This window comes from Polyodon spathula, chromosome 7 (assembly GCF_017654505.1).
Source record: "Polyodon spathula isolate WHYD16114869_AA chromosome 7, ASM1765450v1, whole genome shotgun sequence".
Taxonomy (NCBI): domain Eukaryota; kingdom Metazoa; phylum Chordata; class Actinopteri; order Acipenseriformes; family Polyodontidae; genus Polyodon; species Polyodon spathula.
The window spans coordinates 55,091,161-55,160,502 of record NC_054540.1 but is presented as its reverse complement, the minus strand read 5'-3'; the positions used below and the strand labels follow the sequence as shown (position 1 = coordinate 55,160,502).

The 69,342-nt window shown below is 43.8% G+C and overlaps 6 protein-coding genes across 13 annotated transcripts; 3 read left to right on the top strand and 3 right to left on the bottom strand.

Moving 5' to 3' along the window:
- Positions 1-4,423: 4,423 nt before the first annotated feature.
- Positions 4,424-8,380, bottom strand: LOC121318854 (P2Y purinoceptor 4-like). Its single transcript, XM_041255977.1, has 2 exons — positions 8,200-8,380; positions 4,424-7,037 (listed from the first exon to the last, which is right to left on the bottom strand). The coding sequence occupies exon 2, from the start codon at positions 6,981-6,983 to the stop codon at positions 5,937-5,939; it is 1,047 nt and encodes a 348-aa protein (XP_041111911.1). The 5' UTR covers positions 6,984-7,037; positions 8,200-8,380; the 3' UTR covers positions 4,424-5,936.
- A 6,061-nt stretch (positions 8,381-14,441) lies between these two features.
- On the bottom strand, positions 14,442-32,857 carry LOC121317878 (phosphatidylinositol 3,4,5-trisphosphate 5-phosphatase 2B-like). Its single transcript, XM_041253974.1, is given in 26 exon segments — positions 14,442-16,610; positions 16,994-17,075; positions 17,509-17,664; positions 17,957-18,044; positions 18,131-18,136; positions 18,139-18,218; positions 18,654-18,767; positions 19,444-19,525; positions 20,227-20,315; positions 20,717-20,816; positions 20,896-21,037; positions 21,368-21,461; positions 21,797-21,914; positions 22,142-22,338; positions 22,649-22,751; positions 23,015-23,115; positions 23,306-23,420; positions 23,504-23,626; positions 23,734-23,841; positions 24,112-24,148; positions 25,567-25,695; positions 26,154-26,310; positions 26,701-26,754; positions 26,757-26,838; positions 29,145-29,208; positions 31,471-32,857. Coding segments are annotated over 26 exon segments (2,877 nt in total). The 5' UTR covers positions 31,608-32,857; the 3' UTR covers positions 14,442-16,291.
- Positions 25,809-49,118, top strand: LOC121318849 (beta-arrestin-1-like). Of its 4 annotated transcripts, none has more exons than XM_041255968.1 (17): positions 25,809-25,916; positions 41,693-41,736; positions 42,664-42,694; positions 42,960-43,020; positions 43,279-43,323; positions 43,660-43,856; positions 44,148-44,207; positions 44,316-44,383; positions 44,558-44,693; positions 45,581-45,665; positions 46,035-46,107; positions 46,306-46,443; positions 46,726-46,809; positions 46,966-46,989; positions 47,134-47,183; positions 47,569-47,578; positions 48,317-49,118. In XM_041255968.1, the coding sequence occupies exons 2-17, from the start codon at positions 41,726-41,728 to the stop codon at positions 48,408-48,410; spliced, it is 1,167 nt and encodes a 388-aa protein (XP_041111902.1). In that variant the 5' UTR covers positions 25,809-25,916; positions 41,693-41,725; the 3' UTR covers positions 48,411-49,118. The 4 variants fall into 4 exon arrangements, with proteins under 4 accessions (XP_041111902.1, XP_041111901.1, XP_041111903.1 ...); XM_041255967.1 differs by lacking the exon at positions 25,809-25,916 and adding an exon at positions 36,654-36,744; XM_041255966.1 differs by lacking the exon at positions 25,809-25,916 and adding an exon at positions 39,342-39,505.
- A 93-nt stretch (positions 49,119-49,211) lies between these two features.
- Positions 49,212-58,795, top strand: LOC121318851 (ras-related protein Rab-6A-like). 4 transcript variants are annotated; one of them, XR_005950634.1, is made up of 8 exons: positions 49,212-49,495; positions 51,001-51,059; positions 51,665-51,718; positions 52,160-52,265; positions 53,765-53,876; positions 54,443-54,536; positions 55,252-55,345; positions 55,865-55,931. XR_005950634.1 is itself a non-coding variant. In XM_041255973.1 (8 exons), exons 1-8 carry the CDS (start codon positions 49,420-49,422, stop codon positions 56,447-56,449), a joined length of 633 nt encoding a protein of 210 aa, XP_041111907.1. In that variant the 5' UTR covers positions 49,218-49,419; the 3' UTR covers positions 56,450-58,795. The 4 variants fall into 4 exon arrangements, 3 of the variants coding, with proteins under 3 accessions (XP_041111907.1, XP_041111904.1, XP_041111905.1); XM_041255973.1 differs by lacking the exons at positions 52,160-52,265; positions 54,443-54,536 and adding exons at positions 53,032-53,137; positions 56,385-58,795 and having other exon boundaries at positions 49,218-49,495; XM_041255970.1 differs by lacking the exon at positions 55,252-55,345 and adding an exon at positions 56,385-58,795 and having other exon boundaries at positions 49,220-49,495.
- A 770-nt stretch (positions 58,796-59,565) lies between these two features.
- LOC121318852 (START domain-containing protein 10-like) lies at positions 59,566-63,046 on the top strand. Its single transcript, XM_041255974.1, has 6 exons — positions 59,566-60,143; positions 60,816-60,963; positions 61,268-61,371; positions 61,493-61,610; positions 61,810-61,862; positions 62,216-63,046. Exons 1-6 carry the CDS (start codon positions 59,955-59,957, stop codon positions 62,441-62,443), a joined length of 840 nt encoding a protein of 279 aa, XP_041111908.1. The 5' UTR covers positions 59,566-59,954; the 3' UTR covers positions 62,444-63,046.
- On the bottom strand, positions 63,033-68,213 carry LOC121318853 (PDZ domain-containing protein 11-like). 2 transcript variants are annotated; one of them, XM_041255975.1, is made up of 6 exons: positions 68,097-68,213; positions 66,925-67,046; positions 66,295-66,435; positions 66,062-66,160; positions 65,635-65,695; positions 63,033-65,338 (listed from the first exon to the last, which is right to left on the bottom strand). In XM_041255975.1, the coding sequence occupies exons 2-6, from the start codon at positions 67,012-67,014 to the stop codon at positions 65,304-65,306; spliced, it is 426 nt and encodes a 141-aa protein (XP_041111909.1). In that variant the 5' UTR covers positions 67,015-67,046; positions 68,097-68,213; the 3' UTR covers positions 63,033-65,303. The 2 variants fall into 2 exon arrangements, with proteins under 2 accessions (XP_041111909.1, XP_041111910.1); XM_041255976.1 differs by lacking the exon at positions 68,097-68,213 and adding an exon at positions 67,956-68,076.
- Between the last annotated feature and the right edge of the window lie 1,129 nt (positions 68,214-69,342).

The window sequence follows — 69,342 nt, the reverse complement described above, 5'->3', positions numbered from 1 at the left end:
CTTTCATCTCCTCCTCTTTCCTTCTCTTGTTTCTCTTTTGCCTGTGAACAGTTCAAGGCAGTGGCTCACTCACACTTTGTTTAATCTGGGTCCTACTCTAGACTGCTTGAGATTCACCTTCTTTGTACCGTTTCAGATTTCAGAAATGTCAATCAAAGTCACCCTTTCCCACCTCTTCCTTGTGCAATGAGCTTCAATGCTGTTTAAAAACACTTACACACATTTGTACCACAACGCCAGTCCCAGTATCAAGGCTAGACCGACAGCTGTACAGCTGACAACTCCCCATTTAGCAAGAATTGGACTGCCAGGAAACACTGCAGGAAAGGAGAACACACTCATCAGCTTTCTAAACTGTTTAGAACCTTAACATAATTGGAACATTAATGTTATAGGGCCCTGTACACAAAGCTTCCTAGAAACATTTTGAAACTTCACTGTTGACTGAATGGATGACGTTTGTTAAAGACACCAACCGCTTTGTGGATATCCAGCTTTATTTGATCAAAATGTATGGGAACAGGCAGTGATGTGGGATACGCTGCTGTTAGGAGTCCTGTCCCCTGTCAATAAGATGAGGTTAAAAGCTCCAACTTAGAAAGCCCAGGGTCATAACACAAAACATGATGTCAAATAAAAATGAAACAGCAGTGGAAATAAAGTCAATTGTAGTTGATCAGTCTTGTGAGGCAGAGAGACGGCCCTTTAAAGTAAAAGTGTGTGTTGCATATGGCAGGTGGCCCTAATTTGCTGTCTAATCCCTATCCGTCGTTTTGATAAAGCAGGGCCTGTCAATGGGAATGCGTGGGCACTACATGGTCCCTGAGTGGAGTCACCCACCTCTGTTCCAGTCGATAGTGATCAGTCCAATTGTCGTCTTGCTCGGGTCAGAGCTGCCCTTAGCAATGGTGTCTCGATTGTGCCGCACTGCAACGGGCACAAGAAACAAGTGGTGAACTTGCTGATGCAGAGCCATCTGTTATTTCAAGTACAGAATCACTGCCGAGGTCTCAGCTGTTCCTTTATCAAAGACACACATGTTAAGGTTGAACGCAAATAAAATGTGAGTGTCAGTATACAGTATATCAGGAGAGATTTAATGTATTAGAGTACTGCTGTATTACTGCAGTATTAGAGAAAACATGTGGTTCTGTGATGCTTGCTCTTGTGGTTTGTGACGTCATACACCCCTCGATGGAATGATCTCTCTTTCTCTCTGTATAATTCCTGTAACTCAGTTCCAGTAGGAGTGTCTCTGATCCTTTATTCAGGTCTGCAGTGATCAGTCCAGATGTGGAGGCTGGGGCTGCATGTCCTAATCTCTCAGCAACGGACTGCTGGCTCTCTACATCTGAGCATGCAAGCCAAGAAAGGACTTAAATCTGAACTGATTCAACCCACAGCTTCTTTAAAAGGACCTGTCACTCACCAGCACTCGTCCGGGTGCGTTGCATGGGGGGGTGCCCTGTCGTTCTCAAGAGCCCTGCTGGCAGGAGGTTCGACTTGGGTAACGGGGCTGGGGTTCAGAAAGAATTCCAGCTTTACTTTTTTTGCACAATACAAAACATGAAATATACCTATATAGGTATTTGTATACTATGAATAGCTATGACAAATAATTACGTCATTATATAAATTGTTAATGCCTGCAGATGTATGAAAGCATAACTGAAACAATGAAAACCAGGCTATAGTTTTCTTTATAACTAATAGGATAAAGCACAGTATTACTATAGTAAAAGTCCTTCACTTTATATCTTAAATAACACTTTTGACTGTAAATCTACAAACTGAACTGTTATTTCCTATTAAACACATGGATTATTATTATTATTATTATTATTATTATTATTATTATTATTATTATTATTAATAATAATAATAATTAATTAATTAATTAATTAATTAACAATATTGATATCTGTATGTATAAATAACAATGTATCTGAATACGCCACCAGAGAGCGCTGTGGATAAACAAATACTAGAACAGCCTTCCTGCTCCAAGCCTGGCTGTTTGCGACTTACAGTGCTGGATGCAATTCACCCCTGTTAAATTGCTAAGACCCTTCAAGGACCTGTTTATGGGGTAATTTTCTTCCAAAGCCAGCATAGAATATATAAAGTTCTTTACAAAAAAAGACAAAAAAACATCTATGACGCTTACCAGCACAAGCCTGCTGAACCATGACAACAAACAGCCAGGCAACACATAGCAACCTCCACGCGCTGCTCATGTTATTCCAAAACACATCTCGACCAGCCGCGAATGCGACTGGTTAACCCGGACCAATCCGTTTCCATCTAGCCCGTGATATCGAGGGGGCCGGTGCTGCTTCAAGTACAGAAAACAATGCAGTGGACAACAAAACGTGCGGGATGTGTACAATGACGTTACACCGTTGTGTGATGACGTCGGCAACACTAAATGTGACGACAGCAGAACTTGCAATCGTGTTTCCTTTCAGTTTAATATTCCTGTAATTTAAACGTGTATGTTTAAATATAATCTAATAATATAGCCTATATTAAAACGAAACGAAAATGCGAAAATAAATAAACATTTCAAACGCCACTCGAATCTGTTTGCTAGTAGTGGTTTTCTAGGATAGGATTAAGTTTTTACTCCAGTTAATTATTATTATTATTATTATTATTATTATTATATTATTATTATTATTATTATTATTATTATTATTATTATGTAAAAATTTGTCAACACGTTACAAACACTTATAAAATATATATATATCTATATATATTATATATCTATATATATATATATATATATATATATATATAATATATAAAATTATATCGTGTGTGAATGGTTAGCGACCGAAGAGACTTGATAGTGAACTATGCAGGTGAAACAGTCAGTTTTGCAACGTGTCACCTGAAAGACGGAAAGAAAAGACGAGGGGTTAAGTGACTTGCTGAGGGTCACACAATGAGTCAGTATTTGAACCGGGGACCTGCTGATTAAAAACTATTTTCTTTAACGAGCCGGTGCAATGCGAGGGTGGTGGGATGTCAGGCAAGGCAAAGGGAGGGACTCAGCTGAAGCAATCCTGGAAGACTGACTCACTTAACACACACATATACTGCATCGCTGTCCTGCTTGAGTCAGTTCCTGTCTCCTGTTCATTTTCCTCTTTACACTTCCTGCAGAGCTTCAACAGAGGCTCTGCTTTCCTCACGCTGCAGTGCAGACCCTTCAGGGCTGTTATTTTCTTTAGCAACATCGCATCATTTTCTTAAGGGCACTCCCAGAATCAAGTTATTTTAATCCTGCTGAGATTTTCCAGTGGCTAGATAATTAAACAAAGCCCTTGTTATCCTGCTAGAAACAAATGTGTGGGGTCAAGGAGAGTTCATTCTGGTTCGGATTGGGGGTTTTGCTGTAATTAATTAATCAATTAATTTATTACTGATTACTGCTCTTGTAAATTCCAAGGGGCAGTGTTTGCACTGCACAGTTACAATTTTATTAGCTAAACGACTGGTAGAATGGGACCAAAGGTGGAATGTTGTCAAGACTGCTCTGATCACCTTCTGGTGCCTCCTCAAGACACACCTCTTCAGACAACACCTATAAAACTTAACTCTTTCCTTCTGGACAATACAGCACTCTGCCTTTAATGCACTTTAACTTGTACTTATCTGCCCCCTATTTTATAGTACTTAATCATGCACTTAACCCAACCTGTAGTATTTTGTATTTCACCTGCACTCATATCTAACCCTGATGTAACTATCAACACTGTTATCTGCTCTTGAACTGCCGATATCAAATCGTACTGTGTTTTGTATTTGCTCTTATTAGGACTGAAGTCATTGTATTTTGTATCTTGCTCTTAATTGTACTGTAATTCTTGATATTGATTTTTTGTATACATTTGTAAGTCGTCCTGAGTAAGAGTGTCTGCTAAGAAATAAATAATAACAATAATAATAACAATAATAATAACAATGTAGCAACATACCAGGGCCACCCTGCAGTCTATTGTACTGTACTCCAAATGCACTGTGCTGCCTTGTCTAGTAATTCTGTGATCTGTTTCTGGTGGAGAATGAACTGTGGTCATCTGCATTTGTACAGGATTAAAGAAAACTATAGCTGATAGATAGATAGATAGATAGATAGATAGATAGATAGATAGATAGATAGATAGATAGATAGATAGACAGGATAGAAAAACAAAGTTTCTTCAATAACTTTTTTGTTGCGGTTTATTAGTAATATTATTTAATTTACAGGCAAATACATTAGATATTATATATATATATATATATATATATATATATATATATATATATATATATATATATATATATATATAATATATATAATATATTACATACACAACTTTTTTAAAAATACAGTTATCTAGTAACATATATCAATCAGGATATAAAACCTTTTTTAATATGCATACACATGTAAACATATTTACACATCAAGAACACAGGCTGTCTTTTGAGTCCATTTCTCAGACCTTATTATTCCAGTTCCAATCAGAGCTTAAAAAGCAAATGCATCAACTGGGGGTGGGGCTTTACTCTGACAGGGATTCTCATTGACGAATAGAGCTGTCAGTCGCTTAAGTGGATGTGGTGCCCTTCCATGGTATTGAGCTGTTTGAAGAAGTCTGAGCTCTGCAGACAACATCACATGCAGAATGTGATTGTGATGCAGACTTGATTAGGAGCAACAGGTTCTTTTAGGTTTTAATGAGGAATTTCAGTCACTGAAAATGAATCACATAAGCCTTGCAATGGAGCAGACAATCAGGCAATTCAATATTGCAATGGCATAGCTTACCGGAACCCCTTTTATTCTTGTGCCATTCCAAATAGCACAATGGTAATTTACATGCTTGCTAATTGTGCAATGTTCTGTGTGCTGTGCATTGTGCATTCTGATGTACTGTATGTTACACAATACAACAGTTCTTTTGTTCTTCTTTGCTAAAACATATGGTGTTATTTTTTTAAACAAATTGGGAGGCTGCCCAGGGTCCCTCAGGCTCTCATGGGAGGGTTTTTGGAATGGCAGCCCCTAGGCGGGATATGTTTTTCCACTTGAGTTACACAGACAGCCGGGAAGCGTATCAGGACTGAGCTGCCTCTGAGTTGAGGCACAGAGGACGACACTGCACATACTTGTTTTGATGTTTGTTTTGTTTTGTTTATTGTTTCCCTCTCTTACATGGCAATAGATGTAACCCTTTGATCTAGTCTACAAATTCAAAAAACAATGCTGTAAATACGATTTGAATCAGTTGACCCCATCAGCCGTCTTTCTCCAGTATTGAAATGCATTATTTTTAATTGGAACTGCTTTATGAGAACGTTAACAAATATTTTTTCGGTGTTTTTAATAACATAGTTATAAACGACTAAAACAAAATACAGTTGTCTTTAGAAAATGCCTCTAAACAAAGTAAAACCTGATTCACTGGTATGATCAACTTGAGTGTGTGAATAAGACTGTTTTGTTTCCAGTTAACAATATGCAATCAAACTGCCCTTGCTAGCTTAGCTTACAAGAAAGTTACGTAATGCACTTTGTCTGCCGCTCAGTAGCTCTGTGAGCATATTAACAGCAAGACTTGTATTCAGATTCTGCAGGTGAGTGTAAGGGCAGGCTTGGTTAGAGCGGAGAGCAGCACAGGAAGCGTTTGTTACCCCTGTCTGAAATCCCATGCTTTTTCTGTGCAGTGAATCAAGTAGACCACTACCTCCCACTACTCAGTTCTCCTCTCTTACCTACGGTTCCTCTAGCCGCCAGGCTGCATCATTGTCCTTTAAAAAGGGCTGAGGACTGGGACACACTAAGTTACAGTGCCTGCCTCCAACCGTGGGTGCCCCTGCTGAATAGGACGACTGGTGACAGTGTCAAAGTGGAAACCCCAGCGTCCCTCCGCTCCAGTTCAGGTTGCTGTGCAGGCAGAGTCCTGGTTGTTGCAGACCACGGCCAGGCTGCTGTTGAGCCGTTTGCGCGGCACCAGTGAGATTGTGGAGAAGCGAGGTTTCTTGGTGCAGGCGCTCACCAGCTTGGCACGGTACTGATCCCCTGCCAGGAAGTACAGGATGGGGTCTATGCAGCTGTTGACGCTGGCTAGGGGCCGGGTGATTTTGTAGGCGAAGTTGACGTAGTTGAGAGTCACACAGTCGGCGTCCAGCACGCGGAAGGTGTAGTAGAGGGTGCGCGTGATGTGGAAGGGGACGAAGGAGAGGGCAAAGACCACAAGGACCACGATGATCAGCTTGATAGACTTCCTCCGGGAATTGGGCGCGCCCTGCTGGCGGGACTGTAGCCCCGTCCTGGGCTGGCACAGCTTCCGGGCCATCTGGCAATAGCAGACCACAATCACAAGGAACGGGAGGCCGAATAGCAGGGTCATAACGGCTGAGCTGTAGCTGACGTACTGATCAAAATCCTCCGGCCGCGTGGTGTCGTGACACAGCGTGTCATTGTCCCTGGTGCTGATAGTCACAAAGATCAGATTGGGGATAAGGCACACCGCCACGGCACCCCACACTAGGAAACACACCACGTGGGCATGGCGCGCTTTAACCAGCTTGAGGAAGAAGATGGGGTGGCAGATGCCCAGGTAGCGGTGGACGCTGATGCAGGTGAGAAACAGGATGCTGCAGTACAGGTTGGTGTAAAAGAGGAAGCGCACAAGCTTGCACATCCACTCCCCGAAGGGCCAGTGGCTCCGGTTGCCGTAGTAATACACCAGCGTGGGCAGCGAGAGCACGTACAGCGTGTCCGAGACCGCCAGGTGGAACATGTACACGGTGCTGGGCTTCCACGGGCGCATCTTACACAAGAACATCCACAGAGCCACGGAGTTCAGCACCAGCCCCACCACGCACACTATCCCGTAGGAAAGCGGCAGCAGGATGTATTTAAACTCCTCGTCGAAGCGGCAGCTGTCGTTGGCGGTGTAGAGTGGCTTGTTCCCGGCCATCTTGTGTTGGTTGTAGCTTTTTATATCCTTCCTGTTCTTTTAAAGAACGAACACCTGTAATAAACGAAAATGTAATAAAAGTAAAATAAATAAATAAATAAATAGTGTTTTTTACAGTACACGGGAACAATGCCTCGATTATTTAACGGTTCTGGCGAAGGCAAAGCAAGTACAATCAGCAAGCTGAAACATTATTTGTTTTGACTTCTTGAGCCCCACGATTGGGCGTCAGCAAAATCCCTGTCCCAACCGTGAGCGACGCCGGCTCAGCCTTGAACAAGCAAAAGGCGCTCGCCAAGAATGCGAGTCCAAAGACCATGACACGAAATATAAAATAGCCAGGCACAGTCCCGCTAAAGAACAAGACATCTTTAAAAGAAAAACTATAATAAATGTTCTTATAGTAGAAAGCGTACTATTCCTGGAAAAAAAAAATGTAGCGAGTCTTTGTCAATACACTAACCTACCTTTCTTTCTTTCTTTTTTTGTGCCTCTTTGGTTCATTAAGAAGATTAAAATAATAAGTGTTTATATATGATAAGTAACCATAACAGTTAATTTAAATTAACTAAGTATGGAAATACAGTACAAACAGGTTATACAAAAAACTCGATCATCATTAATGAAAGCAGTGCATATAAATGATGTGTATTTGTATTTAAAAAGAAGCCACAATACGCATCCCATACAACTCGTGCTGATTCTTCGCTTTCCTTGCTAGCAAACAAGAATAGAAGATTAATCTACCAAAACAATTGATCACAGTATGTTGTTTTCTTTTAAAATCTGTATTATCCTATACAAACACAATAAAAAAAATCTCTTTATTTCACTGTACAATCCTAACACAGTCAATTAACTGTTGTCTACAAATACAAAGGCTGCTACCAGTGTACTATGAGTCTGCTTGCTGTGTTTTTAAACCAGCTTAATAACAGCATACAGTATACAGTCACTAACTGACTGAGCAAGCTGCAAAACTCATTCACAGTGCACTAAAATACTCCCCCACACATGTGATAGTGTAAACCACAAGCCAGTACACAAGCCAGTAGGGTAGAGAATTCCGTAATGAAGATGTTAAGTTAACTAGGCTCCTCACCACAATCATGCCTCTTAATAAATCACTGAGAATATCTATCGATTGAGAGAGAGAGAGAGAGAGAGAGAGAGAGAGAGAGAGAGAGAGAGAGAGAGAGAAGCTGTAGGAACTCACACTCGCTTTCCTGTGCTGTGTGCGGGTCCCCTGGCCCATGCTCTGTGCAGCGTGGAGTCAGTGTGTGGCAGTGATAAGCAGTTATTACTCACACTGGCTGTAGGCTGGGATGTGGGCAGGAGCAGGAAAAGGGGCTTGTAAAACATGATTGCATTGTGAAAAAAGGAATCCTGCCCCTCCAGCCCCACTCTCTGCACTAAGTTCTGGTTTCGGTCTCTAACTCTCTCTCTCACTCTCACTTTTGTCTCCAGAAAACAAAACCTGAGAAACCTTGTTACAGTGGGAGGACTCAGTCATATGATCCATAGCTGTTATTGGCAGAGCTATAATTTGATGTTCATGAAACCATCTGGACAGTAGCTGAGAGCTTTATTTGATCCGATTTAAAACAAACACTATTTTAATAATTTATGTTTTGTTAAGGCTTTGTGCGCATAACTTTGTGTTGCATTGTTTTAACAAAAATCATACGAATATGAATGATTATCTAGATTATAGATAAAACCAAATTGAAAACTCCTATACACCACACCTCTGGAAAATGAGATTGAATGTTGGCATAGAACAGGAACAGACACAGGCGGTGTATTTTTTCTGAATGAATCTGGAGTAAACTGTCTCTAATTTGTACAAATACATCTGTGCACTTTCACACCTGTCTGCAGTGACTCTAGTGTAATCGAGCCTAGTAGAATGACTGGGATGCAGAAATCCTAAAAATTACTGGCAACCGCCCCCCCCCCCCCCCCCCCCCCCCTTGTTTAAATGCACAGGAATGTGATTGTATGACTGAGCTGAGCAGTACATCTTTATGCATGCCTCTAGAGATAAGGTCCTGCTTGGATGAACTTTTCTATGCAGGTTTTATAGTTAATATTTAGTCAAAGAAGGTAAACACGTCTTCAACTGCCCGGCTGTGGCACTCAAATACATTTTTTTCTTGATTGTTTTAGAAATGATTATGTGTTGTCATGGATGAGCTGGACAGATAGTTGTCAGATGTGTAAAGAAGGAATGCATGCTCCCTTTCAGCTTCTGTCCTGTCTAGGACTGACCATACCTACTGACAAGTTGGATGATAAAGGAGCCTGGAGAGTATCTCTTATCACCTGTACCGGTTATCAGATTAAAACAGGGAAACTGGCTAGTGTTCCATCTTTGTATGTAAACCTTGAGGATACGTGCCTGACCTAAACTCACAGGCTGCAGAAAAAATAATGCAATACTGCATGCTATAAACAGACTGATTGGTGTATGGACCAGCCGATAAACTGTGCAGACTGTTGAGAAGGACAGGGAGGGACCTTACTTCAATGCAGGGTGAAGCCCAGGTGAACCAAACACACCTATGATGCCAGGAATTGGACCTGCTGATCCTGCTGATCCATCCATTGGGAATAAAGAAAGAATCCTACTTGATTCAGAAGTCGATGAGCATCCTGCGTAATGCAGAAGAAATCTTGTTTTGCTGTGTCTGCAGCAGTAAGGCAGGATGCCGCCTGCATGCTTCGGTAACTGAATGCTGTGTGTGAAGAGGCTAAAACGAGATGCAGTCAATGCTGAGCTTGACCAGTAACAGCATTATAAAATACAAATTTCCTTTTTTAAAACCACTTTTGCTAATACAATTTAAAACACAAAGTGTCATCTTACTGCTGCGATTCCCTTACCGATCAGGAGGACAGGAGATCAACGGGTGACCTTCGACCCCATTTTCACCTACTGAACCTAAATAATGTTGCCAAGCTACTGAACTCTGGAGGCAAGAACCAGTCTGGACACAAGAGGCACTGGGAGCCTCAGGAGAGTGCAGCTCCAGATCCGTTAAGAAGCATAAAACATTCATTCAGTCCTTGCAGAGCAGCTCATATGAATGCAAAGCAAGATCAAACTCCAGTTTGGTCATTACTGTTTAAGGGCTGGATGAAATATGGATGTGTTACAACCACTGTGATCATCATACTGCTAATAATAAGCACTACAGCTTGTCAGGGATATTTTAGTGGCTGGTTAGCTTTCCCAAATACAGCTGTTTAAATATGAGCCAGGGTCTGAAATATTTTTACAGGTAGAAATACCCAGTTAAATGTTTGATTTTCATAACCCTGTTAGTAGCCAGTTAGTTCAGGATTCTACATGTATTTTTTAAATGTAGTATTCTCAGTGTAACTTTGTCGGCTTCTAAAAATTTCATTTTGTAATTACGCTTGTAAATGGATTATAATGACTGCAATTAAATGGCCACTGTGCAGTTCAAGACTGAAACAAGCCTAAATAGTTATCAAACACCTGCAGAATAAAACCCTGTTAATGCTGCAATGAAGAATACTGAAGTGTTGCTTCATGCCAGCATCAGTTAGCTCTGGATAAGACTGCAGTTACCATTAGTAGCACTTCCTCTCCCCCAGGGATAAGCTTGATGTTCTTCTCCCGCGATGTTCCAGTCTCCGCTTAGCACGGCGTGAGTTTTGCTGCGTCGCTGGGCAGGAATGTGTGTGGGATTAGCTGTAACAGTGCCTCACTGTGCAGGGTGAGTAATCCCTCTGGAGAATACACATTGCTAAACCCCTGGACAACAAACTCTCTTCCTGCTGTCCACTTTCCCTCTCTCTCCTCTATTCCCCTCTCACCACCTTTTCACTCTCATCCCTAAAACTTACTTCTGACCTCCCTCTCACTCCGCTAACTGCATACTGTAGCACTGTCAATAGGATGCAGATTGATGGTTATCAATTTCAACCTTCAGTAGAGTAAAAAAACAAATCCACAAGATCTGAGTGACTAAAAGGAGCCCTAATCTCAAACCCCTGACAGGAACAAGGAACCTGTTTAAGAGAAGGACTCCACATTAACAGAAGACTACCCAGAGTGAAACAGTAAACAGGGGTGTTTACAAACACAAACACAGACAAGGAGCTCCACGTTTCACTTTTTTTTTCAGTCTTTTTCAGGGGCTCTTACAGTAGAGCTGCTCTTCAGTAGCTGCCTTCCATGCTGTAGATACTTGTAATATTGGCTGCATCAGTGTTGTCATAGCAGCAAGAGCCAGCGCCATATTGTGAGCTGCCACTTTCTTCCGTCTTCCTGGCAATACACTGCATAGGGCAGCTAGATTCAAAGAGCAGCGGCTGACTTATCAGCACACATAGTTTTGCAAGGAATGTTTCAATCATTCACCTATGAGAAAGTCAATGACCCCTGGAAGATAGCAGCTGGAATTCGCCTCCTGAGGGCTCAGGCATTCGCTTGTAATCAATAACTGCTGCTGACCTAAAACATTCGCTCACACTTCCCAGGTTCGTTCTGCTCCAGAACTGAAGATAGATTGTGTGTTTAAGTCATTTATTTGTCTAATTTTGGTAACCAGAAAAAAAAAATCACCCAGGACACTGAGTCACTCATATAACTACCAGTACCGTCCAAGATTAATTCAACAAGAGAATCTTAAGCCTCTTCCATTAAGATTCCAATCAGTTCCTTAGAGCTACATTTCTATCTTCTAAAGTCACCTTCCCAGTCTCTGTTTCCTCAGTCAATGTACCTGGATTTTCTAGGTGGCTGGTACTCTGTGTGTATTTGAAAATCGCCCCTTTTCTATTTTGAAATGGTCACAGCATATAAGCATAATTTAACACTTTCTCCAGTGTTTACAATGGTGGGAGCCTTTGTCAATCCCCATTGCAAGTTCAGATAACTGCAGTCTCAAAGTGGAACTGAATTTGAGAAGTGTCAGGCTTGCCGATTAGGGGCAGTTGATGATGAGAGCATTTGAATGTGCTGAGGATTGCTTCCTCAACCGGATCCTATGTTTCATAGCCTGCCTGCCTGCCTGCATGCATGCCTGCTTGTCTGCTTGCCTGCCTGTCCGTCTGTCTGCCTGCCAGCCTGCCCATCTGTGCCTGTCTGCCTGCCTGCCTGTCTGCCTGCCTGCCTGTCTGTCTGCCTGCCAAACAATATCATTGGAGATCTCTTAAGTACTTAGGAGTTGTTTGTTTCTCCCTTTGCAACAATAATGTGGAATTTTTCCTTGGTGAAAAGATAGGCTTTAATTCAGTAACCATTTGAATTTCCTTTTAAAAGAATAGTTTTGTGCCAGAGCAGAAGCTCAGTAAAACAAAACATGATTGTTTATTCAGGGCTGTGCTGCTTCTTCGGTTTTATTAATACACACTGAAACTGTTTAGCTTGCAAAAGCAAATCAGTTTCCTCTTTTATCAAGGCTACAGTTCAACTCAAAAGCTAAGACTTGTTAACCTCCCTTGTAAAACTTTCTTAGTGTAAGACAGTATAGCAGGGCAGCTTGAGGTGACACTGGGGAGCCCACATGGGCACTGATCCTACTGTATCCCTGCTATAGGGCAAGCAGCTGAGCACCAATCACGCGCTCCAGCAGTCCAACACAGGACAGCTAAAGAGGCAAAGATTTCCATTTGTGACAGCGCTTGGCGAGAAATGGCATGATTGGTAAAATGTCTTTTACTGCCTGCATCTGACATAGTCCCATAAAGATAAAGACTGAACTCAAACAGGTGACTCTCCCCATCACCCTCTTATCTCCTCCTGAACTGTCAAAAGATAATGGAAACAAACAAAAAAAAAGCTAATGCCTGTTTTTTGGGATGAACACAGAAGCCACGAACACACAAACACAATAGCAGCTTGACATTTATCTAAAGTACGAACTTCGTCTATCACTGGGAATGTTATATTATACAAAAGAAAGTTGCCTACTGCAAGAGTTAAACTATTAATAACCCCACACTGGCCTGACTCTGAACTGGAGTTTGTAGAAGCAGCTCAGTTGTATGTATTACCACGTTAATCCAAAGTGGCACGCTAATCCAAATGTTTAAAACAAAACCCTGTTCTACAAATCAAAGGAGTGTGCCTGTTTTCCGAATGTTAACCAGGCACATAGAAACATGCCATGCTGCCCTGCCTCAGTGCGGGTGGATAGGACCCTGCCTGCATGGGCGAGATGGCAGGGGCTGGGTCTTGCTTCAAATGATCAAGATCTGAACTTCAATCAGCGGGACTTGAATCCTAAATGACACTGGCATGAAATCAGGACTTACTCGGACCGTCGGTTTCCTTGGGAAAGCAATTACCCAGTTATTATTCCACGTACCTGAAGCAGTAAGATTTGAAACTTATTCATATCTGTGTCCAGACCCATATGCCCATATCACAGTCTAACCACCCCCTGGTTTCTTTTGTTACATGGGAGCCACCCTAACAACTGGCACAGTGTCCCTTCCCCACCCCTCCTAGAACGATCTTCCCCCGGATCCAAGTGAACAAAGGGCCCTGGCTTGGTTCTCTTTGATTGTATCAAAGGTCTTTGATTGGCCCTGAATTATTACCATCTTTATTGCTCCCAACAGCTTGCTGCTGCGCTGTCATCGTGGCTGCACGGTTCCTGTCTGTTTAGCACCAGCTTCCAGTCAATAAACTCAGAGTGACATCCCCATAGAGAGCAGCCAAACACCGTTTCCTTGACAACTCCAGCTGGGAGGGGTTGTTCACAGGTTTGCGTTTCTTTGGGGTTTCATTACCTGGCGTACCGTCTGCCTTACTAGAAAGGTTTTCTCATTATTCTAGACAGATTATCAATTTGAACTTGAAACTGACAAAACAACTCGCTGAGTCATCTTCTTACGCCAGCTGTGAGAAATGAGGAGCTATTTTTTATTTTGATTCGCCTAACGCATTGTTTGTGTTAATTGAACTGGGTCCTATTTTACACAATTAGACAGAGTTACTTGGGCTCTTAAAGAAAACACACTATGGCATTTTATATAATTAGAACACCAAACAGTCTGGAGACTTTATAGAAAATAATAAATAGTGAACTAGGCTCCTGAGTGGCACATCCAGGAAAGGCACTGGACACGTCACCGGTTTGAGTCCAGGCTATTCCATTGCCGACTGTGGACGGGAGTTCCCAGGGGGCAGTGCACAATTGGCCGAGCGCCGCCCGGGGTGTCCCTGGCTCACCGCGCACCAGTGACCCCTGTAGTCTGGCCGGGCGCCTGTGGACTTGCCTGTGAGCTGCCCAGTTACGTTGTCCTGTGACGCTGTAGCTCTGAGGTGGCTGCATGATGAGTCTGCAGAGTGACAAGAAGCGGACGGCAGACGGCACAAGCATCGGAGGATGGCGTGTGTTCATCTTTGCCGCTCCCCAGTCAGCGCGGGGGTGGGAGCGGAGAGCTGAGCCTAAATAACAGTTGGAAATTCTGAATTGGGAGGGAAAAAAAAACAATTGGCGACAACTACATTTAAAAAAAAAAAAAAAAAAAAGACAAATAAATCTGTCATCCAGCATGTCAAATTATTATGGTAACTTTTATTGAGGATCCAAGTTACCACCAAGCTCTATTGTGCTAGCTGAGCCCCACCATGCCAGCTCCTCTTTTCAGAGGGTGCCCATGGCATGTGAAAGCAGCAGACAGAGGACCCAGGCACCAGTGTGGGTGGCTAGCTTATAAAACAGAACTGAAATGAATTGGGTCTTAGAAGTAATTACAAGAGTGGCTGTGAAATAGGTTTAGCTCTAATCCCTGATAAAGAAATGCACATCCTTGTGCTGGAAATGAATATAAGGTAAATGCGATATTTAATTTCAAAACAGTAGGAGATATCAGAAACAGATGATGCATGACACAGAAGGACCAGGGGACGAATTGGGATAAGCCTGGCTGTCTGCATGATGAACCTTATAATTCAATAAGGAGGATTGCAGCAACTGGATGTCTATTTTCAAGTGAACAGATAACAGGCCACCGGGAGGCGATATCTCTCAAACACAGGGAAGAATAAAAACTTGCAGAGCTCCAATGATAGTCTCTTCGGCTCATTCAAGCACAGACACACGAGCCACGATGAGAAAGAGGTCAATCTTAGTGCAGTTGTTATTTCCACAACTCCAATCGAGAATCCCAGATTTCACGAAGGTTTTCCAGGATCACCCTCCTATGGGCAGGGATCCTCACTCCAGCTTCCAGCAAGTCCTCTTCAGTGATGTCACTTTTCAGCAGAAGTTCTGGTTTCCATTGAAACCCGTCCCCCTGCTGGGCTGGAGCTGGCCCCAGAGGAGCCAACCCCTCACCTGAAGTATTCCAGCTCATTCCAGCCCTTCAGGCTGAGTCCCGCCTCGTAGCGCTGCAGCCCCAGCACCCTGAGCCACTCCCCCACTGTCCCTGGCACATCGCGCACTGCCAGCGCTTGCACACAGGGGGCGACAGACAGCATCACAACAGCGCCAACATCAGCAATAACAACAATAGCAAGAAGAAGAAGAAGAAGAAGAAGAAGAAGAAGAAGAAGAAGAATAGTTAAGGGATTTAATCGATTATGAATGTTGCGTTATCAGCTTTATTTGTTAAAAAAACTAATTGTGAACCTATTAATCGAATTAGTTAGTATTAAAAAGGTAACAAAAAAAGTATTTTAGAGCTTCATGTTAATGGTAAACTGTTTGACTGTTTTGCTGTCGGCTATCAGTACAATCTAATGAAATCGATTCATTGATCATTTTCACGCTCTGATGAACCACCTAAAATGAAACGTAAAGATGAAAGCCCCTACAATAACAGTGAGAATGTTTCTCTCAATACCTCTCCCTGTCCTGGGTGGGGTTCCCAGCAGGCTCCTTGACTCCACACAGCAGAGGAGGCAGGGACCTCAAACACTGCAACCCGCCCCCGCCCCCTGGGGACTGAATACTCGCTTCTGATTGGCTGGAAGTCCACTTCGCTGAGTGATTTGGCAATCTGGAGCGCGGTGAGGGACTGGTCTCCCGCGTTGCTTCCAAACTGAGGATCCACGATCCAGGGAGCAGCAGTCTCGGCTCGGGAGCGTCTCAGAGACAGATCCTTGACTTGTGCCTTGTAGAAAAGGAGCAGGTCCTTATTCAGTTTGTGCAGGTCCTTATAGAATGAAGACTGCTCTTCATACACACCAGCATGTTTCATATAGTAGTTCTGCTGGTCCCTATTCAGAGAGGGCAGATCCTTATACAAAGAGGCATTGTACTGTAAGGACTGGTCGCTATACAGGCTGGTCTCTGGTGTTGCTCTGGGCTGGGTTGTGCTCACTGGGCTTGGTCCTTGGCAGGGAAGAGCTGGTAGGAGGAGCCGGGCTCCGATGTGTATTCTCGGGAGCTCTGGTAGTGTGGGGTGTACCCCGGGATTTCAATTTCAGCAAAGTTGGCTCTGTGAGGGTATTTGCTGTCCTGCGTCAGCAGTTTGGGGTGCAGGGTGGGGTCTTTGGGCCCCACTGGCTGGGATTCACTGGCTGGTGGAGTTCGCTCACCCTCTGGGGGCCCTTTCTGTGGCGGGACGACCGCTTCGAATATGAAGTAGGCAGGGTTGGTGTAGCTGCTGGGGGTTTCAGAGGAGACAGGAGCGTTGCTGAAACAAGAAACAAGCAAAGAGTTACTGCTCTGATAACGCAGAGCACTGGGGCTGGAGGTGTGAGTACTAAGCATTTAAAAACTACATTGGTCTGCCATCACAATTCTACCTTCAAATATTATTTATAAAGCTATCCGCAGCGATCCCTGTACTGCACAATCGGAAAGCAATATGCCTGATGAACCTTGTGAAAGTTAATTTTTAGTAGATTTACCCAAGCTTTACCACCCCCTTGTGGTCACAAGGAAGTACTGAAGCAAAACTGTTTCTGGACTGCTCTCAAACCAGGGGTGTTTGATTCTAACAGAACATCACATGCATGGAAAACATGTGTTAAAATGTACTCCTGTCAGCGTGTAGGGCAATACCACGCACCTCACCTTGCACCATGGCTGAGGGGTGTCCGGGGAGACAACCCACCTCTCACCTCCCTGTTCTCATCCTTCTCAAAGCAGAAGCACTCTGCAGGAGATGAGCATTCAGAGAAGCGAAAAATAGAGCACATGCAGACATTAACAATAATTACATAGACAGCTGTTGCAATCAGACTGATATCAGTGAAACTGAAAGAAAGCAGACCACACTGCCTCCCAGTCACTCCTCTCTAATCTCCATAGCCACACTGCCTCATCCCTCAACTCTTATCAATTTCAAATGCATGTTCATTTAGGGTCTTGACGTGACTCATCCAAGGCAAGGAGGTCTTAACCACAGCTGTTAACCACAGCCGTTAAGACCCCTCTGGTCTGCTCGGCATGTCATTGACTGAGGATGCATCTGCTTTAATATGGGAGTTTGAAAACAGCAACCTCAAAAAGAGGAACCTTCTCAAAGGATCTGCATTCTGCAAACAGCACAGCCTCAATTAGGTGTGCCTCTGAGTGACTGGGATTACCGTAGATCCTCTCTCTTGTTCCGCGCCTGTCCTTTGGCACGTAAACACGAACACACCCGCGAATGGAGCCCATCTCCTCTGCCCGGTGAGTCAGGAACATCTCGAACTGCTGGGCAGTGCTGCCGATGAGGGAACGCAGCGCAATACAGCACTCACCTGCAGGTGGAGGCAGAGCCAAGGCGTACAGCATTGACACACAGCTCTATAATGGCTTGCAAATGTACACATGGAATATCATAGGACTGGCATCTGAATAGCTGATAGATTCTAGACCAGAGATTTATAATCAGCAGGAATTCATCAAACAGGTGTGCCATTGACCGGCGCTGTAGTTGGGAGTTAAGCTGTAAATAAGTTTGTCATGTAGCATTAAATTGAATAGGAAGCCCAGGATTCGTTTTCTACTACCATTGTATGGAATGACAATACTGATAATGATTGCACTCACCGTATGACTCGTATCCATCACAGGACTTGACAGAGAGAAGCAAGTGCTGATCCCGGAGGTACTCCATGTCAGGCAGGATCGGGGTGAGCTGAAGAGAGGGGGTGTAATATAGTCAGGGTATTGCACTGCCAGAGTCACACTGGCGCAGTGCTGCAAGCATGGATCTCTGCTCACCTTGGCAGCTGTTTGGCTGACCAGCCCAGCTTCAGGAATCCAGTCACCTCACAGCTCTGAGCATCATTCTCACTCGACCTCCTGAACTCTGTACAGGGCACAGGACAGCAGCAATATTACATCAGATCCAGGGGGTGTAAAAGATGGTCGCAGCAGAAACATGCTGCGTGATGCCCTGAGCTGGATTCTCAGAGATATTTACACCAAATCATCAGCAGCACAAGTAATAAAGTTACTAATCCGGTAATAAACTACTCACACATTGAATTGAGGGCTCTTGTAAGTAGTTCTTGTTTGTTTTAGAATTAAAATTGGTATTTTTCTAATACAACATGGATTGAAGTGTTAAACATAGTGTTACATGTGGGATTTCCAATTAATATTAATATTAATATAAACACTCCTAAATATAAATTCTGCTAAGTGATCAATAATCAAGATACGATTTTAGAAATGCATCCTTTAAACCCACACAAACAGTATCTCATTGTTGTTGTAATAGCAGCCAAACAGCGCCCCCTACCTTCCAGGCAGCAGGAGTGGAACTCAGTAAAGAACTTGGATTTGCTGGCGGTCTTCACAATGGCTTCAGTCCCCTTCAGCTCAATGCAGGCTCGCTCCACACTCAAACCCAGGTCTGCACAGGAAGAGAGGACAAATGGGACCCCTGACTAAGACTTTAAAGGACAGCCTCACCTGCAGGGGGCAGATGATATCTCTAGGGTTTCTTTCCAGTACAATGAAGAATGCAATTGCAAAAATGTTTGTCTGCTTGACTTAAAGGCTGTCTCCCTAAGAGTTGAAATTGTATGCTGCCAAATAGGGCAGTGTCTAAACAGCTCTACAGACTGGGGAGCTGGGGGCGTGGCCTCACCTGTCTTCGAGATGAACTGTGATGTCACTCCGACTTGGAATGAGGCAAAGAACAGGAGAGGAGTTCCACAGGGTATGAAATGGAACCCATTGGGAGATGTTGATTTGATATTGTATTGATATTCCATCATAGGAATTAAACAGTAAGTTAGCATTAGGATTTCTTTTAAGGGCATTTTCAATGTATTAGCTGTGCCTTTTTCAACTATTGTTCATGAAGGGAGCATCTTATATTAATGAGAAACTCTTCAAAACGTGACTGATCTGATGAACTGTACAGCTGGTCTGGAGCTGTCCTAGTTTGCTGAAATCATGTAAATGTGTCATTTCCAATCACTGTGTCTGCTTCTGGGAATACCCGAGCAAGCGTGATTCTCTATATTTTCTCTATGATTTCTCTTTCTCCTGGCTCTTGCGTTAGCAGCTCGGCACAGACTCACCATAGGAGGTGCAGACGAGGTGTGTCTCTGGGTAGGACTTCCAGAGCACACGGTCACACCACGAGGGGACGTTGATCCGCACCTTCAGACAGAGACAACGGAAAGAGACGCGCATTACTGTCCAGCTGCTGTCCATGTGCAAATGAGGTCCTGAAAGCAATTCTAACACAAGTTTTATAAATCTTGGATTAGACTACAGGGTGCGCACATATTTCAAATGCTTAATCATTCGCTTCCTATTCTGTAGGTCAGCTAGCTCTCTAATGGTCTGGCTTCAATCAGTCCATGGGACCTACAGCCTACAAAGAGATTGGGTACCAGAAAGCAGACATGTGTTTTTATTATGAGCATTGTATTATGACAGTTAAAAAAAGCAAAGCAAAGAAAGAAAAGATTTTTGTCACAATGAAAGGGGAACCAGCGACTACACTTCTCAGTCTTGCAGTAGTAAGACATATGGAAGTGGATTTTTTCTTTCGTTTCCACTTCTTTGAACTGTAGTAGTAATACTTTCTCAAAGTATATCAAAGCACTCTGAGGAGTGTTGGGAAATATAACAGTACCCACAATATATCATGATACCAAAAGGCTACAACACCATTGACTGAGCCACAATACTACAGTGGAGAGGGTACTAGCACGAACTGACAGAAGTATCATGTGGGGTAGTTTCTGAGCAAAAGCACCCTGATCTTTGTGCCGAAGCAATGCGCCTCAAGGTTTTGTAATACAGAATGAAACGTGTTTGTCTTGTAATTTGTGATCACTGTGTAGGAGCCTCACCCCAGTGGTCTTGTATTTCTGCCACAGGTAACAGTCCCTGGACCCCCTCTCGTAACAGTAGGTGGGCGGGAATGCGATCTCCTCTTCATCTGCAGAAAGAGAAAGCTGAATTAACCAAGGGCAGTCTCAAGGGCAGTCTCCCATTCAACGGTATTGAACGGGATTTACTGGCTGGTCAGAGCAGATGATGGCAGTAAATCCACTTTGTCTGGTATTATTTGAAATGCACTAGAATTAAGATTGTCTTTAAGCCTCACAAAGATACAAAGGAACACATGGCATCATCACTTCTAACTAATTTGGTTGGATTTCTTCATGTAGACATGTAATACTTTACCCTGCTTAACACTGTGCTGTTTATCAAGCTTTTATCCACTGAACAAAGACTGCCACGGTTTACCAGGGTTTTTACGAAGCTCTCACTAAGCCTTACTGAACTGTACTACAGAGAGAGGGTCACAGTGCGAGAGGAAGAGGGCGCTCCGCTCACTGAAGTGCAGGAAGGCTTTCCTCTTGTCGCACTCACGGGTCAGCTGGTCAGCACACATCAGCTCTTCGAACTCTCGCTTGGTGACGTGTCTCAGGATCTCCTGCAGGGGGCGACACAGAGTCCCAGAGTTAGAGAAGAGGAGTGTGGGGCTGCGCCGAGACAGGCAGACAGGGGTGTACCTCCACGTCCAGGTCCAGCCGGTAGTTGAAGTCTCCGCACCAGAAGAGGTGAGTGAAGCGCAGGCTGATGTCGAAGGCACTCAGCTGCTTGTCCCCCAGAGACAGCAGGCGCAAGATGTCCTGGTAGTTCTGGTTCCTCCTGCAGGTTTGGAAAACCACAGAACTATTCATCAAACAAACAGACAGAAACCTTGTGAAGGGCTGCCGCTACCTGAAACAGGCAGGTGGGGCCAGAGCCTCTAACAAAATAACATTCATTGGAACATATATTCCACATATATTCCACATATGTTACACTACTAATATATGCAGTTCATCCATGACTATAAAAGCAGACATGCCAGTTTATGTAGTAATACTAAAGGAATATTATAATGTCTTCATCAATGTCTCAACAGCCTAGGAAGCTAGGGGCTTCTCATCAAGCCTGTGTTGTTATCCAGTTCGAGGTCAGTTTTGTCGTTTTTATCTGATTGTCTTGTCACTGCCGGAGGTGAGGTGGCCGTTGACGAAGCCAAAGGAGGTCCCGTTGAAGAGGAAGGAGACCCCGACTGCTCCTTTATTCCCTGAAACACACGCGGCAGCAGCTTGCTGAGAACCATTATCCTGGGATGATGAGTCTATAGCAATGTCAAAAGTATCTGACACACAAACTATATCAACAGACCCAGGGCCAGCAACAGAAAGCACAGTGTCCTTAACCCAGAAGGATGTCCACAACAAAAAAACTCAGTTCCACTTTGTAACAAATATGATACCCTTTTTAAAGTTACTCCGTGTGCTCAAGAATAAGCACTCACTCTCACACACACACACACACACACACACACACACACACACACACACACACACACACACACACACACACACACACACGCACTCTCTCTCATCTCTCTCATACCCAACGTGTTGCCCAGGCCAGTCTTCACACTCGAAGTGCCCACATGGCTGATGCGGTGCTCATGTTCCGGCTTCACCAGCACCGCCAGTTTGATATTCCAAAGAGACTGCAGGGCCACCTGCAGGAAGGACACGGACATGCAGGCTGTCACAGCAGGGACTTGCACTCTGCAAGAAAGACCCTTTCCAGTACCAGACGGCAGTGTTCTCTTAACCATCTATCAAGGTGTGAAACATGCCCAGTAGGCTGTTTTCATACTGAAAGTGCTCTGGTGAACTATAACAGGTCAGATTGACAGCGCTGCTTTACACACTGTATAACCCCCCTGTGTCGAATGCTGCTGGCCACTTTGAAGTCGATGTCTGTGATGCTCCGCAGCGCCCCCCTCAGGTGCTCGGCCCACTCCCGCTCACCCAGCGTGTTCTCCTGCGTCCTGACGGCATATAGGTCGTGGGGCAGCGCTGCTGTGGTCTCGTCCTGCACCCGCCCCAGACCAGTCGAGGTGAGCCAGGAGGTCAGGCCGCAGGGAGGAGGGGTATTGCCTGAGGCGGAGGAGAGAGACAAGAGAAGAGGATTTTTTAACTACAAAGGGGCATGGATCACCACATTAATGAAAATTGGGGATAAATACTACATACTGCTGCACTGAAACATTAGGGTTTTTTTTTTTTTTTTTTTTTTTTTTTTTAAAAGCATTTTAAGACTGGTCACATGAGGGACACAAAAACACATACAATAAGACTTTATGTAAGGGGGCTATTCTGAATGAATTTAGGTAGCACAGATTTGGCCTGTAATTGATTTTGACCGAGACCCCTCTTCCTGGAAGCAGAGCCCCATCCCCACGGTTACCCATGTTCCAGGTGCCCACGAAGACGGAGATGACATCGGGCTCATCCTGCTTGGAGTGCCTCGTCTTCATGAGCTGGAGCAGCTGGCAGAACGCCTCCCTCTTCTACAGAGAGACCGAGAGCACAGCCATTGGAATCATCACTTACTAAACAAGAGCCGTGGTAAGCAGGGATCAGGGGTTGTCTTGCAATTGCGCTCTGTCCACCAGAAGAAAGATACGGGTTCAAGGATTTCTTGGTTCTAAAAACCAAGCCCACCATGTGTTTTAGAAATATTTTGAGATGTAGGGCAGTGAGATGAAAAGAATATGTGGAAAAGGAAAAGGATCTAGCTGTCAGTGTTGTTGTTGTGTAGTCCCGTACTCACCCGGGCGTTTTGAAACATGACCTCTCTCTGCTGGTTCTTCTGGGAGTCCAGGACCATCCGAAGCCGGTTCTGAGCACTCCGGTACTTCACCAGCTGCAGGACTGAGCAGTGAGAGAGAGAGAGAGAGAGAGAGAGAGAGAGAGAGAGAGAGAGAGAGAGAAAGGTTACAGATAACAAGAAAACATTTTTAATAATAATTCCCTTGCCATGTTCTATTTCGTTGGCTATTATTGTCACTCCCCTGTTATGTCAATGAACGCAACGATGGTGTCAGAGAAAGCGCGCGCTCACTCCTGTCGTGCGAGATGCATTCCTTGTGTGAGACCCCGGGTCTCTTATCGAAGATCAGCCGCCCTCTGTCCACATCAATATGCAGAGCCAGCCTGCCAGCACGACCCACCTTCACCTAGACAGACAGACAGACAGAGTGACACACCTTCACCAGACAGACTGATCTGATCAATGCATTCAAACAGGTAGAAAGATCACCTGGAAGGTGTGAACAGGCATGGCTCTGGTGTTTGTGCGAGCGATGGGGACGGTCCCAGTGGGCGGGGCAGGCGGCACTGTCAGGCTGTGATTGGACATTGCCTCTTGTAGGGCCTTCAGCACCTGACCAAGAAAAGGAACAAGTGAGAGAATGCCATCACCCACAATTAGGAACCCTCTCTTCAAACTGGTTTGTTGAGTTTCGTTTTTTCCATTTTTTATCCCAGTACCTTTCTCTCCAGTGAGGACAGCAGGCTGTTCAGGGAGGAGATCTTAATGATGAGTCTCTCCAGATCAGAGGCTCCCCCTCCTGGCACACCCTGTGAGGGGAGGGGAGTGGAGAGAGGTTAGAGAAAGGTCATGACAGGGTCACATGGTAAATCGTTTCTAACACAAGCTATATTCCACTAGAGGGCTGGCATTTTGCCAGAGGGGCTTTTTTCCCGCGTAGATACAGATACACATTGCCAAGTTTATTTTATGAAGAGCAAATTAAATAGAGGCTATTACTACTACTACTACTTCGAAGGTTGGTGTAAATTAATAAAGCGCGTCCTACCTGTGTCTTAGCCGAGGTCAGGGACGGGCTTGGGTCATCAAACACTTACCAGGGTCTCCAGACTGGACAGGCTTAGATCAATCTCACTGAGGGCAGGGAGCAGGAACCAAGAGAAACAACAGTGTGTTTGGTACAAGAGTACCATTTTCTTACCTTATATGAGTTTCCCAATCATGCTCTGTGGTGCTCTGACCTGAGTTCTGGAGCTGCTCTTGAGTTGCTAGACTTGTACTTGTGTAACACAGACGACACCTGCAAAGTGTCTGCTCAGCTCTTAACACCAGCTCCATCAAATGGCACGTGTTTCCTTTGGTGTTGCTGTCAATACGCAGTGGCAGGACACAACGCTTGTGAGGTTCTGTCCCTCATTACCTATTTTCAGATACATTACCTGTTCATAAATATATCCAAGAATGATAATGAGGCATCTAATGCAGCAAAAACCCTTTTGGCATCACCGTGTCTCCCAAACTCTAGATTTTTTAAAGATGACCACATTAGTTGGTCAAGAGCACGCCTTGTATTTGTATTTCTCCATCAGATGCCCTAAATGTGTTTATAGCCTCATATAACACACATACTGCCCTCTGTCACTCTATGTATAGAGATGCACTGTGGTCTGTGATCCAGCAATGTGCTGGTATAGATGCACTGTGCCTCTATCTCTCTGTGGTCTGTGATCCTGCAGTGTGCTGATATAGATGCACTGTGCCTCTATCTCTCTGTGGTCTGTGATCCTGCAGTGTGCTGGTATAGATGCACTGTGCCTCTATCTCTCTGTGGTCTGTGATCCTGCAATGTGCTGGTATAGATGCACTGTGCCTCTATCTCTCTGTGGTCTGTGATCCTGCAATATGCTGGTATAGATGCACTGTGCCTCTATCTCTCTGTGGTCTGTGATGCTGCAGTGTGCTGGTAAAGATGCACTGTGCCTCTATCTCTCTTTGGTCTGTGATCCTGCAATGTGCTGGTATAGATGCACTGTGCCTCTATCTCTCTGTGGTCTGTGATCCTGCAATGTGCTGGTATAGATGCACTGTGCCTCTATCTCTCTGTGGTCTGTGATCCTGCAGTGTGCTGGTAAAGATGCACTGTGCCTCTATCTCTCTGTGGTCTGTGATCCTGCAGTGTGCTGGTATAGATGCACTGTGCCTCTATCTCTCTGTGGTCTGTGATCCTGCAATGTGCTGGTATAGATGCACTGTGCCTCTATCTCTCTGTGGTCTGTGATGCTGCAGTGTGCTGGTAAAGATGCACTGTGCCTCTATCTCTCTTTGGTCTGTGATCCTGCAATGTGCTGGTATAGATGCACTGTGCCTCTATCTCTCTGTGGTCTGTGATCCTGCAATGTGCTGGTATAGATGCACTGTGCCTCTATCTCTCTGTGGTCTGTGATCCTGCAGTGTGCTGGTATAGATGCACTGTGCCTCTATCTCTCTGTGGTCTGTGATCCTGCAGTGTGTTGGTATAGATGCACTGTGCCTCTAGCTCTCTGTGTTGTTACCTGTGCAGCCCTCTGCAGGCAGCCCCCAGAGCCTGCAGGTTCGAGTTCCCGTTCCTCACTCCCTCCAGGTCCAGGTGTAGCTGGGTGCGCAGGTACTCACTTGCCAAGCCAATCAGATCGCTTGCCCTGCTGTAATTACAGGTGCACACAGCCAATCAGAACCATTGCAGCTCTGGATCTCCCAGCAGCCTCTGTAAGGTTTTAATTATCTGGTCATTGGAAGGGTAACTGCAATCCCATGAGAAGTTGGACAGTATTCAGGTTTATAATGGAGATGCAGCTATTCCCTGTGATTGGGATATCTGGAGAAATAACAGTTCAACCATTTAAAAAAACATTTCAGAAATAAGGTCAGTATCATTTGATATATTGTTACGAGTGGTGTTAGTGATCAGGTTCGTCAAAGTTTGTGTTTTCTTTTCAAAACTCTGAACACACCAGTATTATTTTCTTTAAAATGCTTAACTATAAACAGAAGAATTGGGTCATGTGGAAGCAGAGCTCTTCTCCTGGCACACCGGGTGGCATAGCATTCTAGTAACTGGGGAATCAAAGCAGTCGGGGGTCCGTCTCAAAGCAGCATGTACCTGGGGGGCCCCAGCTCCTGCAGCCGCTGTTGGAGGAGGAGGGGGATGGAGGTCTGCGTAGGGAGCGGGGGACGAGAGTCCCCTGTACCAGCACTGCTGGGACTGGCCTGCACTGCACTCTGGAACCAGGCTGGACCGGGTCTCTCATCCTCGCCATCTGGGGAAATACAACGATCTCTCTAACGCAAATCCGCAGTCTTGTTTCATTTGAATGTTTTTTAAACATTATTATGCTACAATTTTTCAAAGTACCTTTCAGATGGATGTTATTAGCAAAGAGGTGAGCAAGACAACAGGAAGTGCAGTAGAAAGAATCACTTGCACAGCTAAAGTCAGGGTCTTGTATTCATCTTGCAAGCATCACTGCTCAATAAAATCTCCATTGCAATTGCTATATCACTCCCAACTGCAAAAAGAGTGGGCTGTTTCAAGCGAATTCATTTACAAATTAACTGAAATTCGGTATTAGTGAAACAGTTGAGAGAAACATACATTCCAAACTGCATTTAATTCTTCAAAGAGCTCTCAGCCTGCGCCCCTACCTTACCTGAGCCGTCGTCACCCGCCTCGCTCTCGTTCCCCACGGGGTACAGCAGGGGGTCACCAGGCCCTTGTGAGGCTGCTGGTAACCCGAGACCAGGTCCGCCAGCGTCCGGAAACAGTTCACCTGCACCCCCTGCGTCGTCTGCAGAGACCAAGACAGAGTTCAGCTGGCAGGCTGGCTTTTGATTGCATCGCGAGGGTGCATTTTGTGAACAAGACTAAAGTAAAAGCAATGCCCACTGTGTCTATAATTCAGTTCACTAGACTAATACACTCAATGGGCCAGAGTCTCAAAGTCATTTACTCCAAATCGTCATTAGGGAAGGGGGAAAAAACACAATTTAAAATTCTTAAACAAACAAGAAACAGCTTCAGGCTACTCACATGCGCCTTAATTAAATGCTGGTAAAGATGGTACATTTTTTTGAGGGCGTTTTCACTATTGTTTTTATGCCTCGCCAAAATGTGATAAATCAAGTAAAAAGGCTATTTTGAAATAAGACTTGCAGCCATGTTAACGTTTTTTTTCTAAAAAAAAACACCACATTTGTTGACAATAGAGAAGGTCATTGCTATGTTACAAAACTAGTAAACAAAAACAAGTTCTTCTTGTTTATTTCTACTTTGTTGACAGAATTAGCATAAAAATTGTTCTAGTGTAAAAGCCTGACTGCCCCATATCAAAATAAAATTCAAATAAAACCCAGTTCCCCCAGGCCGTTGCCTGAGGCACCGCTGAGGTCAAACTGGTTCCCACATCCTGATCCAGATAGCAGCCGTGCCGAGTGAACCAGCGTGCTACAGAAATCACTAACCCACTTTAAAGGACGCGAGAGCTTTCCTCTCGGTGCCCTGCGGTCGACAGCGTCTACAGAAATCACTAACCCACTTTAAAGGACGTGAGAGCTTTCCTCTCGGTGCCCTGCGGTCGACAGCGTCTACAGAAATCACTAACCCACTTTAAAGGACGTGAGAGCTTTCCTCTCGGTGCCCTGCGGTCGACAGCCTCTACAGAAATCACTAACCCACTTTAAAGGGTGTGACACCTTTCCTCTCGGTGCCCTGCGGTCGACAGCGTCTACAGAAATGTCTATGTGTTGACTGCAGACTTTTTCTCAGTACGGTTCTATTTATTCTCCTGGTTTATGCAAACAGGACTAAATAAAGCCAGAATGCAAATAATCGCAACCAGAACCGCGGCTAGAAGAGCAGAAGTACCATCCCCTGCACTTACAGAACTCCCCTCATGAAAATTTACCACATGCTAACTTGGCATTTTACTTTGCTTTTAACTACCTTTCTTGCACCATACTTGATATTGGTATGTGCTTTACCATTTGCTGTAAGTTTCCAAACGGATCAATTTAAATTTAGAAATAAATTTCCAGGTTAATGAGTTAATGGAACATACACAAGCAGATTACCTGAGCGCAGTAATGGGATGGAGGTGTTTGGACTGGAACAGCCTGATTAAATTTGTATCATCAAGTGAAGTAGATTTGCTCGGACCATCTTCAATTTTCTTGAATTATCCCAGTGTGTTCAGCCTGCCAACTCATTGATGCATTTTATAAATCCTAGTCAGATGTGCCCTGAAATGAAGAATTTGTTTGTTCGTACCTCCTAGTGTACAGGGTGTGCCCTAGTTTAATCGCCATGTAAGTGTTCTAGACTGGTGTTCATTTCTAGAACAGTTGGATTATTCAAGAACAGTCTGGAACAGTTTAAAAAATATTAAACTTTATTCAATGAATTAAAACAGGGTATATAAAAAGTAATCTTTAAATCATGCCTAAAACTCGGTGAGCAGCAGAGCTCAGAACTGAAAATATGTTTAATATCATGAACTATACACCTAAGAAACAAATTACTCCCATTTTACCAGCGCAAACAGTAACAGAATCTGACTGATTGACTATACCGCTGTTTTATTCTCACTACATTGTATTAAAACATATATAAAAGGAGCTGTCACTATGATCATCACACTACTAACTCGGTAAGATATTGTAAAGCCTACTCTGTGCACTGACCTCATAATGGAGCCCAGTCTACGTTCATGGTGTTTTTTTTTATTCCTCTAGTATTAATTAGCAGTGCATGCCCGTCATTAAAGAGACAGCCCCTGATGCTTGTACACAGTTTCCATTACGCATTCCCGATGTAGTTTGCGATTGTTATGATGTCCGGAGAGATGCACTGCAAGGGGAGTTGTGAATCATATAATGGGCGTCCATTAACGGTGTCCCCAGTGTTAAGATACTAGCCCTCTCACTGAGCAGTGCTGCTCCCAGCTGGATGAATAGGAAAATGTTTTGCTTTTCGTTAAGCTTACGCAGGCAGAAAAGCATGCAGCCTGCATGCGCAGTTGTCTAATTATTACACAGTGGAAGACAGCAAGGCAACCATGTGTTTGTGTGTGTGAGAGAGAGTAGGTGGTGCACTCACCTGCACGGCCAGTAAGCCTTCCTCATCAGGCAGGATTCGACAGGTGTGAACATGGCACTGAAACCTGGAGAGAGAGAGAGAGAGAGAGAGAGAGAGAGAGAGAGAGAGAGAGAGAGAGAGAGAGAGAATGTGGCAGCCTAAACAGTTTCCACTTTAGCTGGCAGACGCTGAGGAGCAATTTCAAAACATTTGTTTTTAAATAACTTTTCATTTGTGGCCATTTTTTTTAAAGCAATCTTGCATGAACAAAAGACCCACAAGCACACAAAAATAAACACAGGGACACAGACACAAACGATGACCAAAAAAACACAGACACACGAAAACATTGACTAGCTTTGCATCTCAATCCGACAGTAGTCCTACCAGAGAGAGAAAAAGCACAGCGAATAAAGGCATCAGCCAATTACAGATGTGAAATGGACAAAAATTTGTACATCGCCCAGGAGTGAACTTTTTTTATTAACTTGACATTTGTTCCAGTTATCTGTATATAGCTTTTATTAGCCAGTTCTTTGCATCTTTATAAATAGATAACCCTTTTATTCTTACTTGGCTGTTGGTCAGATTTCTGTTTACTCATTCCCTGCATATGATCCTCGTGAAGCCTTTAACTGTGAGGCATTTATCATCCTGGACAATGCAGTTTATCCACAAGTATTTACAAAACACTCTGGCCCTCCCAGGAAGGATTCCCTGCCAAAACAGCTGTGTACTTAAACAAGAAAAAAAGCAATGAAAAGAACGGAATCCAAGACTGGAGCTGGCAGACTGAGCCCCAGCTGCTGGACAGAGAAAGTGTGGAAAGTGTGTGTGCTGGCTAATTGTATATTTTGTTTCAATGGTAAGCATTTCAAATGTCAAAAGAATCCTGTTGGAATGTATTTCCAATTGAGTTTGAATGCTTTTTTGAGGCATGAATGTCACCTAAAATTAGCTTGTGTGAAAGGGACCGCATTCATGTATTGGTATGAAAGTCCAAACTAACAGCAATATTGGGTATTGCAATAATTTGGGTCAGCGTGCTTTTTGAACTGCAGAATGTGTTGTGTGTTGTGTGTTCTCTACCATTTTGCATGCAGTGATGCTCGAATAATTCAACAATAATGCCCCCCTTCTGCAAAGATTAGTTAAAAATGTATAGTCAGTTTAAAATAATAAAATGTGACGCAATGTCATTTCTTAGGAAAAACCGTGTCTCCGTTCTACTCGTTATTGCATAGTCGGGTTTATTGCATGCAACTGTAACTCTGCAATCATTGTGGGTGTGAAGTGATTGTGTAACTAACTCCTGATGCTGCGAGTCACACTGAGTGAGGCACACTCTTCGGTGGCTTCAGTGGGCTGTGACTTTTTCAAGGACGCTCAATTAATTGGAAATAAAACAGGAGCACAATCAGCATCCTCCCAGCACACTCAAGCAACCTCTTCATTTCATTAACAGAAGGGAACTCTAGCCTAGCAGAAGAGTGAGATAACCCTGTATATGATACAGTGGCACCTCCATTAAATGGTGAAAGTTGTTTGAATTTCAGTGAAACCAGCACATACTGTAGATTCTACTTCTTACGATTGCTCTGTAAATCATATATAATACTAAATAAAACTGTACTACACCCAAATCATAATCCACCTAATATAAAAAATAATAATCCCAAAACAATATATAATTATCAAAATAATTAGCAGCCACAGTGCAACTGAAAAAAATGGTTCTCTTATAAATACTGCATCTCTAAATAGGGTTATAAAGGAAATTCTAAAGATGTGGCTGTAGAAGCACGGTGCTTTAAAACAACCTGCTGGATTCCAGTCCTACCTTAAAAGGGGACCAGTGGGTTGTAGGCATGTTTAATGCTGTTGTACCAGTACTGCATCTGGCTCACAGCACACACACAGGAGATAAACACAGACAGAGCGAGCCTGGCGCTGGGTACCCACAGCACACACACAGGAGATAAACACAGACAGAGCGAGCCTGGTGCTGGGTACTCACAGCACACACACAGGAGATAAACACAGACAGAGCGAGCCTGGCGCTGGGTACCCACAGCACACACACAAGAGATAAACACAGACAGAGCGAGCCTGGCGCTGGGTACTCACAGCACACACACAGGAGATAAACACAGACAGAGCGAGCCTGGCGCTGGGTACTCACAGCACACACACAGGAGATAAACACAGACAGAGCGAGCCTGGCGCTGGGTACCCACAGCACACACACAAGAGATAAACACAGACAGAGCGAGCCTGGCGCTGGGTACTCACAGCACACACACAGGAGACAAACACAGACAAAGCGAGCCTGGCGCTGGGTACTCACAGCAGGCACAGTGCATAGGTCCCAGGCACCGACTCGTTGTCCCGCACCAGGAAGCTGCCGTCCCTCCCGGCCCGGGCGAGGTAGTCCTCGGCCCGCACCCGGCTTATATCACGATGGTACCAGGCTGCTGTCGCCATGGCCCAACCGGGCTAAACCAGGCTGAACTGGGCTGAATCGGGTTGAACCAGTGCAATGTCAGACCAGGTCTAGAGAAAAAGGGTTGTCACATTATCCAGCCAGGCAGCGTGTGACAATACAAATAGAGAGGTTTATAAAAAAAAGAAATACTGTTATAACTGATACTACTACCAGCACTATGTTTACTACTACAACTACTACTACTGCTACTAATAATAGTAATAATAATAATAGTAAATGAGAACTGGTGCAGATCCCAGTGCTAGTTTAAAGTTTCTCTTTGCTTGCTTGAGTGGAGCTGCTTCTTCAGCCCAGTGGTACAATGTCAATTTCTGCTGCAGAAGGTTATTGCTTGTCCTGCCCTCTGGGATGTGCATCCATTTCAAAAGTGGTCCTGTTGTTGATGGTTTGAACGGGTTTATATCATGGGAAGCCCAAGGACAGTGGACGGTATTGTAGTTTGTATTTGTTGCAGGTTGTATTTATTGTAGTTTGCATTTATGTGTTAAAAGCTTTGGCTAGCAGATCAATCACTGCTTGAAATAAGTTCCTGTGACAATCCAGAGCGAGGTAAGACCTGGCTGGTTTCACTCAGCATGTTGCTGCCTCCCAGTCTGAAGCAACGCTGCGACTCCAGAACCCTTCACAGCCCAGCCCTGCTGTGTTTATTTTGGGCTCTGCACAAGTTGGCATCCTTTTGTGTAATCAGGAGCTGCCGAGATCAGTCCTAGTTACTTTTTGTCCAAACAATAATGCAGTGAGAATATATGCAGTGTAATTGTCTTTGGGGTGCAGGTATAAAATAGACACCAGACCGTGCACACAAAAGCACAAATTAAAATCTTCAAATATACCATTGCAGAGAAATCGGTTCCAGACTGGACAGTAAAATATGCATACTAGCAATAGCAAGCTCAATTAAATGAGTCTTCGGTTCCCCCGCAGATTCCCATATATGGGGATTAAGACATCCTTGTCGGATCAGTGGATCGGTCTTGTTTAAACAAAGACTCTTTAGGTTGTCTCCAGGTGAGAGCAGTCCATCTCCACAGAAGGGTGTAAGTTTGTTTCATTGCCAGGGCACTGTCACCTTGGTCCAGGCAGACAGGATCTTGCAGTGATGGCTCCTCACGAGCCCCTGTCTATAGAATGAAGCACTGGCTGAATGCAGGCGCAGGGAGAGGAAGCCACTTTGAGCTCAGAGAAAAATAGAAACAGTCTGGGTTCACGTCATCACTAGACCTAGCCTTGAAACTCCTCCCCCATCAACTGCGCCCCCCCCCCCCCCCCCCCCCCTTCAAACCCCAACACTGCTCGGAGTGGCTCCTGACTCCTCTCTTAATTTGTTTTTCTTTCTTTTTTTCTTACTTTCTCTTTGAGCAGTTTTGCTCTCCTCCTCTTGTGTCTTTCCTCCCCCCTTCATTCTCTGCCTTCTCTTCCTGTTTTCCTCCCCATGTGGATATGATCATCCCTCACTTTAGTTTTCACATTTTCATTTGTACTTCTCTCTCTCTCTCTTCTCCTCTCTCCTGCCTCCCTCGTCTGCGGTAGATCTCAGGCCCAGTATTCTTCAGCTGCTGAGCTCTTCAGATCCCAAACCTCCTGACCGAGTCTTTCATCCCTGCTTTTAGTTCCTTCTACATTTCCTTTTCATTCTCTTCTCCGCTTTCCCCGCTTGTGTTTCTGCCTCGCTACTCTCTGTGTGCTTCTATGTGTTTGTATATCTGTCCCATTTTCTCTCTTTACTCCACCCCCCCCCCCCTCTCAGGCTCTCTGCCCAGCTGTTTTAAACTTGGGTGGGGGGGGGCAGTGCAAAGAAATCAGCAGTTACCCCTCGTAACCCCCCCCCCCCCCCCCCCCACCCGGCCCCCCCACCCCCCCCCCCCCCACCCCCCCCCCCCCCCCCCCTCCCCCCCCCCCCACCACCCCCACTCACTTCCTGGGGAGCAGGCTGTGTGCAGTCCTCAGTAACGCAGCCCAAACTAACCCACTAACCACAGAGTCACTCCATATAGACACATAGCATCAAACCACAGCTGGGACCCTCTCACTCCACGAGCATCACTACACAGCTCACTCGATTAAATATTAAAATAGATAGAAAAACTAAATACCATATCAAAAACATCCATGCAAACCACAGTAGACACCACTATACAGTGTAAAAGCACAGTTATGAAGCTGGTAAAGGCAGGAGACATTTGAACTTGTAATTTTGATACTGGCTTATGTGTTCACAGAATCTTGATGGTATCATAGGAAACACGAAAAGAAAGGTGACAAAACTTTGTATCAATACTCCAGAATGATCAGCAATGGTGGGTTTGTTTTTTATAACTCAAACGATCGCTCCGCTAATCCCTGGCTATTCTATTCTAATAGTCTGGCCTTTCACAGCAAGGTGCAATCTCAGCAATTCAAACTGAGTAACCCTTTGGAAGAAAGCTTATTAACCACAGCAGCTTTATTTTCACATAATCTTTAAAGGGTTCATTTTATAAAACTTGAACCAACTAAGTTATATATTCCAGGCTCTCTTAAGGGCTTCAAAGGTTTTTTCCATTTTGTAACATTAACATGATTGTATCTCCTTTCAAAAAATATTAGTTCATAAAGAATGAAGGAAACACTTTGAAAATTCTGTCTTTATTGAATATGGTCAGATGAATTGTAAATGTATTGGTGTTTACTGATCCCACTTAGACAAGAGGGCTCTGTGTTTTTTATAAGGAGTCATGTGGTTTCATGTGGTTTGTGTTCTAAAGCATTAGGGGTTCTGTAACGGCATCATGTTCGGAACTCTTCAGAACCCAGTGAGAACAGATTTTACTGCTGCTTCTTATCATTTTCCTGTACCATAAAAAGGATCATTTGAATAGATGTATTAAAAACAGCATGCAGGGTTTCCCCTTCAATTGAGTGCAGAACTGAAATATAATTTGGCATTGCGGTCCTTGGTATTTGAATATTTTATAAATAGCTTTTCTGAGTGATACAAAACAAAATGACTGTGCTGGTCTTCCTGTCGCTCGTTGGAAAATCATGTAAGACAGAGAGCAAATTCATAGGTGGGGCAAGAGACGCTTCCATAAAGCACTGTCATTATCCCAATGTGAAGTGAAAGAGAACATCTGTCTGTCTGTCTCAAACGCTAAGCAAGGCTCACCTTCCAGGAAAATCAGCTGCTGAAGGGGGTTTAGGGTGGCGTATTTGGGCATCAGTGAAAAATAAGACATCAAGGCACAATATTATTTTTTATTACATTAGGAATTCAGTTGAAAACTATAAACTAATATTTCTTTGTAAATGAACACATAAACATACCTTAACATATTATCCACTGTATGTTACAGAATATTTGATAATGGACAAAGCTTGCCAGACAGCAGACTCTTCTCTCTGGGCTGGGAACTCCCAGTAGCCCTCAGGGTGTCCACATCCACAGAAATATTGATTGTGGGTAACTTTAGAAAATGCTTGCCCAGAAAAACACTGAACTACTTATGGACCTGTTATTAAAAGATTAAATCAGGCTCCCGGTTCTTGGCTAGAGTTTTGAATCCTTGCTGATCTGCTATGTGAGTCCTATTCAGCCCCTCCACCTCCCAATCTGTACCCCCGAGGTCTTCAACTGAATGCACCTTGTTTAGAATAACACTGGATGAGATGAACGGGGCTCTATTTATATTCCATCATGTGAAACCTGCAAAATCCTTCTAGAGAACTGAAGAGACAACAAGGTGTCTATAAAAGTCCCTTGGCACTGATTTGAAGAATGGCATTGTGTTAACCCTGGAGTCTGGGCTAAATCCCAACCCAGGTTTTCATGCATATCTGGCATGGCTAAATTCACCTTCTCCTGGCTAATTCCCAGATGGATTCCTCTGATCCTCTGGGTGTAATCCCAGTTTCCAAAGCGTTCACTCCAAGATGGAATTCCATGTTCCACTGAGAAATCTCTTCAGCAAAGCCAAATGAGAGCTTCTCTTGAATTGCATTGCTTAGTTGTTTGGTTGTAGTTTTGTAACATCAGTATAATTATTTTAATCAAGCAATGCTCTGTAAACCTGGCCCACCGTGCTCACAAAACACACATTCCACTTGTGTTTCACTGCCTGCTGTTTTGTCTGCCAATTAAATAGTCTGTCACGTTGGGGTTTCTTTTTGGTTGCATGACTTGGAATCTTTCACAGACTGCTTCTTCACGAGGGATTGCTAGAGTAAAGACCTTTGTTGACTTATTCTGTAATCCCCTTACTGCTAAGCTGCCCCAGAAATAGACCTCTAGCAATAGGAACTTCATTTGGGTTCGAAATAACTCTCAAAAAACTGTTTAGTGACAGTATCTATAAAATATTTGTCTTTTTAGTGTGTTTGCACACTTCAGATACCTCGGCAGGCTGTCCAGTTGCCCTTCTCCATTGAGTAACAGACTCCAGGGTTAACACACTGCTGTTCTTCAACGTGTTTGCTTTGTATGAGGGACGACAACAGGAGTGACGCTCACAGTCAGTTATGCTTTATAGCTGCTGAATGTTTTTTTGTAAATAGGGATGCGGGCACACACTTGAGTTGTTATTGAGCTATTGCAGAATTCTGAACTTCTATTCATAAATTCTATATGAATGTTTTTTTTTTTTTATTAATGTATATTAATTACACAGCATCACGGAACAGGCAATCAGTGTACTGCCAATGTGAACATGTGCTAAATGTATGAATAGCTGAGGTTTCTGTTTATATGGTTCATTGCTAATGTAAAGTTTCCAAAGCACACACCCACACTCTGAGCTGACTGCATGGAATGATGTTGTTATTATTCTGTCTGCTGGAATTATTAGACAGCATCCCGATCCTGACGGAGAGGCACAGCCTTCTTAACTAGGGGGCTTATTTATAAAAGACAAAGACCCTGCTAATCAGCACAGCCAAAAGGTCACATTTAAGTTCTCCACAGACACCGTCTGTGATTTGTTTACAAGCTCTCACTGCCTTTTCACCTTCAGTTACACAGACATGCAGTGAACCCGTGAGCGATCCAATCTGGGACTAGGAGGCTGCCAGCACCATCCCTCCACAGTGACACTGGAGGGAAACACATGAGAATGAACTCACCTGGCACTCTGAGAGCTACAGGTGATTAATATTACCAGAGGTGGTTTGAGGTTTTTATTGACCTCTAGGCTCAGTAGCCAAAGTGAATATAGGTGCAGCCACCTGTCCATCTGTCCATGAAAATGAATAGGAACTCATTCAGAACTGTTGGCACAACTGTACCCATATTAGACCGGTTTTATTTTGCTACTTTGCCCAAGGCAGGAACAGAGGATGACCTATTTGGGATGGATGTCACAAATGTATGTCAAACACAGTAGGAATCCAGGTTTGTCCCAAACTTTGTCACCGTACAAAGTTTTATCCATGTTGTATAAGCGGTTTCTCTCCGATTATGAAAGAAAATCAAAAACAGAGAATTGGTATGTGCGGCAAAGTGCCCGCCCCTGTGTGTATTTTGTATATGTTGTATGTTGTGTGTTCGGTGAGTGGAGAACGGGATTGGAGACGCAGGTAATAATAATAATTGTAATAATAATAATAATAGCAATAGTTCAAATATCTGCTCACCTTGTTTTGTTTAGTGTTAGTCTGTCTTGTTTGTCTGTTTATTTTGGCTACCAGTGCCGTGTCCTGTGTTTTTGTTTGTCTTGCAACCTTTTATTTTCTTTCTGTCTGCACTATTAAATGCTGAGCGAGACTATTTGCTCAGCTCCACCCAACTCCACCTCTCGCTGTCGTTTATTTCCTGGTTCCTGTTTCTGGTCTGAAGTCACCCGCTCCGGCCGTCTTTGTGACAATATGTCATGACCTTTACATAGAAAGCAATGGTCCCCCAGCTCCTTGTGAATGACTGCATGTGAGAATGATTTACATAGGGAAGCAGGAGAGGAGAAGACATGTGTATTGTTTGAAATCCATACCAGATGGTCCCAGTCTCACAATATTACCTATAATCCACATTGTGTAGAAGGTGTGACCCTGTTCAACTTGTAGAAATGACAGCCTGCTAATCTGGACCCGGACTGGCAGCTGCTTTCAATACACTTTACTGTGCTTCTCCTCTGATGATTAGGCTGCAGTTCAGCAGACCCAGCCCGTTCCAACCCCTATTCCTAGCAGACACCGCTTGTGAAGCACAGATTAGTGGACCCAGGTTATAGACCTATTTACAATTCTAAAGAATAGCTGAGGGGAACCCAGTTTGTGAATATGAATAAATCCAGATTCTCCTTCATTTATATGGGCATTTATTTATTCGCCTTGTTCGGTGCCAATATTAAACATTCAGCACTCTTAATCAGCTAGATGTGTGAATATACTCTGAATCTCCTGTACTTTAATATAGTTCAATATATTCAAAATTCCCAATTAAAAAATTGCATCACATTCTGAAATATATTTTATATATGTCCTAAAATAAATCTTCTGTGCAGATGGTGCCCCACACAAATCGTCACCATCAGCAGAGAAGATGTTTTCTCTGGAGCAAATACAGTGCCCCACCCACCGTCCCCCTCCACACACACAAATACAGTGCCCCACCCACCGTCCCCCTCCACACACAAATACAGTGTGTGTTTCCACACACAAATACAGTGCCCCACCCACCGTCCACCACACACAAATACAGTGCCCCACCCACCGTCCCCTGGGGGGTGGGAGTGCCCCATCACCGTCACCCTCCACACACACAAATACAGTGCCCACCCACCCCTCCCCCCACACGGGGTACAGTGCCCCACTCACCCTCCCCCTCCACACACAAATACAGTGCCACACCCACCGGTCCCCCTCCACACACAAATACAGTGCCCCACCCACCGTCCCCCTCCACACACAAATACAGTGCCCCACCCACCCCCCCTCCACAAACAAAATACAGTGCCCCACCCACGGGGGTGAGTGGCAGGGAGAGGTGTCCACACACACAAATACAGTGCCCCACGGGGTCCCCTCCACAAACAAATACAGTGCCCCACCCACCCTCCCCCTCCACACACAGGGGGGGCATACAGTGGTTTACTCACCCCCCCCCCTCACACACAAATACAGTGCCCCACCCACCGTCCCCCTCCACAAACAAATACAGTGCCCACTCACCGTCCCCCTCCACAAACAAATACAGTGCCCCACTCCCTCCCCCTCACCACACACAAATACAGTGCCCCACCCACCGTACCCCTCCACACACAAATACAGTGCCCCACTCACCCTCCCCCTCACACACACAAATACAGTGCCCACCACCGTCCCCCTCCACACACAAATGCAGTGTGTATACTCACCCTCCCCCCTCCACACACAAATACAGTTCCCACCCCCCCCCTCCACACACAAATACAGAGTCCCAACCGCCATCCCACTCCACTCCACACACAACTAATTAATATACATTAATAAAAAAAAAAAAACATTCATATAGAATTTATGAATAGAAGTTCAGAATTCTGCAATAGCTCAATAACAACTCAAGTGTGTGCCCGCATCCCTATTTACAAAAAAACATTCAGCAGCTATAAAGCATAACTGACCCACTCCACACACAAATACAGAGTCCCACCCGCCGTCCCACTCTACTCCACACACACACAAACTGTCACATGCACACGCTCGCTCGCACACACACCATTCGCTCTAATCCCTGCTATTTTTGAACATGTTGTTGCTAAAAAGCAGACAGCTAATCGAGTAATAGGATTGAAAATAAAAGCAGGGTTAAATCCAGGGGAGGGAGCAGAGGTTGGGTATAAAGGCAGAGCGCGGGAGGGGAAGCATACAGCCAGCCTCACATCGCTGACGCATTACACAGAAAACAGGAGGAGGAAACTCGCGATCCCAGGTAACATTGTCAGGGTCTGTCTGTCTGTCTGCCTGCCTGCCTGCCTGCCTGTCTGTCTGTCTGTCTGTCTGTCTGCCTGCCTGCCTGCCTGCCTGCCTGCCTGCCTGCCTGCCTGCCTGCCTGCCTGCCTGCCTGCCTGCCTGCCTGCCTGCCTGTCTGCCTGCCTGTCTGTATTTATGGGAGGTGTGAAGGGATGGAGAGAGGTAGTCAGCAATTCTCTTTGAAATTATATCACACTCCTTATTATTCTATTATTGTGGGTGCCATTAATAATAATAATAATAATAATAATAATAATAATAATAATAATAATAATAATAATAATAATAATAATAATAATAATAATAATAATAATAATGATGATGATTTTATATTCCAATGAGAATCATTGCCTTTCCAATAAGGCAGAGTTTCCCAGCCTGCTCTTTTAAATCTTTCGACAGTGATTGCAAGTGTTGTGTAGGAGCCAAATTTAGATTACACACCAATACTTTTCAGCTCTAGCAAAAGACCAGCTATTAATGAAGGCAGACAATGGGATAGCAATAGAATAGTGTAGGAACAGCTATGGGATGGATAATCATTGTGTCATAATTCCGAATACAATGTCGCGCAATCCATTTCAGAGAAAGGATTATTCAAACATGTAAACATCTGAGGGTCACTAGCTATGATTATTCATTGTGAGATTATTCAGTGTGCATAATGTTAGGATATTAGAGACAGATGAGAACTCTCTACTGCGAATGTGAAAGACACACCAAACAATCATATTTGATTATAAAGCTGCAAATGTTTGCGGTACACTGGGTCAGCCACCTAAAGTGTTTATTTCTAGTAAATAATTAACTCTAATAATTAAAACAAGAGCAACATTTTCAGACAGTATGCTAAACCCGAGTGGCAATAAATATATCCAAGCTTGTGTGGCATCTCTGTTAAAGTCGTGTTATTCATCTTGGAATTAGAAGCACTGAGCCGCTTGTGTTCTACAGTTTAAAAATACAAAGGCTCCCATTCTCAACACAGCTGTCTGATAGAAGTGACATCCTTTATATTTATAGAGGCATCATTGTTACCAAGTGTTCTGCAAGTAGTGTATTGCTATGTAGAGTACATGCCTAAATCTAGCAAGATTGAGAGGTAGTATGAGATCATGCCAGTCTTTATATAGAGGAGCTGTCAGGGTGCTCTGCAGATGATCTACTGTACTCTTAGTCTATTGAAACAGTGTCGTTTCTATACTTACTATGGCCTCTGCAAACCCATATGGGTTTCAATGGAAGAGATATGTGATGATAGCTGATTGGGAGTACACTTGCCTATGGCAATCTTAATTTGCAGAGATCAGCGAAGCTAATCCCAGGGCAGAGCGTGCTGCTGAGATTAGGCAAAGCTGTGTTAATCTCATCCACCCAGATTAGCTTCTCCTGATTTAGATGAATATATAAATATAGTAGTGCTGTCAGTTATTGACTATTCCAGCAGTGTTGCTTAAAGGGAAGCGATTGAGATTGAAACCCAATCTACAGTCATGACCCTGCCCTGATTGTCAGCACCTGATTTCTGCAGAGAGCTTCGTTCAGATAATTCAGTGATTCGTTTTTGCAGCTCTACTCCAGCTCTACTTATTGTATAATCAGTTCAGATTCTGCCAAGGGCAGGAATAGCAACAACCAACATCATGTAACTTCCAGAGGAGAGCCGCCTTCTTCATTTATCAGGCAATACTAGGATCTGATTACAAAGCTTGCAGATATAGTGGGAAACACATGCGTGTCAGTGCTAACATTGAGAAAGCACAGTGAGCGTGCATTGAATATGAGAGTCATTTACACTGAATATGAGAGTCATTTACACTGAATATGAGAGTCATTCCATTTCGAAGAACACTCCAATAGTTCAAATGGGCATCCGCAATGAAGAGTGGGGCAAGACATGAGGAAGTGACATAAAGGACCAATAGGAAAGCCCAATGGTGTAATTTGTATAGCCATTACAGGAGTTTAACTTCAGTGGGAAATGCAGTATGTGTGTGTGTGTGTGTGTGTGTATATATATATATATATATATATATATATATATATATATATATATATATATATATATATATATATATATATATATATATTCACTTATCACTGCTAACAATACTAGCTAACAATACTATGTTCTCTTACTCCACAGAACACACCCAGGCCACAACCCTTACAAGCAGACATGACTGCAAAGTGAGTATCTTCAAGGCGTTTTGTTGCAGATGGAGGTGCTGCTTGACGAAGTGAAGCAGTGGCCTGATTGTGCCACACAAGACCCACGACAGCCCATACACCAAAACATAATGTATTCCAAATGTACTGTTTCTGTACCCTGTCTGCTCAAATTTATTAAGTATATTTTTCATTCCAGTTAAATTTGAAGTTGAACAAAAACTCTGCTTCACTCCCTGATAAACTTCATCTGTAGAGCAATACCCTAGCCAATCTACATGCTATACTTCATTAACCTTTAAACTCTGTTGCTTTATGAATGGAGATTTTGCAAGCTTGGATTCCATGCCTCCCTGACATAAGCTCTGCTGTGCTGCAGTCATTGTAATGGACAGGCATCCAAAACACAAGCAATCTTCTCATTTTCAGAAGGAGGACTGCGTGGTGGAATATAAAATGAAATAAATCAACAGCATTGTGATGCCTTGATTGAACTGGCGTCCTAACAGCTAGGTGGGGTGGTGGGGTGATAGGCAATCCATAGGGCCACTCGTTCAGTAATCCCATCTGATGTGCTGCTCATCTCGGATTTCAATTATTGTCATTGCCTAGGAGGATCAGGGTAAGAGGCTAGCTAAATCCCTCTGTTTAAAATAGCATGCTACTGCTTAAACTATCGCTTTATCCTGGTGGACGACTGTGGATCTCCTAGACCTCCACCTTTCTGACTCCTCCTTCACTTCTACTGTGTGGCAATGCTGATTGACATTATTTCAATTTACATTTTAAAGGCTTAAAACACAAATTAACCACCCAGATCCTGCACAGAGCTAGTATTTCTCATATGAGGAACGGTAGAAGAGAGATAACAAACAGGGGAGAGCCGATTCTCAGCGCATCAGAAATGTCCAAACTCACTCAATAATTGTGCCTGTGTTTCAATTTCAGAGTCTATAAGAAAACCAGCCCCAACACCAAGGTAAGAAAATGAACCCTTTCACTGGCAGTGTAGCTCCAGCACAGCAGCATTGTTTTATAAATACATGCTCACTTTTGTATTAAAATCCCAAATTGTTTAAAAAATATATTAAAAGATGATATCATACTAGATATAGACACCCTGAAAGACATCCACACTGCACTGCATTCACTTTCATATCACATCAACAACAGAGAGATTGCCAGGTCAGAAATCTGATTCTGAGATGTCACTGACGCCCCCCCTCTCTTTCTCTCTCTCTCAGCTCTCTCTGTACTTGGGAAAGAGAGATTTCGTAGACAATGTGGATTCTGTCGAGGAAGTTGGTAAGTGCAATACCCTGTAAGTGTAAAATAAAAAATTATAATAATTATACAAAAGGATTCATCAGCTGGCTTAAGTAGAAAACAGAAATATGAATGCTTATTACAATATATAATCCATTTTGATTCTAAAACGAATCCGGGGGATTTCAGATGACAAACAAGTCACAAAAAAATGAGTCGTTAATGAAAGTGGCATGGATCGTTCTGTTTCTCCCCGTCCTGCTCAGCTGTGTCTTACCTCTTTCTGTTTCCTCACAGATGGGGTGGTGCTGGTGGACCCCGAGTACCTCAAGGACAGGAAAGGTACAGTGTAGAACAGAATCAGCCTTTGCTTTGGACGCTCGACGCAGTGCAGTTGTGGAAGTGTAGTGCAGTGATTTTTCAGTGTTACAGCACAGTGATGTGATTTTTGCAGTGCTGTGATGTCATTGTTACAGCGCAGTGATGTCATCATTACAGTGTGGTGATATCAGTGGGGTAGTGCAGTGATTCCAGTGCAATGACTACAATGTTACAGTGCAGTGATGTCATCATATCAGTGTAGTAGTGCAGTGATTCCTGTGTTTAGGTGCAATGACTCCAATGTTACAGTGCAGTGTAGTGGTGTGAGCCGGGTTGAGCTCTGCTTTCTCTCCACAGCGTACGTGGTGCTGGCCTGTGCATTCCGCTATGGGAGAGATGACCTGGAAGTGTATGGGCTGTCGTTCAGGAAGGACATCTACCTGCACACTGTGCAGGTGTACCCACCCACCGGAGAGGAGAAGAAACCCCAAACCCACTTGCAGCAGCAGCTGCTCAAGAAACTGGGCGAGTACGCCTACCCCTTCAACATCACGGTAAAAACACTCTCCCCTTCTCCCTCGCCTCAGCTTTCAACTTCACAGCAAACACCCCTCTCTCCCTCTGTCCCGTTCCCTCCACGCCTACCCCTATAACTTCCTGATCACAACTGCTCTCTCACTCCGATTCTATTATCAGTCCCCATCAATCAATATTGGATCTAAATGTGCAGAGCTGATTCTCAATTCCAGTAATCATAACTGCCCCCCATTCTCTCTCTCTCTCTCTCTCTCTCTCTCTCTCTCTCTCTCTCTCTCTCTCTCTCTCTCTCTCTCTCTATGTTTCAGATACCAACTAACCTGCCCTGCTCAGTCACCCTGCAGCCCGGCCCTGACGATGTCGGCAAGGTAAGACAGCTGCTGAACCTCTCCTGATACACCGCTGTCACTCCCTGCCTAGCAGTGACTGGGCTGGGTCATGTTTCATAACTCTGCCCCCTGTCTGTGTCTCTGCAGTCCTGCGGGGTCGACTTTGAGGTCAAGGCGTTCTGCGCGGAGAACCTGGAGGAAAAAATTCACAAAAGGTGCGATGACTATCTAGCTTTCTAGATATTGGTGGAACCTCACTGCCAGGTCGAACATGTTCCAATTCATTGTGTGAAGTGTATTGGTTCACCCTAGTGCGCAAACAGCCCCGAATTTGAGGTTTGTTTTATTGCTGGAGTGTCTGCTATCCCCCCCCCACCCCCCCCCTCCAGGAATTCAGTGCGGCTCATCATTCGGAAGGTGCAGTTCGCTCCCACCAACACAGGGGAGGCCCCGAAGGCAGAGATTGTGAGGCAGTTCATGATGTCGGACAAGGCCCTTCATCTGGAGGCTTCTTTGGACAAGGAGGTAAGGGCTGGGTGTGCTACTGTATGTACCAGCTGTTACTGGCTCACTGGTGTGAGTCATATTTGTGGATGAATTAACCCAGAAAGATTAGCTCAGTACAACAATGAGTCAGTTCAATACTAATACTTTATTAAACATTACAATCATTATGCAATACAATATTTATGGGCATAATTACCCATTTCTGAGACAATAAACATTGCAGTCATCATTCCTCCAATCTACCTAACCTGTGGCTACATCATTCTTCAACAACTTTTCTTTTGTAACTGTTCTCCGTTACAGACTTGGTATCCTTTTAATAAACATCCTCACAGTTCATGCAATTGAACACACACACACACACACACACACACACACACACACACACACACACACACACACACACACACACACACACACACACACACACACACACACACACACACACACACACACACACACACACACACGCACACACACACACACACACACACACACACACACACACACACACACACACACACACACACACACACACCCTGCTAATAAGATATATTACTGTAAGAGATTACAACAGTCACCAACAACCTCTATATATCAGACTTGCCTTTCCACTGAGTTTAAGGAAACACAGAGACAAATCATAGCAACATGTAAGATAGAAAAACATGATAAAAACATGTGACATAGCGGAGCTGGAACTGGAGAACAATACGCCAAAACAGCTGGTCTGCAGGGTGCAAATCACACACACATGCAGCGTGGCCAATGAGATTTCACATGAAGCCGCTGAGTCCAAACGAAGCCCCAGTTTAAAGATTCCAAACGCAGCGGTATTTTAACACTGTGATCAGAAGCAGAGGGTCTGCAGACCTGGTTAACTCTGTGCTTGTGCTTGTCCTCAGATCTACTACCATGGGGAGACCATCCAAGTGAATGTGAAAATCACCAACAACACCAACAAGATTGTCAAGAAAGTCAAAGTGTCAAGTGAGTCAGAAAGGGAGGGGAAAGGGGGTCAGGACCAGAGTAGCATGGCTGATCATGATTGTTTGATGGAGACTCTTGGTAGAGGAATGGCTTGATGTGATGTAAGAGCCTGTTCTGGAACTCCATGGTCTGACTGTGGAAATGTATTTGAGCTGAACTCGGCTTTGCTGTGGTTCCAGGTAAGCCAGGACTGACAGTACTTTAAGGTTTTGGGTTAGGAGGAGATTTCAGGGTTTCAGATTAGAGCTTGGTCTGTGAGTAGATGCTGCTGGAAGCATCTGTGTCGAATCCACAATGTGATGGTGCATTGCTACTCCTGAGGGTATGTGCTCCTTCTGCACTGAGTCCTGTCTTGCTGTTTGTTCTCAGTTGATCAGATGACAGACGTCGTGCTGTACTCCCTGGATAAATACTCCAAGACCGTGCTGTCAGAGGAATTTGCGTAAGTCTGAGAAGGGGTACTGCTGTTAAAGAGCTGCCACTAAAGTACATATTATAGATCATATTGAGGCAAAAAAAAAACTCCCTACAATCCTTAACCTGCAAGACTCGTTCCCTGGGTTATCAATGACAAGGCCCTTCCCTCTGAAGTAACCGACGGAAGCGTTCATTGTCGCCCCCTGCTGGTTGTGTTTTACAGTGACAATGTGAACGCTAACTCCACCTTCACCAAGGTGTACAGTGTCCTACCTCAGCTCTCCGACAACCGACAGAAGCGTGGCCTGGCGCTGGATGGCAAGCTGAAGCACCTGGACACTAACCTGGCATCAACCACCTTGTGAGGACCAGGCAATGTGTGTGTGTGTGTGTGTGTGTGCGTGTGTGTCTGTAAGTGTCTCTATAACTGGTGTCCTTTGCCTCTTTATCTTTTTGCACCTGTATGTGTCTGTCCATCTATGTGTTTGTCTGTCTGTCCTAAATTAATAATCTCCCCGATGTTTCACTCTCTCTCGTCACCATCTCTCGCTTTCAACCCCTCTCTCTCTCCCTCTTTCTGCCTCGTTTCCTCTCTCATCCCCTTCTAATCCCTTTCAACTCACTCTCACACTCTCTCTCCCAGACTGCGGCCCGGAATTGATAAGGAAGTATTGGGAATTCTAGTGTCCTACAAGCTGAAGGTCAACTTGATGGTGTCTCGAGGAGGGTGGGTATCTTAGTAAAGAACGAATGAACAAAAGAAAGAAAGAAAGAAAGAAAGAATCCAAAATCTACTTTATTATTGTTGTTTTTTTTTAGTTTTTATTTTACTGAGCTTTATTTGTGTGATTTTTTATTTGGACCTTTTTGTTATTTTTTGCAGCATCTTGGGAGATCTCACTGCCAGGTGAATACAGAATCTTTCTTTCTTACTAATACACTGCAGATAAGGCACTGGAGACTGTGTGCAGCTTGTCTGTCACTTGCCAGTGTAGTACATTAGGTGCAGTTTATGTTTCCCAGTCTGGCACTGACTCCTGCTTGTTTTCAGTGATGTTGCCGTGGAGATTCCTTTCACTCTGATGCACCCCAAGCCCAGCGGTGAGTACAGAAGGGTTCTGCTTTTATTTAGGCAATCCACTTAAATAATTTGTACATGTGCTCAATAATCTCACAAACAACTGAGAGAATGCTCTCACATCTTATTTGTGACATGTGACATGACTAATATATTATTCTGTGTATTGGTTCTAGTGCTGTAAATATGAACGGGTGTTTTTTTTTTTTTTTTGTTTTGTTTTGTTTTTTTTACCAATACTGCATGTTTCCAAGCTTGTAGCTGCAAGCAAAGCTTTAATAATCGTGCCTCACCCCAGCATAACCTCCAGCTCACTCGTTGTCTTCTGCAGCACCACGTCCCACTGATAATAGGTTTGTCACTAATCTTCATTCTCTTTCTCTTCCTTTGACCTGTTCCTCTGAGTAGAAAGCGTCAGGTAAGCAACACATTTTTATACAGAGGGCTACAGATGGAGGGAGTGTTAGGGGATCTGCTCCGATTAGAAAAAGACAGGTGGGTGTACATTGTGTAAGGCGTTAGGGACTCTGCTACAGTGGAAACAGTATATTATGAGGGAAGGTTGGGGCTACAGTACAGGGAAAGAGATACTCTCTAATCGCCATTCACTCTGTTGACAGTAAAATGTTGTGAATTTTACTGTACAAGGACCCTTCACTAAACTGTTTTTTTTTTTTTTTTTTTGTGCGTGTGTGTGTGCTGGATGTTATTTTAACCTTGTCCACTGGGGACAGCAACCTCTCGTTGAGACTAATCTGGTCTTCACTGACACCAACTGCACCTTGGGCTAGTTAGTCAAGTTAGTGCCATCTTGTTGCACAGCGTATTCCAAACAGATCTCCGCAGGAGATGCAGCTGATTGGCCGACACTTAGGATCCAGCTTTGCAGTTCTGCTCTGCTGTGCAAAACACACCATCTCTCCTTGACCTTACTTACTGAGACTGCATACAAAGGTCCACTAAAGAGAGCTGGGCACAACACAACCCAAAAGACAGTTTTTTGTGCATCATCTTCATCGCCCTCTGCTGGTGCAAGGCCACATAGCAAGCCATAGACAAAGAACAGAGGTGCTGTTCTCTTCTGTTCTGTTCACATTGCACCCTGGAAGGAAGTGGCGTGCTAACGGTGTGTTCCTGTGTGCTTTGTGACATGCAGCCAGGAAGACATTGTGATCGAGGAGTTTGCTCGTCAAAATCTGCACGGAGAGAAGGATGACGAAGAGGAGAAAGAGGAGAAAGAGGAGGCCTAAGCAGCAAGGCCTGTCAGAACCAGGCCAGGCAGGTGGACATACAAAAAGACAGACAGAGACAGACAGGCAGATGGGCACTCCTGGACCGACCACACCAGCTTTTTGGCCCAAGTTAAAAAGTGTTCTGAACATGCAAACAATGCTCAGTTACTAAATAATAAAGGTATATTCCAGGTGCAGATCACCTTCCTTGTTTATTGGCAGTATGGTTTATTCCAATGAGATTTTGACACAGCTTGCATTAACCCCTAGTGTCAATTAATGCACTGTCCCCCCTAGTCTGAAGAAGCCAAGAGCACTGCAGAGACGAATAAAACTGTTAGAACTCTTAATGCGAACTTTGTGTGATTTTTGAAAAAACATTGCTTTAACATTCCTTTCTCCAGTATATTACAGCAACATATAAAAATGAGGGACGTTTAGGGAAGTTATAAAGCTTTTAACAAATAACACTGGAATACAAATATTTTTTACTTTTCAAAGTGCTAGTTGCAGTGGGGTGTGGAGCGGGACTAATGTTCAGGTTAAACTAGTCAGTTTGATGGGTGACACTGCAGTAATACACCACAATTGCCTAAAATGCACAGTTTCTGCACTTGCAACTCACATCATCAAGGTAACGCCGGCCTGTTCAGCTTGTATTTATTTATAAATACCTTGTTCAAGGCTTTACACTTTTTAATATATTACTTCTAACAAGTCTCCGGTGCCAGTGACATCACCCGGCCGCTCCCCACTCTCTCCCCGCCCATGCTCACGGTGACGTCACGCCCTCGCCACACTGCCGACACGTCTTGTTGGTGGAAGTGACGCGCATGCGTCCGGAGCTGTCATCCGTATTTTTCATCCCTTGGTTTTGTTCTGCTTTCCCGGTTCGGCTCGGCTTGGGTTTCGGTCCTGGTTCTGCCCCGTCTCTGGTTTAGTTCGCCCAGCTTCTAGTATCGCCCATCCCTCCCCGCTGTGCGGCGCTGACTCGTTCACACAGACAGCTGTTCAGAGACAAGGAAAGATGTCCACCACCGGAGGCGGAGAGTTCGGTAACCCTCTGCGGAAATTCAAGCTCGTTTTCCTGGGCGAGCAGAGCGGTGAGTACCGGGGATCGAGAGTTAGAGGGCAGAGTCTGCAGAAACGTGCATCAGTTACCGGTTCGGGGACCTTGATGAAGAGGGAGAGACAGAGAGAGTGTGGTGCCTGAAGAAGGTTGTGGAGAGCGGAGTGATATCGGGGAGAGAGTCGGGGTTTCGGGCCCAGTAAAAGAATAAAGCGATGTCTTGCTCTTGCCTGTGTTGTGAGGAGAGAGGGTGGGGATTGTGATTCCCAGCTGATTCGGACCGGGAGAGGTGTTGCATGACAGAGATACAGACTCGGGGACTGGGGGTTGGCAAGTCGGGGTATAGAGAGCCTCTCACGCGGAGGTTGTAATCCATTGCTTTAAGATCAATAATTAAAATTCTTACAGTGATCTCCATAACCTAAATGTCTTAGCAGAGATGCAGCCCATTTTGGGTGTGACCGGGAATCATAACAAAACGGAAAGGGGGTTATTCTAAATTACAAATTCTGAAAAATGCCCAGGCGCTTTTGTTTTATGTTATTTTGCCTGAAATAATAAAACGAGCATCTTCGCTCTCAAAAAAAAAACAAAAAAAACAGTTTGTGTTATAAAATTAAAAAATTTATATACCCCCCCCCCCCCCCCCCCCCCCCCACACCACACCACACCACACCACACCACCCCACACAACCCCACACACATAACGACTCATAGTGGACAGCAGCAGGGATCCAACGCCCTTGACTGCCAGCTTCTGGAATCAGCACCGCAGGGATATATTTCACAGACTCCAGGGCCAAACAGTGAAGTCGAAATAAGAGTGATATAAGATCGTCTTTACTGGATTAGTTACCAGCTTCCCTGATAAGAGATTTGTATATAAAAAAATAACTCAATATAAAAAATATATATCATATATATATATATATATATATATATATATATATATATATATATATATAATATGTATAGTTGAAAAACAAGCAATTGTCAAAGCCTAACACCAGATTGAACCCAGTTTTTGTCGGGGACTCCATATAAACACCAGCATTCTTCCCAAAAATAATTGCATAAATGTGATCCTGGGTTTCAAGGTTTCAAGTCAAATTGCCAGTGTTGCTTGTGTGCAAAGTATATAGACCCCCAAACTACACTGAAAGGTCCCTATTGCTGGTCTCAGTGTACAAAGACCTCTCCAGTTTTTTACACCACTGTTTAAGAAGTTACAGTACACCTAGAGCTCTGTTAAACACTCCTACGTCTCTGCTTCAACAAAATCACTAAGCTCAAGTTTGTAACTTCCACTAACCTTCATAGTGGGGTAGCCGTGAACTAGTACACACATACAAGTATATGCAACAGCCAATATTAGAATTCAGATGTTTTGTGAGAATTCAAAAGTTTTGGAATCATGTAATGCGCCTATATTTTTTAACTGTTCTTTCATATTTATGGATCACAGTTGTATAGATTCTTAGCATAAAGCTGAGTAGACCAGTATCTCAGTTCCAGTGCATTATTTGTGTCTCGTTGCAGTGGGGAAGACCTCCCTCATCACCAGATTCATGTACGACAGCTTTGACAATACCTACCAGGTAAGACACTAGCACAGTCAAACTAGCTAATGCATGCCGATTAATCACCATTTTATATATGTTGCTTCGTTCAGTCTGAGCAAACGAACAATAAACCTCACGCACTTCAGATGAGAGCTGATAAGATGACCCTTTATAGTTTTTTTAGTGGTTGTTAAGATAGCGTGAATTAAGCTATCATTGTATTGTGTTACATGAAGTCTGTCTCCTCAGAGAGGGAAAAATCTTCAAAACCGTAAAAGCTCCATGATAGATCCTAGAACCAGACTGCAGGCATGGTTCTGCTGTTTGTGTACAGATGGGTCAATCTGATCATCTCTTATCCCAAATCTCTCTCTGTTTAGTCTACTCGTTGAAAAGGTATTGAGGGATGTGTTGTGCATTGAATTCACAATATAAATTTTACTAAAAGCCTGAAATGGGAAGCTATGCGGCTAACTTGACAGGAGAGCTGATTTGCTGTGAATGCTGTCACTGTGCAGGGCTGGTCTGTGCCTGTCTTGTTGAGTGAGTGACAGTGAATGTGTTTCTATTGTATTTACTGTTCACACTGTGTCTGTTCCGTCACCTAACATTTGTAAATTAACTTTTTTTTTTTTTTCAAGGCAACCATCGGAATAGATTTCCTGTCAAAAACAATGTATTTAGAGGATCGTACGGTAAGTACCTCACTGCGGCTCTCAAGGTGGTGCTGGTAAAAAATGTAATTAACAAGAAGCCCCCATAAAATAGTATATGTTAAAAAAAACCCTACAGTTCTTAGGAAAATAAAAGCAAGTCGGATGTTCCAGGAAAGATCAGAATAAAAATGCATGTGTGTGTGCTGCTGATTTTCATGCACCATAACACACTGTAACTTTCGGTATGACCAGGTTTTCAGACATTCGAACGCATCAGAAGCTCTATCATTGGTTTGTTAATTTACGTCTGTTTGTTTCATTCATTTTATTTTGCGTTACAACACTTCCTTTGCTCAGTTTATTTTGTTTTATTTTTATTTTTTAATGTAGGCTTTGCCTTCAGGTTCATTTTTTCCATTATGTTTACTTTTGGTTGGCCCTTTCCCTTCCCCCCACCCCCCCCCTCCCGGGTCCGCACAGATCCGACTGCAGCTCTGGGACACGGCCGGACAGGAGCGATTCCGCAGTCTCATTCCCAGCTATATCCGCGACTCTGCCGCGGCCGTCGTGGTGTACGACATCGCAAGTAAGGACCCAGCCAGCCAGCCAACCAGCGAGCGAGCGATCGAGCTGGCGTGCAGGGTTAGAGAGACAGGGGCCAGAGCTGCTTCAGGCTTGGAAACACACTTTCCCTTGCACAGCAGACTGATCCACACCTGGTTTTAACAGCTTGGTTGTGCAGCTTGGCAACCTTAACCACCCTTCCAAACAAATCTCCTAATACACTATGCTATAGGTCAAGAGCATGCTGTATTAATCTTGAAGGATTTCTGAGCACTTGTAAAAACGTTCCTTCACTCAGTGGAGTCCGATCAGACTGATAATAATGGGAGTGGCTCCCACAATAAGAATTGTGGTTCCCTTCCCTTGATATTCAGTTCTAGAATACATAGTAATGGCTGCAGGTTGATATCAGCTCAAGAGGAATGTCATTTGGAAATTGTATTTGACTGTTCTGATGGTACCAGTAAGCTTAATGTAATGGCTGAAAGTTCATTACTTCCACAGACTTCGATCAGCACTAATGTTACCCTAAGGTAAGGTAGTCCAAGATTAGTGCTAATCGGGGGTTTGTGAAATAATGATTCTGAGTGTATTCCAGTGCAGTTCTTAACAAACTGCAGTCATTACTCTGTGTTACAGGAAGCGTCCTGATTTAAATGGCTAAACTTCAACCCTTGGAAGTCCCATCCAGGCAGCAGCGCTTTCATTCTGTCTCCCCCCTCCTCCTCTTCCTTTCCTCTTTTCATCTCTGTCTCCCCCTGTCTCTCTCTGCCCCCTGCACCCCGCAGGTTCGACTCCAGCTCTGGGACACGGCGGGTCAGGAGCGTTTCCGCAGCCTCATTCCCAGCTACATCCGCGACTCCACCATCGCGGTTGTGGTATATGACATCACCAGTGAGTACTGCCACTGTCAGTCCGCTTCTATCCGAGGGGTCCGATCATACGCTCGAGCAATAGGAAGCAATGCAAGGCTTGCTGCTGTTCGGAGTGACTGGTGCTGTTAATGGACTGCAGCCTGTTTGCCAGGACAGTAATAGAAGTGAAAGCGGTCAGACGTGAGTGCTGATCTTGAGGGCAGCTCTGGGGAAAGGCAGTGTCTGGGTGTTGGCATGTGCTGTCATCTTTTTTTTCTGGTCTTTCCTTTTCCTTGTACTGTATCTTATCTGGGGAAATCTTTGTCCTTCTAGCCACAAACACTTGCAACAATAACCTCTGAAGACAACACAAAGGGTGATGGTACAGGCTGGCGGAACTCAGTGCTGTATAGTTACAGAGCCCTTTTAATACCCAGCCTTATATTGATGGAGGGTTCATTGCAGGGCTTGGCAGATTTAGGACAGGACATTGCAGAAAGACATTTGTGGGGGTTGTGTTCAATATTACATTCTGAACTGGTAATACAAAGCCTGCAAAGTATTATTTCAAAATGATTGTGTATATATGTTGCAAATGTATTCTTATACTGACTCAGTGGAGGAGGCATGTGAGCATAAGGCTTGTATTTATTGACATCTCTTCCAGACCTAAACTCCTTTCAACAAACCTCCAAGTGGATCGATGATGTCAGAACAGAGAGAGGAAGTGATGTCATTATCATGCTGGTCGGGAACAAAACAGACCTGGCTGATAAAAGGTAAAGAGCACGTGCTCAGGGGCTGTTTGAGCAGGGTGCTCATGAGTGTACCTTGTATCTACGTTGAGACACTGAAGCCATTGACTTCTTTGAGCGGGCATCATAGCGAAGTAGTAGAACAAAAATCTAAAAAAAAAACCATTAATGGGAAGTATAACTGCACTGCAATGAAACTACTAGAGCCAGTGAAAGAGGGGCTTTTAAAACATGATCAAGCATGCTTGAAACATTCCTACCCTGGGGACCCAGGTCTCTCCAGCACCCCGCTGACCAGCCTGCACACCTGAGCTGCTATCTTCACAGTCCTGCCCCGACCCATTCCTGCTTTTAAATTGTTTTAAATTTTATTTATTTTCATTTCAATTATTACATATTATTCCTCTGTTATTTATTATTATTATTATTATTATTATTATTATTATTATTATTTAACTTCACTATCAGTCTGCATTGTTATATTTCTTTGTTGGACTTTGTCGTTCCTATCATGATTATTATTTTGTATTATGATTTTGCTGCTGTTTGCCCCTTCCTCCTGCTCCTCCTCCTCCTCACTGTTGCTGTAGACAGGTCTCTATAGAGGCAGCTGAGCGGAAGTCCCGTGAGCTCAATGTGATGTACATAGAGACCAGCGCCAAGGCAGGCTATAACGTCAAGCAGGTGGGTCACAAACACAAGGGTCCCCCACAGCTGAGTGCTGCAGCTTAATGAGTCCCTGCTGAGGTCGAACCTTTTTTAGCACTTTCAGTTAAATTTCAAATCTGGTTACAGAGAGATGCATCAAAAACTGTGCCTAACTCGTACGTAAGCGAATCTTTCTTTAGCCAGAAAAGCTGGATTCATCAATGTATTTTACAGCTTTTTCATGTTTGTTTTTTTTTCCCCAAAGTGCACATTTCTAACAAGTACAGCTTTTGTGTATCTTGGGTTAAAAAAAGAAAAGATGTATTTGATGCAGGGTTGGGGTCAGTTCCCTTTTTTCAATTCCAATTCCATTAAAATCAATTCAATTTCCCATACCCTTTATAATCAGTTACAAATTCTAAGTCCTTCAAATTAATTCATTTTGAAGGATTTGGAATTGATTGAAAGGTAAGGGGAATTGGAATCGATTTTAAAAGAATTGGCATTGGAATTGAAAAAAATAGATTGACCCCAATCCTGGTTTGACAAGACGCTGTGCATCCCCTATTTTTTTTTCTTTTCTGTGAGCAAGTTGACTTTAGTCTTTCATGAGCTGAACTCTCTCTCTCTCTCTCTATCTCCCTCTCTCTCTGTCTCCCTCTGTCCCCCCCCTTTATTTGTTTCTGGTTCTTTGTTTGTCCGTCTGCCTGCCTGCCTCTCTTCTATGTGTCTCTGTCCTTTGCTGGACCAGACAAATCACCACAGAAGAGGGGGAGCAGAGAGCTAAGGAGCTGAGTGTCATGTTCATTGAGACCAGTGCAAAGACTGGCTACAATGTCAAGCAGGTAGAGATTGAGAACTCCTCTGCCCAGTCCAGCCCTCTCCCTCTCCCTGTGCCTGTCTCCCTCACTGTCCTCCTGATCCTCCTCTCCTTCCTTCCCTAACCCTAATTGCATGTGCAGTGAGTGTTGTTTTAAATGTGGATTGTATTTCATGAGAAAACAAAAAGCTGTGTGCATAGTTATGACCAAAAGCATTACATCACCATACAGAAATATCGACAGTCAAATGAAACCTGTGTAATAATAATATTCAGTAGTGGGCTCCTCTCAAGCAGAGAGATACTGTCAGTTGAGGTGCCGTGGGTTTATTGATGTGGGCTACTGTCCACTAAGTACTACACAAGACAACCAAACTCCTTTCCTTTCTGGTCAAAACCAGGTTGAGAGGAGGATTCCAGAGTTGACAGGTTAGTCCAGTAACACACAGTGCAGCACCTGAGTGAGGACAGCTCTTATTAAACCCCAGGGGTTCTCTTGAGCGATGCATTCACCATGTTGGATTTTTATTTTTTTTCCCCCAAGTTGTTCCGTCGTGTGGCCGCTGCCCTGCCTGGGATGGACAGCACACCTGAGAAAAGCAAAGAGGACAGTATCCTTCAGAGAGTGTGGTGGGGAGTGACCTTAAAATACAGCTGGCATTCCACCAAAGACACTTTGAAACATTGGCTTTAAAAAGTGTGAACAGCATGGAGAAATTGGCCAGCCCTGACATTCCCTCGTCTTTCACAGCTATTGAGTCTGGCCCTATGCAGAGGTGTTGCTCAGTGGACTGCTAGATGGGGGTGAGGCTACAGTAGTGAGAGTGCAGTCAGTCAGTCCTCGCTCCTGTGATGCTCCAGAAATTCAGACTGGGCCCGGTGTACAGCACAGGTAGTCCCTCATTCATAGATGTGCGGTATTGTCAGTCAGTAAACTGTAATAAACATGTCATCCTCGCTGGATGGGTCAGGCAATGTGCATTTCGGTTTTAGCTCTTTACGTTGTATGTGTGTCGGTGTGTGTGTGTGTGTGTATGTGTGTGATCCTTAACTATGCATCTCAGTGATCGATATCAAACTGGAGAAGCCGCCTGAACAGCCAGTCTCTGAGACCAGCTGCTCCTGCTAGTCCCGCCCCCCTTTTTCAACAGCTCTTCTCCCATTGGCCATTTACACCAACCATGTCGGACGCCATTGGCTAGAGAACCTGCTTCCAGGCGGCTCAGTGACTATCCGGAGTAACCGTGTGGATGTGCTATTACATTTAAACTTGTATCTAAATTTTAAAACTAATCAGTTTAAAACCACCGGATAAGTTAAATGCTGAAAAGTTCAAATCTCATCTGTTACGACTGCATGGCGTATTTAGGATTGCAGACTGAGATAGCTTCTCCCACCTCTCTTCAGTTCTTGCACTTTTTTTTTGTTGTTTTTTGGAGCAAAAATGGTGCCGTTACACTCTTTGTCATTGTTGAATTACAATAATAAAAATATTATAATAAAAAATGTGTGTTTCAAAAAAAAAAAAAAAAAAAAAAAAATGTGTATGTTTGAGAGGCCACTGCTGCTGTAGAAGTAAATCTTTTTTTTGTGTGTGGTTGTTCATTGTGCAAAGCAGCTCCTTTGTCATAGGGCAGTGCCCCTGGCTGTAGCATTAGAATGCACTGGGCTCTTCTCTGTTTGCTGTCATTCTTTGTTCTCCAGTATTGAGATTGAACTCGTATTCTCTTTTAAATGTCTCTATCTGGCTTTGAGCTGCATGTCAGACAGTTTAAATGCATGATGTTTTTTAGAGTTGAGAACCATAGGCAGTGGCAAACAGCTTTTCCCAATCGAAGCTAAAAAGGTGGCAGAGGCGTTTAAAAAGACAACATGGTAAAGTAACAAAACTCAGCGCTCACGAGGAGCACTTCTAACGTAAAGGGGAACAAAATGTAAACTCATTCAAAAATAGGGTAAATAATTTTAAAAAGTATTGAAATGCTAATACCAGTTTACCATTAGTTATTAAGATGCAAACAATTGTGTTCCAGATTCAGATTGTATTTCCATTCTATTACCCTCGACTAGCTGCCAGTTTAAACCTAATTTGGCACTCCTGAGAAAAGCCATCATCACAGATGAGGTTTGCAATCTATATTCTTATTGATATTACTGTATGGGTTATTAAATGTGTTAGTTGCCTATTAGTCCACTTTTAACAATGCAATCTTAACTCCTAGGTGGATGTAATTATATGTATGAATGCCTTCTACCGTCATGAAAAGTTCATCTAATAGTCTTTTAGTAAAAAGTAATGAACATTACAAAGCAGGACTGGGTGTATTCATTTAGATTGTTTTGTCTTGTGATGGGCAGCCTAATCAAGCTGTACATGGTTTCCTTGATGCTGAGAGGCAGCTGTACAGTAAGCCTAGGAGTGTCACTGTGTGGTTTTATCAGGAGCAAAATCCTGAGAAAATCCATTGAAACAATAAGGCATGGTTTATCCTGATGAGCTTTTAAATCTTTAATAAGGCTTGATTACCATGGTTTAATAAGCCTTAGTTAAACACAATCTGAAGGTTGAACTGACCCCCTGTTGTGCAGTGCAGCTGTCTTGTGTAACATAATGTTGTCTAGGGGGTGCACTCCCTTATTTCTCCTGCAGGAGGCAGGCTTTTGCACACCGAGGCCTTGCGCTTTAAGAACATGGTTTTCTTGAGAACATAAGAGGGCTCGAGTTCCCAAAGTGGTTCCTGATACCAGTTGATTGAACAGGAACACAAATGCTGTGCTTATGCCTAAAATAGGTGTTGGTTTGCTAATCGTAGTAGTAGTCATAGTAGTATTGTTACAAATATTATTTATTTGGTTTTTAATACTTGACTGTTTTGTATTATTTGCTTGACCAAAATGATGGTAGAGAGGTGGAGTTGAACACGGGGTATGTGTGCCTGGCCCGGGCAGTATTTCTGGGAACGCTGTGCCTGGCCCGGGCAGTGTCGCTTCTCTCTCGGCTCTTGTGCTTGAATGCAGTCCTTTCTTTTCCTCTGTTTGTTATCTGTGTTATACAGCAGGCACCGCCTCTGTTGTGTACCAGTGTGTAGTTAGACACCTCCTCACTCGGTATGATCTGTCTTCGCTGTAGTTTGTTTGTTAGATCCCTGGTCTGTATACTTTGCTTTTTAAAAAAAGAAAAACATATAGATAAATATTGAATTATTATTATTATTATTATTATTATTATTATTATTATTATTATTATTATTATTATTATTACATATTAAATAGCTATATCTAAGCTGGTCACTATTGCTACTTGTCACTGACTGAATGTTCAGCTGTGTGCTATCAGGGGTGTCTGTCAATTTTAGATTTTAAACATGCTGTCTAGTCTTTAGCGAAGTTTCTGTGAATAATGTACTATTACCTGCTGTACAAAAAAAAACACCGAAGTGTATCACCCAAAATAAAGTTAAGAGATTTCACCAAACAAGCGTGATTTTTCTGCTTGATTTGACATTCTGTATTTATGTGATGGTGTGCAGATTCTTCGGAAGATGTATGTGACCTTTGCTCATTCATTAGTAAGTACTACAGGGAGGTGTGTTTGTCCTGAATAGAGGGACACTTGAGACTGTTCCACGTAAAAACAGCAATGCATTGTTAAGATTACAGAAGCACCAACCAACCGAGCTCCCAACAAGCCTCTATCAAAGTGTATGGAATGAGCCTGTTTTTGCAAAAGTATGCTACAGGGGTGGTGTTGCTACGTGTCTGATTTAATTAATGGGATTCGATTAGCTCCGTTTTGTTGTATCCTACAACTGTGTTCTAGAAGGTGGGACTTCTCGCCAATGAGAAGCGGACTAGTCTCCTAAAGTGGTTTGTGCTGTATTTTTTTATGTTTCATAATGAACCAATCACAAAGCCAACTTTAGACAGGCCCGATTCGTACCAATAGCGACAGGTAAACGACTGTTACTACCAAAGCCATTGAAAAAAAAAAATATATATCCAACTCGACCAATCCTGTTCAAGAGGGCGTGGTTAGCGATGTCGCGTGGTTTTGTATTGCTGGGACTCTGCGGAGGCAGGTGTGCTGCGGAGCTCTTTGATAATCTACGGGCTGTAAGTGGATTGCCTGCTGGAAGCTGTAGGCTCGCTATGTTTTGATCAGCGTTTATCTGTAGAGTCTTCAGACTCGGAATAATACCTAATCCGGGTTTAGATAGGAGAGCAACATTGTGCTTACATAAGCAACTTGTTTGTCTCTGACCTGCGTATCTGGTGCACCTACCGTAATTCCTGGAAGTTTACCCCCAGGGAGTCCGGATATACTGTGTCGCTTGTCTGCGAGCCAGGGGGAAAAGCAGCCTAAACGCCCGGGGAAGCCGGCGGTAATCGGCGGGTTGATTGCTGGAAACACACGGAAAATAGTTTATGCGTTCCGTGGTACGATCACAGAACCACGTGTTCAAATTCCTCTGAAACAACAACAAAAAAAAAAAAAAAACTACTTTGCTTTTCGTTTGTCCCTGGTTCCGATACGACAGAACGCAGAACACCACTTTCTTCTCCGGGTCGCTTTCCATCCCTTCTCCCTAGGCACCGGGCTGGCTCACTCCTTTTCCACTCGTAGACTCACACAGATGGCTCAAGGCTCAGTGAAAGTGCCTGATGACTCGGATTTTTCCCGGTTCCGCGTACAGTGCGAGTCTCAGGAAGGCTGGATCAATAAATACAGTAAATCGGGCATGGAGGTTTGGATCGACTTGCCTCCCTCGGCATCGGCTCATCACGACCGGAGCCAGAACCAAGTGAAAATTCACAAGATCAGAGTAAGCCAAGTATAATAAATATTTGTAATATTTAGAAGTTATATTTCTTATGAATAATGTACCAGATATGTGCTATTGATCTGTACATGGCCTGTTTGCACCAGTATTTGAATATTCATGAAAATTTCCCATACAAACATCTAAACCAGTCAAGTGACGAGAGTACGTGGTCATACACAAAACCTTACTGTGCAAATTAACAAAACGTGGTCAAATAGCTTTTGGTTTTGGTAACCAACGAAACCAGGTAAGGAGGGTGAATTATTCTCACAGGAAAGCTGATTTTGATGACGAGTTCGTGAGGGCACAGATTGACCCTCCGCACCTTACTGTGTATCTTAGTTTCACTCTCTCTCCTTTACTGGTTTCGGTGGTGCTTCCTGTGGCAGTATACTGTCATTGACTGGTTTCGGTGGTGCTTCCTGTCGCAGTATACTGTCATTAAAACCTCAGCTGACAGGAACGCAGATAAAATGCATTATTAATCAACCCTTATCTATCATAATTGCACTTGTGAGCTTAGGAGAATTGCAGTGGGTGTTTATTTAGGTAGCGATCAATAATCGGTTATAAACCAGCTTTCTCTCTCCCAACCCCTCCTCTCTAACCTCCCTGGGTTACAGGTTGCTAGGCTCTTGCGCGTCACTCTCTTGTCCCTCGTTGTAATTCCAGTGCAGAATGGCAATGAAGGATGTCTCAGCTGCGACCATGTACGATGTTCTTCATGATGAGGAGTACCGCAGGAAGTGGGACACCAACGTCATAGAGAGCTTTGATATAGCACGGATCACCGTCAACGCAGACGTGGGGTACTACTCCTGTGAGTGCACACTGCCCCCCAGTCCCTGAACTCCAATCATCAGAGCCACGCTGCCCCCCAGTCCCTCCTTTACAACAACCATTAAAGCTACACAGCCTCCCAGTCACTCGGCTCTGAGGATTAGACCACACTACCTCCTAGTACCTCAGCCCTAACCACTAGACTGCACAACCTCTTAGTCCCTCAACCCTAACCACTAGACCACACTACTTCCTAGTCCCTGAGCCCTAACCACTAAAGCACACTACCTGTCAGTCCCCCAGCTCGTTCTGTTGTTGTTGACAGTTTTTGTGTTTGCTGTCAGGGAGGTGCCCGAAGCCACTGAAGAACAGAGATGTGGTGACCCTGAGGTCCTGGCGAGTGAAAGATGACGAATACATGATCATCAACTACTCTGTCAAACACCCGGTCCGTATCTAACGTTATCCAAGCCTGCCTGGCATGCTGTTGTTCAGAACCAGTTTTAAACAGCTACAGTTGTTCTGTACCGGTGAAACACAAGCTGAGCTCTGCCCTCTTTCTTTTGTAGAAGTACCCCCCTCGGAAGGACCTGGTGCGGGCGATCTCCATTCTTACAGGGTTCCTGGTAAAGCCGACGGGGCCCAACAGCTGCACCTTCACCTACCTGTGCCAGGCAGACCCCAGAGGTACACCCTTCCTAGCTGTGCTGAGACAGCATGAACCTAAAGCAGTTTCTTGTAACAGGGAACACAGGAACCTGTCTGAGGCTTGAACTGATGTGTGAATTCCTAGTAAATCCAGCTTATGTTATATTTTCTAAAACAGTAACCCCACTGTAATTAAGTATTCCTGTGTGTGTGTCTCTAACCTCTAGCTCTGTTTCAGGGTCGCTCCCAAAGTGGTTTGTGAACAAGGCATCTCAGTACCTGGCCCCCCAGGTGAATCTCCAATCCTCTCTACAGCCTCTGTCTGATTCATGTAGTTCATAATGAAATCCAGTATCTCGCAGTGCAGGCAGATCCTTGGCAACACTTTGCTGTTGCTTCCTTTTTGTTTGGTATGAAGAGATCAATCAAAAGCACAGCTCGCGATTAGTCATTCAAAACCCTTACCCCAGTTATGATACATCTGCAAAGCCCTTGGGGCTGAACTATTGAAGGAATCTGGAACTGGCACAAACACTGTAACTATGTACAGAGGTCTATCACAGAGCCGGAGAAACGCTCTTATCAGATCAGTTCCAGAGCACAGAATAACTCCACGCCGCTCCCTTTCTCTCTCTGTGCTGTAGGTCCTGAAGAAGATGCACAGGGCAGGCCAGTGCTACGTGGAGTGGAAACAGAGCAACTCTCCCAACAAGAAGCCATGGCTACACCCCGAACAGAGCGCCCCCCTCCCCTTCCTTAGCCTGTCAGCGCTGGACATCCAGCGCACAGAGTCCCTGGAGAATGTGGACGAGAGCGGGGTGCGGGAGGAGAGAGAGAGCGACGGGGAAGAGGAAAAAAAAGAGCACAACTGAACTGAGAGAACAGGCCTGCAAGCCACAAGCTCCTACTCTGAAGGACTACAGTTGGGATTGTGTTGTCAAGTCGTTGCTAAGGGTTACATCACGGAATGCATGACACGTACAGGAATAATCTTCTCACTCTTCAGACTAGTCTTGGCTGCAAGATCTCCTGGTGCGCAGTTTACTTCACTGTTAGAAAGAATGATGTTCAGCCAGTTCTACTGTCCCTGGCACTGTCACAAAGTGACAAGCTCTCTTACAATGGAGGAAAAAGACTCCAAGTCTCTCTGATTCCATAAATATTAACCACGCCTTAAGTACTGTGTCGTTATTAAAAGTGTGTGACTTCATTTAAAAGGGCTGGGTCTGTAGAAGCTTTTAAAACTAGAAGATTTAACAAAATCACATTGAAACTGTAACTACTGAGAAAACACACCCTTATTTTAATTTCATAGTGATACAAATAATCTGTTTTATCATTAATATTACTAAAACTGAACCCAACTTCTAAGCAAATATATAGGTTGCGTAATGTTCCACCGTATTTAAACAACCTTGGCATTTTTTTCTTTAAAAGTCAACCTGTATAGAGTAAATAAAATACAGAATAAAGTCTTTATTCATTTCGTGTTATAATAGCATTAGTCAGTGATCCGATACAGTTTTACAAGCGAGAAAGATTAAACAACAGTGAATATTTAAAAACGAGATTCTATCATATTCCATGCAAAATTCATTTCTGACCTGTGCCTAGCACTGGAATGATCCCTTGCTGCTTAGACTTCGGCACAACCTAATAGTTAAATTTTATGTGACAGCACTGTTTCTGCAAACACCCATAAAGAGAATGACTCCACTCTGTTCAAACCATGCTGACTTAAAACAGAAACACATCATACATTAGGATGCTGAAAAAGTATATATGTCCAAAATGTAATAGTATATTTTTGTCAGCAGTCCTGGACTGTTCTTGTGATACAGATTTGCAGGGTCCAAAAAGAAAGCGAGGGGGTATTGGAATCAAGAAATAAAGGCACTGTTGAGCACTCCTATCAGATCTGAAAGGCAGCCAGACACACTGCTGTCATCGTCATTACTCTTAACATGCTGTGCCATGCAGCACAATAACCTTTTATTGCATCTCGGTAGCATTAAGCTTTAGAAAAATTTGATTCCCATCTTATGCACACACACACGCACACACACACACAAGGATAATTTATTACTTAAGCTCAAATTTTAAATACTACATATTTTCAAAGAGAAAAAGGTAGGGGTAGTAGAACAAGTCTTCAGCATCACTCTTTTTTCGCAGTGAGTATGTCAAAGGGACTTAACAACATTGATTTGTCTTTGCTGGAAAGCGCTTTTGGCTTATTGTATCACCTAGGTTATTTTTAGCTTGACTCTGCAATGTTACTAGACTGACTGTGAAGAATGTATCAATAGGAACATTTGCACAACGAAAAAGAACAGAGGATTACAAGTAATGCCGCTTTGCTTTTTTTTTTTTCCCATAACCAAATTGAATTATGCAAAATCCTATTTATCTTGATGGATTGACACATGCAGGACAGAACTTTTGTGTGCAGCCAGTGGATCTGCCCAGGTGCTTGAACTGTTCTGGAAATGTTAGGACTGCACGCTGTGTTGACTGTTAAAATGGGGCAGGTTTATTCAGTGTTTACTCCAGTTTGCAAGAGGAAACACAAACGCATCATTTTACACAACTCCTCTGTATGTAAATGCTCTTTAGTTAATATACCGGGTAATTAGTGGCTCCAGTGTAGTTTGTCCGATCAAAATAAGCCATTTAAAAACAAACCTACAGAACAGAGTAAAATACAGCAGTGAAAATACCATTAGAATTAGAAAGATAGTGTTCATTCCCCCTAGCCATCTCCTCTCCCTATGAAACTAGTACTCATGAAAAGGCTTTCTTTTGTCCATCCTTGTCAAACACAGGTCTCCTCAGTAGCCTGTCCACTCAACATTAATGAACTGATCTCTCTGGCCCAGTGGAGGCTTAAAAGGCAATAATGACCCTTGGTGATTTTCTGAACCAAGTAGAATTGGGAGTTTTATTAGAAGGAATCTTCTGACTTCTATTAATTCTATCCTGTACATCAGCTGGAACAACAAATTAATTAATTGCTCAACAATTAAGCAGCAAACAGGAACCAATTAAAAGGACTGCTAATTTGGAAACACTAGACTGTTGTCATGGGCACCAGTTTAAAAATGACAAGAGTAATGCATCACCCTCAAAGCAGCGTGTTTTTGTAACTATATTTATCCATGCACTTAATAGGACAGAGGAACACTGCAGGTGAAACAAGAAAATTAGTAAAACACATCCCTCCCCAGGAAACAACCACAGCCCACTAATGCCCTACACAGTCTACATTCCTGTAAACATCCCTTTAAAAATAATTTTTAATTTTAATAAATACTACAATATGATCAAAATCTGATTTTATTCTTAGTACCTAAAAACTATATCATGTGTAGCCGATTGCTTATTTTGTCTCTGCAACACCAGGTGCAGACTTCAGAATTGGAGCAGCATTCATGTTCTGGATTGGCTCATAGGAAATCACAGCTCATTAATAATGGAGTAGTAGTCAGCAGCCCCGCCCCCTCACAGGTACTATTAATGAGCTGCTTTCCCTCCTAACCAATCACTGAAAAGGAATGACTGAAGACAGCTAAACTGCAGTGCCACTGATGCCTTGTTCTTCACACAGCATGGTTACCAATGGGTGTGCGAGTGTGCCAGTAACACCCACAGCCCCCAATGCTGCCCCATGGTCTCACTATCAAGGCAAAGCTGTGTTTCCCACGGGCACAGTTACTCCAATCACCTCTTCTGTTAGTGGACCGTCCTCTCCTTCTGTCTCTGGTAGTCTAGGCAGAAAAATAGAGGGGAAACGTACACTGAGGTGGCTGCTCTATCATTCCCCACATATTATAAAATATATTATAAGCATGGGCGACCCTTCCCTGGAATGGTGAAAGACTAATCTGTACAGCAGGGGGATTTAACTGAGAATCCTGCATCAGCTGACTCGGGCTCCCACAGTAAACACATTACATTCCAGATGACACATGATCACAGGACAGACACACCGAATGCATGGGATTTTCAAACCCCGATGGCACAGGAGGTAGTTAGACTGACTAGAGGTAGAAGTGGGACTCACTGTAAGGGAAGAAGCGCACCCTCATCAGGATTTCACGGGCAGTCTTCAAAATCTCCACAGCCTGAAAGGAGAGGAAACACGGCTTGGATTTATTTAACAGCAACATCTTCCTGTGTCACTGTTCAAAACCCTGCTTGGGAAACTGTTCTGGGTGAGCACTCCTGTCCTGCATCCAGTGCTGGGTTTCAGAACGCCCCTTGTTTGGGTTTATTATTGAAATGGCCAGGTGCCAGGCGTCTGGCATTTATGCTGTGAACTGATTGCATTTCTCCCAGCGTGAACCAAGTCTCAACTGAGTCTACAGGTTGACTAAAATAAACTGTTCACAAGGTAATACGAGGGACCCGATTGTCCTTAATGCAGACTGAGGCCAGAACACAGGGCGGATTACAATGGAAGAGGCCAATACCAAGTGTGTTTCCCTCACCTTGGCGTGTTCAATGTCCTGGAAGTCAATTTCATTCACTGACAGGACCTGATCCCCCTCCTGCAGCCCAGCACGGTGTGCATCCGAGTCTGGGATTACCTGTGAACAAGAAAGAGAGGCCGTTCAATATCAACAGGGAGACATGGAAACAGAGCACGCCACTATCGACACATTGGAGTCTCGGTCCGAATGGGGGTCTACCGGAGCGCCATAGGGGTCTATCGAGACCTTACCTTGGAGATGAAGATTCCCAGCTGGGACGCTTTCCCTCCCCGAATGTTGAAGCCCAGCTGTGCCCCGGGGGGCTTCTTGAGCACGATGGTGCGGGGCAGGAACTGCGTCAGCTCATTATTGTAGTCAGAGTGTTGAATTCGCTGTGAACAGAGGGACAGACAGGGCTGAATCTCGGGTCCATCACTGCACCATCGCCAGCATCCATTTGTCCCAGTCACTGAAAGGATTGCCCTGCCAGCTGGATTTCCTTTGCCTCCCAAATTAAGTGCCGAGTTTCACAGACCCCGATTATTGCTACCTAATCTGACCTTAGCTAAAGCAGTCCAAAAATAGTGTATAATGTGATCTGTGAAACAACCTGACAAAATCACTAACTGCTGCATAATGCTGTTATTTACAAAGCAGACTGATGTCTTCAGGAATGCCCCGAGTCTAAGTGCTTTAATTTAATGAAATTAAATTTGATTAGATCAGTTTTTGTCAAATCCTCGAGTTTCAGCTCGTGACAGCAGACAGCCTTCATCTCATAAGCCAGCCTCAGAGGTTACTGTAGCTTTGATGTTTTCTGTTCTGGCATTGTTGTTTCCTTCCACGCTGATTAAAAGCCTTGTGGATTAAGGGTGGCATACCTCTTGTGGCGCGATCCAGGCAGGCGGGTTCTCGTAGGAGGGCAGGAGGACCACAGGAAGGGGGTAGTCGTCGTCGATCTTGGGGTCCATCGCAACACCACAACACTGGTTATATTTTCATTCTGTCGAGCAACATTTGCTTGATTCAAAATCTAAATTACACTCCACAAGGGAGGGGTTTCAAGGTTGGGATTAATTCATTTTTTAAATCAATTCCAGTTCCCTTTTAATCAATTCTAACACATCATTGATCAAAACTAGCAGTGCTCTGTGAAAACTAGTTCATCACGCTGGTCACATTTTTTTTAAATTGAAGTTCCTGTTAGGCAATTAAATTGGCTTCAAATGAAAGCAGTTTAACAATCACAAGTAATATGGCTCTAAAATATCATTTTCAGTTCCTATCTGTATATAACTTGTAGAACACATACTGAGCAGAAAAGAAGCAATTTTACCACAACCATAGATCTGGTGCTTTTTTGGCATGCCGTGTGTTAAACTAAATCAAAACTGCATAACTCCTTCACTGGCGACCTGGATACAGAACTAGGAAAGAGAACTGCAGTTCGCGACAGTAAAATACGAATGATAACTCCACTCAAAACATCCGATATACGATACTAATAGGCAAACGTGCGACTGAAGCCATTGCGGTTTACAAAGTGAAGTGTACATTTAGTTAATGTTGAGATCGGTGTTGGATGACGTCAGGTTTGAGTACACTGCAATTACAGTATAGGCCGTTAAAAGCCAAAAGCGGTGTACTGCATGCTTCATAACACAACCTAGTGCAGTAGCACACTAGTAATTAAGGGTGTGCCTGGCTGGGCATTCTTAAATACAGCACTGTACGCTTTTTGATACAGTGTATAACAAAATAGAAGCGTCCTAGATCATTCCGCCTCACTCAATGTTAGTATCGCCTTTCAATTCAGTCGAGCAACCCGATTTATACATCTGTATAACAAATCTACGAGGTTGTCAATGTGACAAGCAATTACACATTTTAACAATTGCAAAATCTCATTCACCGATCCGGGGCGATCGCCCACTGCACAGTGGAACCGAGCTGAGACAGAACCTCTGCCCGACAAACAGCGTGTATCTGGAGACGAAACCAACGTCCGTCAGTCGCTGTATTTTTGTTAGTTTTTGTTTTAGTTGAAATTTACCGTATTCTTCACTTTGAAGCGTAAGTCGCTCTGTCTCCGCAAAAAAAAAAAAACTCATCAGCTGGAACAGTTTGGTTGCGTAACTACTACTGAAGCCTCGCTGCTGGAATCATGTCGCTCCTCCCTTGTCATGTGATCAGAGAGTGTCGACGCCTAATCTGATTAACTACACACATTATAGTACTTTAACACGCCCTTGCTTGGAGGGACTGCATAGCGGTTGAGATTGTGCTTGCTTGCCTTGGCTTTCACCAGCCATTTCGCATACTTTCTAAGCTTTATGCTGTGTTTACACTCAGTGTGACTGCATTCTGTACCATGATAAAAACAGCACAGTATGCCCAGTTAACATCTGGGCTAAAGAAAGATACGTATTTATATTAGATTTTCCTTAGTGAAATGCCAGCAGTCTTAAGTATAAACAGCTTATATAGAAGTTACATCTGAACGATACCAGTCACAGACGCTAACAGTTATGCACAAAGGAATGTGTACCTAAAAGAAAAAAAAAACGCAAACTGTTATTTCATTAAAACGAAGACACGTGGAACGTGATAAGAAAGATGGGCACTTAAATTGGTTAAATACAACTATATAAAATCACGAAAAGCAAAAGGTTAGAACGGTCCGGTAACTTCTTTTATAGCAAAAAGGGACCCATTGCTGTTACTTAGCTACGTTCACACGCAGGCTAAATGCGGTTTGTATACACACACAGGTCGCTTACAAAGGGCAATGACAGCCGCACTAGTTAATCATTTTCAGAGCAAGTATCAAGTGTGGTTATTAATTCGGTTAGTCAAAGCGCACTAACTGTGTGTGTTACAACCGCAGCTGTATCTCAGTGGATTTCTGCGCAGCTAATTGTCATTTATCAGACATTTCCGTGTTGCAAACAATGGTAAATAGTGCCTACATATAGTACACTTTTTTATTTAATCAAAGTACAGTTGTATAATTTATTATGTATAATGTATTTTTGCCACCGATACCGAACGTCTGATTTGTGTGTTCTGGCTCTCCAGGAAATGTCTCAGCAAATGACAAAGACTCATGCGACTGCTCTATCATGCGTACATTTTGTATCGACTAATGTGGAAACCACGCAAGTGTCTCCCACCAGCCGCCTGCTCGGAAGATCGCCCAAATGTTTCTCTCTACCGTCATGGTATTGCAAATCTTCGCCGCTGTATTTAGCAGTGTTGAAAAATTAAAACCTTTTCTGCTGGTTTTTCAGAAAAGAGCA

Bases quoted from the DNA above. Each gene is read 5' to 3' on its own strand.
- LOC121318854 (XM_041255977.1), bottom strand. From the start codon at position 6,983: ATGGCCGGGAACAAGCCACTCTACACCGCCAACGACAGCTGCCGCTTC.
- LOC121318849 (XM_041255968.1), top strand. The intron at 43,324-43,659 runs GTACAGTGTAGA...TTCTCTCCACAG, and splicing joins GTACCTCAAGGACAGGAAAG to CGTACGTGGTGCTGGCCTGT. The intron at 44,694-45,580 runs GTAAGGGCTGGG...GCTTGTCCTCAG, and splicing joins AGGCTTCTTTGGACAAGGAG to ATCTACTACCATGGGGAGAC.
- LOC121318851 (XM_041255973.1), top strand. From the start codon at position 49,420: ATGTCCACCACCGGAGGCGGAGAGTTCGGTAACCCTCTGCGGAAATTC. The intron at 49,496-51,000 runs GTGAGTACCGGG...GTCTCGTTGCAG, and splicing joins TTTCCTGGGCGAGCAGAGCG to TGGGGAAGACCTCCCTCATC. The intron at 53,877-55,251 runs GTAAAGAGCACG...TTGCTGGACCAG, and splicing joins ACAGACCTGGCTGATAAAAG to ACAAATCACCACAGAAGAGG.
- LOC121318852 (XM_041255974.1), top strand. From the start codon at position 59,955: ATGGCTCAAGGCTCAGTGAAAGTGCCTGATGACTCGGATTTTTCCCGG. The intron at 60,144-60,815 runs GTAAGCCAAGTA...TTGTAATTCCAG, and splicing joins TGAAAATTCACAAGATCAGA to TGCAGAATGGCAATGAAGGA. The intron at 61,611-61,809 runs GTACACCCTTCC...GCTCTGTTTCAG, and splicing joins GTGCCAGGCAGACCCCAGAG to GGTCGCTCCCAAAGTGGTTT.
- LOC121318853 (XM_041255975.1), bottom strand. From the start codon at position 67,014: ATGGACCCCAAGATCGACGACGACTACCCCCTTCCTGTGGTCCTCCTG. The intron at 66,436-66,924 runs GTATGCCACCCT...CTCTGTTCACAG, and splicing joins CCTGGATCGCGCCACAAGAG to CGAATTCAACACTCTGACTA. The intron at 65,696-66,061 runs GTGAGGGAAACA...CTCTCCTTTCAG, and splicing joins AGGACATTGAACACGCCAAG to GCTGTGGAGATTTTGAAGAC.